The sequence below is a fragment of the Silene latifolia genome, chromosome 11, assembly GCF_048544455.1.
Source record: "Silene latifolia isolate original U9 population chromosome 11, ASM4854445v1, whole genome shotgun sequence".
Taxonomy (NCBI): Eukaryota; Viridiplantae; Streptophyta; class Magnoliopsida; order Caryophyllales; family Caryophyllaceae; genus Silene; species Silene latifolia.
Genome location: NC_133536.1, coordinates 199,900,362 through 199,971,770, shown reverse-complemented (window position 1 = coordinate 199,971,770; position 71,409 = coordinate 199,900,362). Strand labels below are relative to the sequence as shown.

Sequence of the window (71,409 nt, the reverse complement as noted above, 5' to 3'; positions counted from 1 at the left end):
GTTCTTAGACCTGGGGATGCACTGTATTTGGAAAGATTTTAATTTTGCGGTGTCGGCTTTTACCCTTTCCAGGTACCTCACCATCCCGTCGTCTCGAGCCTCATACTCTCCTCTGATTTGATTAGTCACTAACAGTGAATCTGTCTTTAACACAATGTGCTCCGCCCCGGCAGCTCTAGCTAACTCGACTCCAGTTATCACCGCCTCATATTCGGATTCGTTGTTTGAGGCCGAGAAGGTAAACTTCAAGGCGTACTCAAACTCGTCCCCATTAGGGCTGGTGATAAGGATGCCGGCTCCTGAGCTGTTTGTCGTGGAGGACCCGTTGGTATATACTTCCCACACACCGGGATGTGATTCTTCTTGATATGTGCACTCGGCTAGGAAGTCTGCAAGCACTTGCCCCTTTATCGAAGGCCTTGGCTTGTACTGAATGCCAAAGCCGGATAGCTCCACCGCCCATTTGATAAGTCTGCCGGATTTTTCGAATTTTTCCAACGCTTTCTCCAATGGCTGGTCGGTTAAGACCGTCACGGGATGTGCGTTGAAGTAGGGTTTTAACTTCCTTGCGGCAACGACGACAGCGAGGGCTGCTTTTTCGATCAGTGGGTAGTTTCTTTCGGCGGCTAGCAGTGTATGGCTGATAAAGTAGATTGGGTGTTGCTGCTTGTTTTCTTCTCTCGACGATTACGAGATCGACCGTGGCCGAGGTAACTGCTAAATATAGGTATAGCGTCTCCCCCAGCGTCGGCCTGGACAGGGTCGGGAGAGTTAGAAGTTGGGCTTTCAGCTGCTTGAAAGCCGCACTCTGTTCCTCCCCCCAACAAAAGTCTTTATTCCTCTTCAGCACTTTAAAGAATAGGGTGCTCTTGTCGGCCGACCGAGAGATGAAGCGGGCGAGAGCCGCCATCCTCCCGGTCAGCATCATAACCTCTTTTCGATTCCTCGGCTCCGGCAGGTCTAGTATTGCTTGGACTTTCTCTAGATTGGCATCAATTCCCCTGGCGCTGACAAGCACGCCGAGGAACTTGCCGGCCCGGACACCGAAGTTGCGTTTCATTAGGTTAAGCTTCATCTTATATTTCCTTAGTGAACAAAATGTCTCGCTCAAATCGGCCAAGTGCTCGCTGTCAGACTTGCTTTTTACAATAGCATCGTCGACGTAAGCCTCGATGTTTCGCCCTTTTTTTATCTTGAAACACTTTGTCCACCAGCCTAGTGTAAGTTGCGCCAGCGTTCTTCAAACCGAACGGCATCATTTTATACATGTATGTGCCGTTACCGGTGATGAATGCGCACTTAGGCATGTCTTCTTCGGCCATAAACGCCTGATGATATCCTGAGAAGGCGTCTAGCAGGCTTAGCATGGTGTAGCCTGCCGTTGCGTCAATTAAACTATCTATTCAAGGCAAGGGATAACAATCTTTAGGGCACGCTTTATTAAGATTGGTAAAATCTACACACATCCTCCACGCCCCTGATGACTTCCTCACCATTACAACATTTGCTAGCCACTCAGGGTAAGTACAAGGCATGATAAAGCCCGCCTCTAGTAATTTGTCTACTTCGGCTTTGATGGCCTCATCCTTCTCGGCCGAGGAGTTCCTCATCTTCTGCTTGACAGGGCGAGCGGTGGAGAGTACGTTCAGCTTGTGAACGATCACCTCCAGGCTCACGCCTGGCATCTCGGCGGCTGAGTATGCGAAGACATCTTTGTTCTTACTCAGCAGGTCTAGGAGATCGGCTCTGAATTTTGGCTCCAGGCCGACACCGACAGTTACGGTGCGCCCTGGATCAATTTCCACTTCCTCGGTCTCGGCTCCTTCGACCATGCCGACGTTGGTGTGCATCGGATCGCCCTCCTGCTGTAAGGATGGACTCTTCCCTTTCTCTGATTTTTTCGCCACTTTGAGGGATTGCATGTTGCACCCTCTGGCAGATACTTGGACATTGACAATTTCGTCTCTTTCGTCCTTTGAGACGAGCTTTTGCGCTTCCCCCCGGTCCGAGACATACATCAATGTCAGGGCCCGGATGGACATCACTGCATCGGCCTCGCTCAAAGTGACTCGGCCTATGAGAACATTGTAGGCAGACGAACCATCAATAACCACGAACTCAGATAAAACATTCTTGGCCGCATCGGCTTGGCCAAACATCACCGGCAGATCCCGATTGACCCGGGGGTACCAGGCCCCGGAGAAGTCGTATAGCGGGTTGGTGCAGGGGCTCAGGTCTCCAATCTTCAGACCGAGATTGAGATAGCACTCCCTGAACATGATGTTTGTGTAGGCGCCTGTGTCAATCAGGCACCTTTTGACCAAGTGGTTGGCTATGTCTTGGTGGACTACAAGCGGGTCGCTGTGCGGAGCGACGACTCCCTCGTAGTCCTTCTTCCCAATGGTTATATCGGGGTTTGTGGAAGCGGGGATCGCTGTTTTGGGCACAAAGTTGATGGCTTGGTATAGCTCATTCAGGTGCCGTTTGTGCCCATTAGCTGACCCACCGTTCTCGTTCCCCACGATGACAACCTGGATCACTCCCATTCGCTGGAATACTGATTTTCTATTCGCCCCGTCGGAGCTTGTTTCTGGGCCTCCAGCTACATACTTGCTGAGGGCCCCCTTTAGGATCAACTCCTCGATGGCGTTCCTCAGATGCCGACAGTTGTCGGTCTTATGGCCGGCTTGGCCGTGGTAATCGCAAAACTGGCTAAGGTTGCCGTCCCCCATCGCCTTGGGGGGCCTTGCCCATTTCTGCCCTTCATTCTTGCTTAGGGCAAAGACCTCGGCCGGTGATTTGACCAGGGGGTGAGACTGCTGTACCGCTTCTGGGTGTATGGTCCCGAACTCCCCCCGGCGCCCGCCGAGTTCTGTTTTCTATTAAATCTCTCAGGCCGTGACCTATTCACGTCACGGCGACCTTCATCAACGTTGTCCCGACGGCACCTCCTCTCTGGGTGCCCAGCTTCACTGTGGCCTACCCAGGTCTTGTGATAGTCCTCTACTTTTACGGCTCGGTCGGCCATCTTTCTGGCGGTGTCGAGGTTGAGGTACTCGCACTTGATCAGCTCGTTTTTGAACTCGCCTTTCGGGAGGCCTTTCATCAGCGCGAAGGCCGCCAGTTCGGTGTTCAGCTCTCGGATCTGCTGAACCTTAGCGTCGAACCTCTTCACATAGCTTCGAAGGGACTCGTCCTCCCCCTGTCGGATAGTTAGGAGATCCGAGGTCTCCACGACCCTTCTCTTGTTGCAAGCATACTGGGCTATGAAGATGTCTCTCAGGTCGGCATAGCAGTATACCGAACCATTAGGTAGCCCCTTGTACCAAATCTGGGCCATCCCATGAAGGGTTGTTGGGAAGACTCGGCACCATACCTCATTAGGCTGCTCCCATACCGACATGTACGACTCGAAAGCCTCGGCATGGTCGGTTGGGTCGCTATCCCCTTTGTATGATAGGGGCTGCAGCTTCAGTTTAGTTGGCACAGAGACTTCGAGGACATAGGCACTGAGGGGCTGTCTGACCACGTGTCGAATGACATGCGGCGATCGGCTCCTCGCAACCTTAGTCCGGCTTCTCTCCGTCTGGCGGGAAGGGCTTCTTGTTGTCCGACTTTGGAGAGTCGGACTTCTTTCATTTCTTCGGGGCGGGCCTCGTTGTTGCCGCGGCGACGCTGTCCTCCCGCGAGTGGGGGAAGGACTTTGGTCTGCCACTGGCACCACGGGCTCCGCCGGCGTCCTAGCATGCCCAGCTGTAGATACCTCATTTCTGCACCTCCCGCAAACCACCCGGGGATGATTGGGCCGCATGTTTTGTACGCGGAACAATTTGTGACAATTCGTAAGATTATCGTCAAGTGATTGCTCAAATATTAATGTCTACCTCTTAGTTGTCGTCTACGTGCCGATACGGTCGTTTTGACAGTAATTAGAGTACATTCGGAGTCCGGGCCTAAAACCGTCTCCATTTTCTGATAACCGTTAAATCCCGAGTCAAAATGTTCTGGAATGTTCCGGATATTTCTATTCCATATTTCATAAATTTTATCTTTTAGTAAACAATTTCCCGTAATATTCACATAAGATATTAAGGAAAACCGAATTATTTCCGTCCTACCATAACTCAAACACGGAAATCTTTCTTCTGCAGGAGGAAACCACTTGGGAACAGACGCAGCAGGTGCTGCGCCTCTTCCAAGAGACGCAGTGGCTGCTGCGCCTCTTCCCAGGCCCTTTTCTGCGTATTTCTCGTATCTTTTTCATATCTTTCCGAGATTCACTTCCAAAGAGTCTCCGAAACCCTAATTTCTCCACGTGATTAGTATAAATAGGAGCCTTCGCTCCTCATATTTCTCACGCGAGTGTCCGCCCTTCTCTTCTCCCTTTGCATTCTAGACTTTGTTCTTACTTTTTGGCGTCTACGTGCTTAAACATTAGACCACGTAAGCTCGGATCCTTCTGAGTACCAGCCTTCCCGTTTGCATGACCGACCAATTTGACCAACTACACCAATAATCAACTTAATCAATTAATCGTTTTCCTCTTACGAGGGCACTTTCTTTGCATTCGCGCCGAGCATCACTAATCGATATCTTAGTCCTTCTCGTTTCGTCAACATGTAAGTCTGAGGGTGTAATCTCTCTTTTATTTGTTGTATTTTATTTATTGTATCATCAATTGTAAGGTTTACGTCGAAAATACCATTTAAACCGATTTCTAAAACCATGCTTTAAAACCTCTTTTTACGGATTTCCAGTAGATAACCGTCGAGAAAGGACGCAACAACTGCTGCGCCCCTTCGAAGGAGCGCAGTTCCTGCTGCGCCTCTTCGTGAGGCTGCCGCAGTTCCTGCTTCCTTTCTTCTTCGCTCGTCCTCTGTTATTTGTCCCAAAATCCTTTCTTTTGTTTCGTTTGTTTGTTAATTCTTCACCATGATAGCATGTAATTCATATGTATATTATAATCATCATCATTAATATGTTTTAATCATCATAAATCCGACTTAAATCCCAAATAATCCAATACTTGCGGGTTTTCGTCATTAAATTCAATCCTGGGTTGTAGAGATTCAATTCATCAATATTGGGTTTCTGGAATTCGTCTTTGATATAGTTCTCATCCGTCTTTCGTTGTATTTATCGTATATTTTTCATTAATCCATCATATCTAACCTAGTTAATTGATTTAATTTGTTTGACTCATTAATATTTTTCACTTCTGTCATTATTCCACCTTTTATTAATTCGTTTAATTCTGTATTATTCATGTTTTGCTGTTTTCACGACCCATCATATGTTAAATAACATGCTAATCACTTCCATCCGAGTAAATATCATCAATCGATCATTAAATTCACCAATTAACATTAACAGCTTGCAATTACGGCTTCACAGCCAGAACTGAGCCAAGGAACAGACGCAGCGTCTGCTGCGCCTATTCCAAAGGACGCAGCTCTGCTGCGCCTGTTCCTGGCTGAGTTCTGTCCCTGAACTCCGTTTCTGCCTTGACCTTAGTTATTTAGTTTACGTATTAACTAACTATTATTCGTAATATCGCGCTAATTCCTGTTCGTTTATTTATTTCTTTCTTTTTTATTCTTTTTCTCAAATTATCCGTTTTAAAGGTATTTTCGAAATAAATCGCCTAATCCAATGTAATTATTGTAATTTTCATTATTGTAATTCATAATTATTGTATTTATTTTATTGCTTGAATGTTTTCACATGTAAATGAGCATTAAATCCTAATTCGACCTAATTGTTTGCTAATTAACTGTCAACCGACTTAGTATTAATTCTCACATGCTAGGATTAAAACTTGGATGTTGCACTGCATGCATATAGCCGACGATATATCGAGTACGAATAACTTCCCTAATCATTAGTAGAGGCCGCTATCGAGGCGGGCGGGATTAGGTGTTCGATCAAAAGAGCTTCCTAATACGTACCCTCACCCCTTACTCCAGATATCTGTGAACACCCGTGTTCATTGGCATCCACAAGAGTCATTCAAGACATAGAATGCTAAGGGTAACGATTGCTTAGTGTTCATGTCTCTACTTTGTGTCTTGACATGACGCGAGGTATTCGAACGGTTCCAATTTCCCATAAAAATTGGTGGCGACTCCATACAAAAATGCAAACGCTTGTTCACCAAGCGCCCCCGTGGCCCATTGTCCACAGTTTGGCGACTCCGCTGGGGATAATACACTTACGTGTAGCCAAAAGGGTGAAACTTGAACAAGGTTAGGGAATAGTTTGTACAAGACAATTGTCGGTTTTCATAACTCGGTCTTCCTAGACCGTTTTACTCGGCCTTCCAAGGCCCAACCCAACCCATTCGACCAATCGTCCCGTCTAAACGGTCCTAATTCTTATTTGGGCCTAAGGACGGATAGCGATTGACGTCATCCATACCATGATGCTTACTCTTGTTTGTATCAAGGGCCTTCACTACTTGAGGAAATGGACTAGGAATCGGCCTTACTCTTGTTTGGCACGAGTCTCTCCACAGACTTCGGGTTTGATGGTTCGGTATGGCAACCCACCCTTTAAACCAAAACCCTTTTAAATGCACTCAGCATCCCGTTATAATGCTTGTATAAATGTGTATACCTTACGTGATCACCACTTCTAAACAAAACCATGACGATTTTTCAAAAAAATCAAAACCTATTTTCAAACAAAAATTTCGAAATAGGCTCTTAATTAGCGCAAAATCCGGTCAAAACTCTGTCCATTTGTCGTGTCAAAATTCGGGCCACAAGCCCATTTCAAAACCTCACTTCGAGTCCACTCCTACAACTACACTATAGTTGACTAGGACACACATTTTCAAAAAACCTTGTCTTTCTTCAAAATTCACTCAACACAAGTGGCACACACCCACTTCACGAGTCAAAACATTTCTTCTTTTAGCCAGTGTGTTAGAATGGTCGATCGTGTTTTGATTCGCCGCCGATCTCTTATCCAGTTTCCAAGATGCCCGGATCAAGTGATGAAACAAATCTCCACCAACTTCAAGATGGTAATGATCGAATCCTAGCCGCGATAGCCCAAATGCAAGCTACTCAAGAACAAATCTATGACCGCCTCGAGCTCATCGAGGGCCGTATCTATGCCGTAGAGGGAAGGTTGCCTCCTCATGAAAGTGAAGTACTACGTGACTCTGACAACGAATCCAAGGATGAAAATCCTCTCATGGGGATGACTGTAGCTGAGAAAAGACTCCAATACTTAGAGGAGCAATTGATGTACCTTAAGGGGGATGACATTTATAGGGAGAACAATCGCAAATATGAGGCCGTCAATTCAAAATTGCCAACTAACTTTAGTATGACGGATATCCCTAAATTCAAGGGACACGAGAACCCTTTGAACCACATCCGTGCCTTCAAGGATTACATGTCTATCAAAGGCATCAAACCCGAGATGTTCTTAAGGATCTTTCCTTCATCTCTTGATACCATCCCGAGGCAATGGTTCTACTCTTTAGACCACAAAAAGGTCGCTACTTGGGAAGATGCCGCAATCGATTTCTCTAAACAATATGCGAATAATGCCGAGATCCAAGTCAACATGCGTACTCTAGAGGTTCTTACCCAAAACGACAAAGAAGGATTCACCGACTTCCTAAGTAGGTGGAGGAAGACTAGCACTCAACTAGTTGAGCGCCCGGATGAGGCTACTCTTGTGGAGAAGTTTGTGGATAATCTCAAACCCATCTATGCCAATCATTTGAGATACCAAAACATCAAAACTTTCAAGGACTTGACCGTACTAGGGACAAGGATTGAAGATGACATCCGTAAGGGACTCTTGTCCAAAACGGTAGGTCGAGGATATCAAAGGTCTACAAGTCGTTCATACGGCTCTACTAGCAAGACCGATGAAGTTAACCTTCTCGAGCCATCCAAGAAAACTACCCCACCAAGGAAATTCACAAACCTTGGAGACACTTACTCCAACGCTCTAAAAAGGTTAATGAAGCAAGGTAAACTCCAACCCATTGGACCTACTCCCGAACCCGAAAGGAAGTCCAAGTTCTGGGACGAGAATTCGTACTGTGAATACCATAGGGGCAAGGGACACGACACAGAAAAATGCTACAAGTTAAAAAACGTGCTTCAAGACATGATTGAAGATGGTCGACTACCAATACCACCGGGAGGTAAACCCAACAACACTCAGAATCCTCTTGGAGTTCTAGTGATCACAAGTGATGAATCTACCTTAGATTGCTCACACCTCATTTCTCCAATCGAAATTGAAATTCATGCAATCGAGAATGAAGGGTTCTACTCTACTATCTCCCCTACCATTTCCGACTTCATCACATGGGCAAGGAGTGTAGATAAGCAAGTTTGGGAATTATAAAACGTGGTAACAACTTTACGCAATCCCAACGCAACACCCGAAGAACATGTGCTACTAATCTTCTCTCAAAACGCTACTATGCAAGAAATAATCACCGTGGTTGATAAACTAGTCGATCAAATCATACGACTAGAAGATTATATCATGAGAACGAGGTAATTAGCTACAATCAATGGAGTTTGGGCCGACGATGATGAGGACGAGTATCTCATTGAAAACTCCCTAGTTAAAGAAATAGTCCAAAATGGTGAAGACCAAGATGTGGACCACCTAACTCGTTCGGGTCGTCCATATCAAAGCACTACTCAAAATGGTCCAACCAACGTCATCACACCAAATGACAACGAAGATGACTCCACTGATCATTTGCTCAAGCAATTACAGAAGACAAAGGCTGATCATTCAGTCTGGCAATTAGTAGCAAGCTCATTCCCACATCGCCAAGCTTTACTGCAAGCTTTGGCCAAGCTAAATGTAGCGCATAACTCCACTCCTGAAGATGTAGTCAACTTGGTCTTCCAAGAATCACCAAAGCTAAGTAATCCTATTACTTTCTCGGATGAAGATTTGCCACCTTTCGGCGCTAGTCACAACCTTGCTCTATACATCACTGTCATTTGTCTAAAGAAGAATGTGCCAATGACCTTGGTGGATGATGGCTCCGCGGTCAACGTCATACCCCTCAAAACGGCATACAAGCTAGGCATGAAAGAGTCGGATTGGACCCCTACCAATCAAGGTGTGCGTGCATATGACGGTACACGACGAAAGGTGGTAGGACTTGTCAACCTAACCATAGCCACGGGACCAATCGAACGAAAGGTTAACTTCCAAATAGTGGACATTGAAGCTTCATTCAACATACTTCTGGGAAGGCCTTGGATTCACGCTTCCAAAGCGGTAACATCCACCCTTCATCAAAAGATCAAGATCCCACTAAACGGCAAAGTGGTGATGATCACTTCATCACCCATCAAGGCAATAATCGAAAAGCAATCGAACAATCAAGTCCTTGCGGATCCCGTATACGAACTTGGGGGCTTCCAAAGTGTAAGTGTCATAGAAAGTGAGTTGGCACCCTTATACTATAATCCCTACTCTAACTTGGTGGTCAACCACATACTCAAATCCCAGGGATACTTCCCTGGAATGCCTTTGAACCCTATTCGGAAGAATACCTTCGCACCATACAAGGAAGGCAACTCAACGAGGATACCACTTGGACTAGGGTACAAACCTACAAAAGAGGAGGTCCTCGAAATGCTTGCCCAAGTCCAAAACCGCAAGCACGTAGGAGTCCAAATGCGACCCTATCTCCCTACTTTAAATGGGTACTTTGTTCAAGAGGGGAGTCTAGAGCTCTTTCACGGATTTCCCGAGCCTTGGCATTATCTCGAGAGGAAGCTAGCCGGAATCGAGATCTTTCACGATTGCTACTTTATCCCTCCAGAAACAGTTCCTACCGTCAAAACCCGTCAAGCACCTTGCTTGGACGAACAAGCCGTTAGCCTATTGTTTGGAGAAGATCGATTCGTTAGGGCCGCGCATGATGAAATCATTACCATGATACTACAAGACGATCGCTTCAACCCCACCGCGTTAATCACAGAAACCGACGCAAGACAGCAGAAAGGATGGAGAAAATCAATCAAATGGACCAACAATCAAGGAAGACTCTTCAAGCTCCCCACTGGAGAAGGAGAGATGTTCAAAGGAGAACCAGAAGACGATGAGTTCGAGTCGGAGTCGGAGTCAGAGTCGGAGTCTAGAGAAGTCATTAGAGAGTCTACTCCTGTCGTTATCCCCACTCCCTTTGTTTCTCCTAGCTTAGTCTCGAGTAGTCACAGTAGTTCGGGAAATGCCCCAATCACTGTCCCTTTGCCGCCACTGACCATGGATCAGTTGGCTTCTCTTTTTCAACTTTACTCAAATTTTAATATGAATAAATCAGGTTCTGCTTACTCTTTGTGTTATCTTGAGTGCAATTCTGTTTACGATGATACTGAGGATGACCAAGACCCAGACTCGATCGAAATACCTCCCTACGTAGCCAAAGAAATACTACAGGAAGGGGAAGGGGGACCCGTAATAGAGGATACCGAACCCATCAATGTAGGAACCGAACTAGAACCCCAAGAACTTAGGATAGGGACTACCTTGAGCTCTACCGAAAGGGCCGATTTCATAGACCTCCTAAATGAATTCAAAGACATTTTCGCTTGGTCCTACAAAGACATGCCAGGGATCGACAGGGATATCGCTGAACATAGGATTCCGATTAAGCCAGGTTTCAAACCTGTAAAATAGAAGCTTCGACGAATGAGAACAGAATGGGCTCTAAAGATTAAGGAAGAAGTTGACAAGCAATTCAAAGCCGGGTTCATCAAAGTTTCCGAGTATTCGATTTGGGTAGCTAACATAGTACCCGTACCCAAAAAGGATGGGAGAATCCGTGTTTGTGTTGACTTTAGGGACTTAAACAAAGCAAGCCCAAAAGATGACTTCCCTCTACCTCACATCGACATATTAGTGGACAATACTGCAGACCACGCGTTACTATCCTTCATGGATGGATATGCGGGTTATAACCAAATCAAGATGGCCATGGAAGATATGCATAAGACCGCATTTGTCACCCAATGGGGAACCTATTGCTATACGGTAATGCCGTTTGGATTGATCAACGCCGGAGCTACATATCAACGCACCGCAACTACTCTCCTACATGACATGATGCACAAAGAAGTTGAGGTATACGTAGATGACATGATTGTCAAGTCCAAGGAAAGAGAAGGACATATTGCGAACCTTCGCAAGTTCTTCGCAAGGCTATGAAAGTACAACACGAGGCTCAATCCTCAGAAATGCGCGTTCGGGGTAACATCTGGCAAACTCCTGGGATACGTCGTTAGCCAACGAGGTATAGAAATAGATCCTTCCAAGATCAAAGCTCTGATCGAAATGCCACAACCTCAAACAGAAAAAGAAGTCAGAGGATTCCTGGGAAAGGTGCAGTATATAAGTCGATTCATATCGAAACTTACGATGATTTGTGAGCCTATCTTCAAGAAACTCAAGAAAACAGACCACACCATGTGGGATGACGATTGTCAAAAGGCATTCGATCGAATCAAGGAGATATTGGCTAAACCACTAGTGCTCATGCCACCACAATGAGATCAACCTCTTAGTTTATATCTCACAGTAACCGAAACCGCCATGGGTGCCATGCTGGCTCAAACTGTAGGAAGTGAAGAAAGAGCTATCTACTATCTCAGTAAGAAGTTCTTGGAGTACGAGTGCAAATACTCACAACTCGAAAAGACATGCCTCGCTCTTGTGTGGGCAACGAAGAAGCTACGCCATTACATGCTTAGCTACTCCGTCAAAATATACTCCAAAATGGATCCAGTCAAATACCTCTTCGAGAAACCCGTCCTCAACGGACGTCTAGCAAGATGGACCCTGATGCTCTCAGAATTCGACCTCAAATACGTGCCACTAAAAGTTATAAAAGGTCGCGCCGTCGCCGAATTTTTCGCAGAAAATCCTATCAATGACGCACAAACAATAGATACTTGGTCATTTCCAAACGAGGATATACTCCAAACTGATGTAGACTCCTGGGACCTATACTTTGATGGAGCATCGAACTTAAGAGGATTCGGAATAGGAGTGTTGCTCATTTCTCCTGAAGGCGAGCATACACCAATTGCTGTCAAACTCGACTTCGAGGTGACTAACAATGCTGCAGAATACGAAGCTTGTCTCATTGGACTACAAGCGGCAGTGAGCTTAGGCATCAAAAACCTCCGAGTACATGGGGATTCATCACTGATCATCAACCAATTTACAGGATCTTGGAAAATCCGAAGCGAAAGCCTTGCACCTTACCAAGCTAGAATAGACCAAGTCGCTCAATTCTTTGATCACGTAACCTACCTACACCTACCTCGGGAAGAAAATCAATTTGCAGACACTCTTGCGAAACTCGCATCTTTGATCAATATGCCAGATCACATGATGGAAATGCCTTTGTGCATCGAACGACGGTCAGAGCCGGCTTATGTCCACCAAATCACCGATGAAGAGGAAATCGCACAGGAACCCTGGTTCCAAGCAATCCTGAATTTTAAGCTTAATGGTACATATCCACCGAATATGGACAAGAGGGGACAACGCGCTATATGCCTACTAGCTTCCCAATACGTTCTCATGCAAGGAGAATTATACAAAAGAACACCTCTTGGTGTAATCCTACGTTGCCTTGATCATTCACAGGCACGAAAGGTGATGGAAGAAGTCCACGACGGAGAATGCGGTCCTCACATGAGTGGGCCCATGATGGCAAAGAAAATCACGCGTTTGGGGTACTATTGGACCACAATGGAATCCGATTGCATCAAATACGTAAGACATTGCCACAATTGCCAAATCTTCGGGAATGTGCAACACGTCCCTCCTTCATTGCTCTATATAATGACATCCCCTTGGCCTTTTTCTGCATGGGGAATTGACATAATCGGGAAGATAACCCCAGCCGGAACAGGAGGTCATTGTTTCATTCTAGTAGCGATTGACTATTTCACCAAATAGGTAGAAGCGGCTTCTTACACTGGTCTTACAGCTAAAAATGTGGCAAAGTTCATACAAAACAACATCATCTGTCGGTATGGTTGCCCACATGAGATCATCAGCGATAACGGATCACATTTCCAAGCTGAGACCGAGCAATTGCTAGCCAAATACAAGATTAAGCATCCCCACTCTTCGCCCTATAGACCACAGACTAACGGCGCGGTAGAGGCGGCAAACAAGAATGTTGTCACGATTCTCAAGAAAATGATTGACAACTATAGAGATTGGCCAAGCAAGATACCCTTTGCTTTGTGGGGGTATCGTACATCTGTTAGGACGTCCACTGGGGCTACTCCTTTCTATTTGACCTACGGCATGGAAGCTGTACAACCAGTCGAGCTAGAAATACCATCCTTGCGTATTTTACTAGAAAGTCAAATCCCAGAAGCCGATTGGAAGAGGGATAGATATGAAGAACTCATCCTCCTGGATGAACGTAGGCTACGTGCCTTGCATAATGTCCAAACATATCAAGCACGTATCAAACGAGCTTTCAACAAAAGGGTTAGGCCAAGAAACATCAAAGAAGGAGACTTAGTACTTAAATCGGTTAGAGCTCTTTTACCTGTTGATCCACGGGGAAAATTCAAACCTAATTGGGCCGGACCATTTCTAGTCAAATCCATACTCCCAGGGGGTGCGGTTAGGATCACAGACCTAGATGGGAATGAGTTTTCGAACCCAACAAACCTTGACCAACTAAAGCGGTACTATGCCTAGAATAGGAGTGAAAACGCGCCTCGCGTAACCCTACGTGTCGCTCTTGTGGCACTAAATAAACGGCCCCTGACCAAGCTGAAATAAGCTAATGTCACTATGCTCTTGCATTTTGACAAGTTCGTCATCCTCATATCATCAAATAAACTAAATTCGCACCTTCAGAGTAAGCAAAAGCTCATGCTTCTTTTCTAAAGTTCATTACAAGCTCTTGCTTCGAACAATTATTCTTTTACATTTACTCGAACTACGCGCAAGGGTTTGATTTCGCTTTTTAAGTGAATACGTAGGCAATCCTTCACGTGATTCAACCCATTATATCTAAAATGTAAATAGATGGACATTTGCATTGCACTTGAAATTCGACAAGAATAATAAATAGAAAATCACGACGGTTTCATAACCATTTAACCTTTTTTACTTCATTCATTTTCTAATAATAATAGTACGCTACATAATAAAAATAGAATAGGCTAGGATTCTAAAAACCCCACCTTTTTATTACAACAATAATAATAATAATAATCAAATAATAAAGACTCGGGCTATTCCTCCATCTTCCCCTTGCCCTTGTCATTCTTGTCATATTTCTTGTCGCGACCTCGAGCCGGACGCTCTTGCGCCACTTCAGACCTAATCACCAATGGTCTTTCTCGAGGCCTAGCTTTTCCATTCTTGCCAATCACCATCTCTGCGACAGGAGTAGTCTTTGGTTTCTTCGAAAGATGAACAACTTGAAACCCGGCTTCTTCTTCTCCCTCTGTCAGATGTTTCTCTTTCTCTTTCTCTCCCTCGCGCACCTTGTAGTCGATGGGCTCGCGCTTCCTCAATTTCTCGCGCTCTTCCGGAGTAGTAGCCTTTCTCCATCTCAGATAAGAATCCGACACCCATAAAGCATTGGCGGAGAAATTCAAGAACCACATGTTTCTTTGGGCCCATTTAATAGCCCACTCTCTTCGGCTCTCTGTAGTAAGCGCCATAGCAGTCTGCGGGACGGTATCAAGCCTAGGGATCGTCTGTTTCAGCCCAACTTGTCTCATCAGCCTTTCCGGGAAGATGCATACCATAAACTCCAATCCAGGAATGCGCACGGACCTAGTGGGATCCAAAGAAGACACTCCAGTGACGGACTTGAGGTGCCACCACGGTACAACCCACCTGATCAACGGGCCATCATCACTCTTCAGCTTGTTCTTCCAGTAATCACAAACCCGCGTGAAGTCCACCATATACAACCTTGTCCTCATCGCAATCGAGCGGGCATGAAAGGAAAGTGCATGAACTGGGGGCTCGATCAATCGGAGCCGTTCCATAAGCCAAACCTACCAAACGCAGGTATTAGACACCAAGACACAAAAAAAAAATGAAAAACGAAAAAAAAAACGAAAAACGAAAAAAAAACGAAAAACGAAAAAAAAAACGAAAAACGAAAGAAAAAAAAAACGAAAAAAAAAGGTGTTTTTTACCTGCAAAATGACGGGACTCCCCAAGAACGGCAGATCACGGTTGGATTTCCTATTATCCAAGCCCAAAATAATCTCTCCCAAGCATAAGCAAGCTGGGCTCCTGCGCAGCTCCATCTGCTCAACGAGGCCAAGAAGACGGGGATCACCTCTCAAGTCTTCATCAACGTACCCTTGGAAGACATACACATGCAACAGGCAAAAGCCAAATGCCCTCCGCCTAGCAACATGAGAAACGGTGGGGTCGGCCCGATTGATGAATCGATCTATGAAGTCCAGCATTCTCACGCCTTTTGAGGTAACTAGACGGTCCACCTCAAGCCTAGTCAATCCAAGCAAGTCTCTAAATTTGCTCTTGTACCGTTGCGAAGTAGAAGGAATGGCGGACAAGTGTCCGGGGTCCCACCCACCAATAGCAGCAATTTCTTCAGGAAAGGGGCAAATATCACCTCCAGGGAACGCAAAGACATGGTAGTTCGGGTCCCAATAGTCAAGGCAAGCATCCAAGAACGGTTTAACAACCTTGATGAGTTTCAAACTCAACAACGATCCAAAGTTATAAGAGCCCATATCATGCTTCTCCATATTTGAAAATTCGTTGGTCCATTCCTTCAAGCGGATCTCCAAAGTATTTATGATGAGAAAATTTATTTTGAAGAATTTTGTGTAATTAGACGAAGAAGAGACGGAAGATTTGTGTGAATAAAAGCTCCATCGACGCTTCTATTTATACTAATTGTTGTTTCCAAAAATCCGTCAGAACAGACCACCTTGGGAACAGGCGCAGCACCTGCTGCGCCTCTTCAAAGGGACGCAGCTCATGCTGCGCCTCTTCCTCAGTTTCACTTCTGTGATTTTCCGCGTGGGATCTTTCCTAATTCCATAGCGAATAATTTCCTATTCCTACAGGTTATTATTTTGGTAAATACGGGAAGGTTACCATGTTTCAGGTTTCCTAATTTCGCGGGCACGCATTTCGAGACGACATCGACATTTCTGCCATTATATCACACTTGTATATTTTCATTTTTAGGAAATAATTTTCATTTTAATTTTCTTTTTTTTTAGGAAATAATTTCATTTTAAATCATTTATTTTACCGAAGCTCAACATGTATATATTAATTTCAATCTCTTAATTTCATTTCTACATTTCTAACTTATAGATTTCATTTTTTTCATTTTTTAGGGGGTAACCCTCCCAACCGTCCGTCCGGTCATTTCCGGCAAAATTTTTGCATTCTCTCGTTCTTTTGAGTCTCTCATTTTGCGCTAATTAAGGCCATATGTATATAAAAATGTATGCTTTGCGTGTTTTCTATGTAAATTTCGGCAGCATGACGGCGCAAACCGTCATCTACCAAACCTGTTCGAAACTAACCTGCAGATACAAGCAACGCAACCCAGCAGCAAAGGCACTCAGGCCGTCATATATATATATACCAAATGGAGGAAATGTACAAACTGGGGGCTCGAGCCCCAAACAAAGTCCAAAAAATGTTCAAAATGATAGTCCAAATGTACAAATGTGCAAAATACAGCCAACAAACAAAAACTACTGCTGGGCGCCCTCCAACTCTGCAACTCTCGCCACAAGAACAGCGATCTCGGCGTCCCGAACCTCGAGCTCCCTCAACAAGCGAGCTATCTCCTCCCGAGACTGGGTCAACTCTCGCTCCAGCCCGCGGTCACCCTGTAAACAATAAATTGGCTCATGTCAATCGTTTCAAGCAAAACTAGAAAAAATCAAAAAATCAAAAAGGAAAATAGGCGTAGGATTCATACCTGACGACCTCGACCGCCGACAAGTGCCTTGACGGCAGTAGCTCGCAGCCGGTTGGCCACCCTCCACAATGCCACAAACCGAGACGGCGCAACCTGCATTTTCAAAAAGAAATTCTCAACAATTGAACAAACTCAATCAAATGTGTTCTTACACAAAGGATGTACAAGTTAGAGGCTCACCCTCCGAATCGATCGCCGTCGTCCAGGCCAGCATCCGTCACAGCTACGTCAAAGTCACGCAGCTCGGAGATCGTCGTCCTCCCGGTCGCGTCAGTGTACTCAAGGGTCTCTGGGTACTCTGGGGGCTCGATGCCCGCCGCCTCGACCTCCTGCAAAGACAAATGGTTCTCACTAATCGATGATCTTTCATCATAAATCTCATAATCGAATCAAGAGGAAAAATAAAAGATGTTCACCACTACCGGCCAGTACGCCAACCTCCCGTAAAGGAACGCCGAGTAGTCCTCGCCAGGAAGAAGAAGGGCGTCGCCACTGGCACCAGCCAAGTCCGCCTCCCTCTCAGCCTCAGAAGGCTCTCTAAACATCGTCCTGGGAGGATCGACGGGAACCGTCAATACGTCCCGCGGGCACTGACGAGCCAAGCGCTCGCCCAAGTACCACACAGGACCCATCGACGTTCTCAACAGCAGTCGGCTCGAGCTCCTAGGCCGAAGGACCTCAGCCACGAAAGGAGGCGCTCCAGCGTACTCCACCCAAGGTCTGGGCACCCACTGTGACAAAATAAAGCAAAGATCATTCTTATGATCAATTAAAGGCAAATATAAAGAAGCAAGTGAATATAAGTGAGATGCTCACGCTGCTCAGCTGAAGAGCGTTCACGTCCCGCCGGTAGACGTTGTGAGAAGAACGCTTGCTCTTCGTTCGGCACATCACCCAGTCCCTCACCACGGGATAAGCCCTCTCCAGCGGCTCCGTCCTCTTGGGCGCGAGGCTCGGGAAGTAGAAGTACACCCACGCCTGAAAAGTAGAATAATCAAATGACGATCTTTCATGATTGGATAAAGAAAAGAATTTACTTTGGTCTAAAGGAAGGTTCATACCTCAAAGTAGTCCGGGCCGACGGCACGGGAGAAGTCCCCTTCTCCATCGGCTCCGGACGAACCATGGCCCTCATGAAGCGGATGAGGACCGCAAAACCAGCGATGACCGGTCCCAACGTCCCGGGGAACTCGGGTCGAAAGGAAGGGAAGAAGCTTCGTCGACGACCTCTCGCCCTTGTCTCCGAGGTAAATCGAAGACGAAACCACGAGCCACGGACGAGCCCTCGCTCGGCTTTTACACGGGGAGGAGGAGCCGTCTCCCTCCCGTCAATCGTCAAAGCACCGGGGTCTTCCCCGCAAAGTAGTCTCGAACGTAAGAACGGGTATCAAACCCCCAAGATCGTGACGACCTTCGGCGACAAGTTCCAGCCGATCAATCTCCTCGCCTCGGCCGAATCCGCCCTCATGGCAGTCTCCGGCCACTCCACCTCCTCGGTCCCACGCGGCAGACCAGAAATCATGCCGTAGTCCTCCAGAGAGACTCCCACCTCACCAAAAGGCATATGGAACGTGGAAGTCGTATCCCAGAATCGGTCCAAGAAAGCGCGGACCAGGCTAAGGTTAGCCTGCAACTTCCTCTTCGCGATATCTCTCCAGACCTGAACCAAAGGATCGAACGCTCCACGCTCGATCATGGCCCTCTCCTCCGCCGACAGCCGCTCGTAGTGCTCCATCGCTGTCGTGTAACCCGAGAACGACCTGATATTCCCGGCCTCCTATTGTGATTTGAAACAAAGCTATCTTTAGTTTTGAATGAAATTTGAAAGAAATTTGAACAAATGAATGAAAGAGGATGAGTAATGAGTAGTGAATTCCTATTTACCAAACTCTTCACCGTCCCGTAGGACGGGTGACCTCTCGACCCCACACCGGTGCTCGCTCTCCCAAGTCTCAGCCCACGCGGGAGCTCCTTTCAGCTGACGACCTCCCCGTCCGACGTTGGCCCGTCTCGGGGCCTCCTCCTCCTCCTCGACGGCCTCCTCCTCGTAAAACTCGTCCCCAGCAGCCATCACCGCGGCGGTGAAGGCCTGCTCTAAAGCCTCCTCGACAGTAGCAGCGTCGATCTCCATGGGAGCTCTCCCAGAAGTAGAAGCCTCATCACCTGCAACATTAAAGCAAATTTAGGCCGCGTCACGTGACGGCGAGCCTAGGTTAAGGGATTTTCGAGCCTTCAAAGCCCTGAAACCGCTCTTTTCTTGCCATCCTTGGCCATATTCCCACCAACCTGATCACTCATGTGGTAATTTGGGTCAAGTAAAGCCTAATTTGGAGCCTAGTTCCGGGTTCGGGTCGAAATTTCGGCAGCATTTCGTTATAATGGCGACTATGCCCTAGAAAAGTGTCCCGAAAAAGCTGTCACAAACCAAAATTCCGAAATGGTAAAAAGTTTACCCATCATTCAAGGATCCCAAATATCGAGTTTCATCGCAAATGGGCATTCCTAAGGCTATTTTCGAAGCGATTTACGGTTCAGCTGTAAAACCGTCTCAAATTTCACTCAAAGGCTCAAAACTTGATGAAAATTCGAAACAAATGTTGGGAAATGTGTCCTCAACAATAGTGCGATCACATGATTTAAATATCATTATTAAATCTCATTACAAGAATACGGAAGGGATGATACATTACATATATAGTCAACTGGTCCACACATATCGGTAATGATTGGGGCGGCTAGAGTTTGACATTATCGTCGTGCGACGGTGGTGATCGATTGATCCCTTGAGGTCACACCTAAAGGACGATTCCCTTAATTGAAAAGGTTAATTAGTTGTATACCGTCTGATTAATTAATTCCTTAAAATTGAACAATTCGATTTGTGAGAAAGAGAATATTGATATCTTATTGTAATGGGATTAAATAAGATTTATTTTAGTAATAAAATGCTTTGTTGCTAAAATTATTTATTGTTTGAGAAACAATAAAGATAAGAATGAATGGTTAATTATAATTACAAGAAGTTGTGAATTATATCTATATGACCCATTTTATTTATGTGATCAAGTATCACTAGTAAATTTGTTGTATGTAATTTAATTAATTCATGAAATGATATTTATGTGATAAATATGCATTAAAATTAATTAATAACATGTAGCATACTACATGTGACATATTGTGTGACAAATGACAAATTGACAAAAATAAAATGGTAGTCCATTTGAAGTATATGGACCGAAAATGGTGGGTGTGTTAGTGGGTTTTGGTTGTTTTATTTTATTTAATAAAACAAACATAATGATGCCTACCTACCACTAGTCTTACACATCTTACACGCCTACTATTTTTGATAAGAGAAAAAGAAAAGCAATAATGCTTTTTGGGTAGGTGTTAGGCGGCACACACACTACTCTTAATTGAGTAGTGTTGGTTCCTTTCTATATCATTACACTACCATTCAATTAACATGCAAGTGTTCATGAATATTCTCTCTTCTCTCTCTTTAATCTTCATCAAAAAGATGAGATTTTAATCCAAATTGTTGATGTAAGATTACTAATTTTATCAAAGTAATATATGAGTATTAGTAATCAAATTTAAGGTAAACCACAATATAAACATCTAGTACATGTTAGTTTGTGGGATTAAGGGATTGTCTTGGGTGCTACTAATTGGAGAATCTCTACTTTGGGATTTTTGTATGTTCATCCATTATTGGAAAGCTCAAGATCTAACAAATAGGTGAATTTGTTAGTGCCCATAAAACCGAATTTCACATGGTGAGAAATTGATTTTCTTATCTCCTTTTGTTAATGTTTGCATGCATAAAATCCGTTTTAATTTTATGACAAATTATTTTATAACATATATGAGTATGTTAGTATGCATATGAATCTACATTTTCTTTCAACAAATACATGGTTATGTTCCTAATATTACCTACTATCCATTTCTAAAGTCAATTTGACAAGGCAAATGCGTTTGGGGGAAAAGCCCCAAAATTTCGATCAAAAGGGTCATAAACCCTAGATTTTTCGGCTCAAAATCGGATGAATGTAGAAGATTAATGCAAGATTGAGACACATACCTCGATTAGTCATGTTTAATGCAAGCTTCTGGATCAAACCTTGGCGGAAATGGTGAAGATTTGAGAGAGAAATGAGTGAATTGTGTTTCGAGCAAATGAAGCAATCCCTCTGATTCTTCGCGTTTTTACGCAGAAAAACCAATTTGGGGAACAGACGCAGCAGGCGCTGCGCCTCTTCCAAGAGACGCAGCTCTTGCTGCGCCTCTTCCTTGTGTTCCCTCCATACGGATTTTCAAAAATTCGTTATGAGTTCGTTATTTGTGGGCCCATCTTTGGTTCGCCTCTTCCCCGATGCTATTTTCATTCTTTTGGTCCATTTAACGATTTTCTTTCGTCCCGGCCCGCATTTCCAAGCCAGCAGCAGACTGTCGCACGTTATTCATTTATTACTTCCAAGACCTTTTTGCTCATCGCAACGAGCATTTATTCCTTCACAGAATTCGACACACAATCATTACGTCTCCAACGAGAGTAAGCGGATATACTTTCCCTCTCAAGACAAGAAGAAAAAACTCCCAATCATGTCTCTAGCGAGAGTAAGCGGACGTATTGTCCCTCTCAAGACATGGGGATTGACATCTACCTAAGCAGATTTCCCCTCAGCAGTTCCCGCCTGTGTCCTGCTACTCGCAGTTATTTCCCGAAGACTACCCAAGCAGTTTTCTTTCAACAGTTCCCGCCTGTGTCCTGCTACTCGCAATATTTCGTGTTTCCCCGCGGAGTTCGACAAGGAGTCGTTCTCCAGAAGTTTCCAAACCAATAGAGTTCCTATACCCAGCTTTAGTTATTCTTTAAGTTGAACTTACTTTAGGCCTCCTTCCCGTCAATGCTTTCCTTTAGGGTCCCACACCCTAGCACAATCCTTATATATCTTTTAGGTCTTAACCTTAGCTCCTACGCTTACCCTTAGCTCCTACGCACCTCCGGAAGCATCTCGAGAAGAAGTCTCAGGTATGGTCTCTTCTTATGGCTGGCGAGCCTCCTTACGTAGTCTAATGGACTTTAAACGACCCTCCCCGATAGTCGACAGACTCTAAAATGTTTCCGACGACAGGTCCTTGGTTCAGACCCCTTGAACCGCCCCGCGTCGCCATAGTCGTCAGGTTGTAATCTTCGATTGACCTGATGGCTATACTTTGACTTTCGCCTTGTCCAAGCCTCAGTCAAAGTGGGGGCTTTGTAGATACCTCATTTCTGCACCTCCCGCAAACCACCCGGGGATGATTGGGCCGCATGTTTGGTACGCGGAACGATTTGTGACAATTCGTAAGATTATCGTCAAGTGATTGCTCAAATATTAATGTCTACCTCTTAGTTGTCATCTATGTGTCGATACGGTCGTTTTGACAGTAATTAGAGTACATTCGGAGTTCGGGCCTAAAACCGTCTCCATTTTCTGATAACCGTAAAATCCCGAGTCAGAATGTTCTGGAATGTTCCGGATATTTCTATTCCATATTTCATAAATTTTATCTTTTAGTAAACAATTTCTCGTAATATTCACATAAGATATTAAGGAAAACCGAATTATTTCCGTCCTACCATAACTCAAACACGGAAATCTTTCTTCTGCAGAAGGAAACCACTTGGGAACAGACGCAGCAGGTGCTGCGCCTCTTCCAAGAGACGCAGTGGCTGCTGCGCCTCTTCCCAGGCCCTTTTCTGCGTATTTCTCGTATCTTTTTCATATCTTTCCGAGATTCACTTCCAAAGAGTCTCCGAAACCCTAATTTCTCCACGTGATTAGTATAAATAGGAGCCTTCGCTCCTCATATTTCTCACGCGAGTGTCCGCCCTTCTCTTCTCCCTTTGCATTCTAAACTTTGTTCTTACTTTTTGGCGTCTACGTGCTTGAACATTCGACCACGTAAGCTCGGATCCTTCTGAGTACCAGCCTTCCCGTTTTCATGACCGACCAATTTGACCAACTACACCAATAATCAACTTAATCAATTAATCGTTTTCCTTTTACGAGGGCACTTTCTTTGCATTCGCGTCGAGCATCACTAATCGATATCTTAGTCCTTCTCGTTTCGTCAACATGTAAGTCTGAGGGTGTAATCTCTCTTTTATTTGTTGTATTTTATTTATTGTATCATCAATTGTAAGGTTTACGTCGAAAATACCATTAAAACCGATTTCTAAAACCATGCTTTAAAACCTCTTTTTACGGATTTCCAGTAGATAACCGTCGAGAAAGGACGCAGCAACTATTGCGCCCCTTCGAAGGAGCGCAGTTCCTGCTGCGCCTCTTCGTGAGGCTGCCGCAGTTCCTGCTTCCTTTCTTCTTCGCTCGTCCTCTGTTATTTGTCCCAAAATCCTTTCTTTTGTTTCGTTTGTTTGTTAATTCTTCACCATGATAGCATGTAATTCATATGTATATTATAATCATCATCATTAATATGTTTTAATCATCATAAATCCGACTTAAATCCCAAATAATCCAATACTTGCGGGTTTTCGTCATTAAATTCAATCCCGGGTTGTAGAGATTCAATTCATCAATATTGGGTTTCTGGAATTCGTCTTTGATATAGTTCTCATCTGTCTTTCGTTGTATTTATCGTATATTTGTCATTAATCCATCATATCTAACCTAGTTAATTGATTTAATTTGTTTGACTCATTAATATTTTTCACTTCTGCCATTATTCCACCTTTTATTAATTCGTTTAATTCTGTATTATTCATGTTTTGCTGTTTTCACGACCCATCATATGTTAAATAACATGCTAATCACTTCCATCCGAGTAAATATCATCAATCGATCATTAAATTCACCAATTAACATTAACGGTAGGGATGTCAATGGGGCGGGGTGGGTGCGGAGGAGGGGTAACCCGCACCCGCCCCGCGAGTCTATAATGCGTACCCACACCCGCCCCGCGACCCGCGGCGGGTTGAACTTTTCAAACCCGTCCCCGCCCCGCGGGGACCCGTTGACCCGCCAAATTACCTATCTCCTCATAAACAATTTTTAAAATATAAATCTAAAATCTAAAATATACTAGTCGTACTACTTATACAAATAAGTTTTCGCAAAATATACATTCAATTAACTAGTACACAAGTTTTTCAAACCATGAAAGAGTTTTACAAAAAATGAAACGCATGTCCAAAGTAAACAAAGCTACTTGATCAAATTAACAGAGCTTCACTCATTGTTCCCTCAAATCATCTAAAGCTCCATTAGCATTCTTACCAAGTATCATTGGTTTGGGCTTTTTATCCTCTTGTTATAATTTTCTTTTATTATTATAGTATAACTACTACTACTACTTATTATAGGTGGGTTGGTGATTTGGAGATGAGTGAGGCGGGTATAAGCGGAGCGGGGACATGCGAAGCGGGGCGGGCGGGGTGAGTGTGGGGCGGGGTGGGTATGGGGCGGGTTTCATGTGATACCCATCCCCGCCCCATGACCCGCGACGAATGATACTTTTGAAACCCATCCCCGCCCCATGACCCGTCAAATCATTACCCGCGCCCGCCCCAAGTGGGGCGGGTGCGGGGCGAGACCCGCCAAAACCCGTCCCACTGACATCCCTAATTAACGGCTTGCAATTACGGCTTCACAGCCAGAACTGAGCCAAGGAACAGACGCAACGTCTGCTGCGCCTATTCCAAAGGACGCAGCTCTGCTGCGCCTGTTCCTGGCTGAGTTCTGTCCCTGAACTCCGTTTCTGCCTTGACCTTAGTTATTTAGTTTACGTATTAACTAACTATTATTCGTAATATCGCGCTAATTCCTGTTCGTTTATTTATTTCTTTCTTTTTTATTATTTTTCTCAAATTATCCGTTTTAAAGGTATTTTCGACATAAATCGCCTAATCCAATGTAATTATTGTAATTTTCATTATTGTAATTCATAATTATTGTATTTATTTTATTGCTTGAATGTTTTCACATGTAAATGAGCATTAAATCCTAATTCGACCTAATTGTTTGCTAATAAACTGTCAACCGACTTAGTATTAATTCTCACATGCTAGGATTAAAACTTGGATGTTGCACTGCATGCATATAGCCGACGATATATCGAGTACGAATAACTTCCCTAATCATTAGTAGAGGCCGCTATCGAGGTGGGCGGGATTAGGTGTTCGATCAAAAGAGCTTCCTAATACGTACCCTCACCCCTTACTCCAGATATCTGTGAACACCCGTGTTCATTGGCATCCACGAGAGTCATTCTAGACATAGAATGCTAAGGGTAACGATTGCTTAGTGTTCATGTCTCTACTTTGTGTCTTGACATAACGCGAGGTATTCGAACGGTTCCAATTTCCCATAAAAATTGGTGGCGACTCCATACAAAAATGCAAACGCTTGTTCACCAAGCGCCCCCGTGGCCCATTGTCCACACCAGCTCCTTGTATTACTTTGGTCAAGTTGTTCGGAGTCACTTTATGGGCCTTGGTCACCTGTGGAGGCGTTGCCGCCCCTGTCGCTTGAACAGGGGTAACCGGCGTACCACCCATCAGGTCCAGGAATAGCTTCAATTTGGCCGCATCGACCACATGTCCCATGACAGTGACTTGGCCGGTCGGCAGCGGTGTTTCTGGCTCTCTTGGCATCCCGTACTTCACCGGCTCAATGACTCGACCGGTGGGGGACTGCGCGATCTCAGAATTAGGGAACGTGTCATCCTGGTAGAATGCAGTTTCGTCACTCACAATTATTTCTTGTTGTTTTGACATCTTCTTAGCCCTTTGAATGGTTTTTGGTTTGTTTTTTTTTTGTGTAAGGGAGGTGACTAGCTTTTAGTATCTTTTTCCCACAGACGGCGCCAATTGTTCCGTGTGTAATTGCGGAGCAGGATTTGTGACCACGTGAGCTTGTAGAATGACGTCTTTGCTTGTCTCTTCCTTTCGCTCTCTCATGTAAAGATGAACAAACTGAGGGCTCGACTTGGTACCGAGCGAACTCACTCCGACGCTCAAGTCAGTAAACTTAAAGAGATAAGTTGTGTGTTACTTGGCCAAGTGTTTTGTAGAGAGATAAGGGAGTTTATACCAGAATTTCGGTTAGTTTTTGGGATCCTTTTCTCAATGAGAGAAGTGGAGTATTTATAGGCTTTCACCTTTTGTCACGTAGTGGCCAAGTGGCCAAGTGGCTAGCAGGTGGAAAGACTGTTCTACCCTCGGCCGAGGGACCCATGGCAGGCCGGCTGGCCTGGTTGACTCCATGCCGAGGGGACTGGATGTGAGTACGCGGATATGCCTCTCGGCCGGCTAGTTGCCGAGACCGAGACCTAAGTGACAGGCCGACAGGCTGCGTCGGTTAGGCTGTCTAATACGTTGACTTGCTGTCTTTTGGCTTTGACCTTGCTCAATATGTTGACTCGGTCAGCGGGTGCAGAATATGCCCCATCAATATTTTTTTTTTTTTATAGGTAGTTCGCTAATGTTGGAGACTCTGATATCGCTCGAAAAAAGCTTCCTTTAATAATATAGATAGATAGATATATATTGATCATTATTATTATTATTATTATTATTTACTATTCAGGTGCTTGGCTTTTTACTATGGAAAGTATCTTATTAAAAATGAGGAGCATATATTGCAGCAAAAAAAAAAGAAATGAGGAGCATATAACTATCACAAATTCTTGTTTAGAACGGACACAGACTTCACACGTTTCACCTCTAGAATATTTCATTAACAAGCTCTTAACTACAATAAATATGTTATTTAGTTTCGTTTTAGTGAAATGTACAAAAAATGGATACAATTTAGTTAGCTAAGCTTTAAGAATTACTCCTAACATAGATACTCATCCCCGCAAGGGTGGAGTCTAGTAGTTAAAATTTGGACGAAATTCTCAGGAGATTCATGTTTCAAGCCAGTGCATATGCTCGGGTGGCTTACCTGAAATACATGGTTTGCAGGCTATCACATATACCCGAGGGTTTACCCAGTGCACACCAAAATAGCGGCTGCAGGTTCCTCGTCACCAGAAAAAAAAAAATAAATAAATAAATAAATACTCTGAGTCACATTTTAGCATTTTAGTAACACAAATTTTTCATTGAAGACGGGTACTATCCGTCACAAGCTGAAGACGGATAATACCCCTCTCACAATATGCAAGTGACACTATCCATGGGATGCTCCCCCCCCCCATTTGTCTTATTATAAGAGGGGCACTATCCATCTTCAGTTTGTGACGAATAGTATCTGTAAACATTATAAAGAACACTTGTTTTGTTCTTCATCCATTAGAGCATCCGCAAAGGTGGGGAGATGCCTCCCCATATGTACTCTCTCTCCTCAAATGGGGAGCCTTATTATTGCACACACTTTCTCTTAATTAGAGGCTCCACCATTTATAGGGGGGGTTCCCATATGAAAAAGTGGCCAAGTTCTATTAAAAAGTGGGTCAAATATATTCATGTGAGATCTTGTTTGATTCGTCTTTACGAGTACATTAAAAATATCTAACTTTTATAATTTTTGCAAATACGTAACTAACGATATTTACCGCGTAAAACACGCGTTGACAAACGTGAAAAAGTAAAGTGGTAAAGTGGAGTTGAAATGGGGAACCCCATTGTTGCAGAGATGTAGTTATGAAATGGGGAGGGTAAATGAAAAATTTAGTGAAAAATTAGGTAGACGAATAAGAAAAGGAAAGAGAAAATATGAGAAGCGCCATTGTTGCAGATGTAGGCACCCAAACCCTACCCATAGAATGCCTCAAAAAGCTAGGTTGCACGAAAACGGACACGGACACGACACGGACACGGGACACGGGACACGGCACTCCGATTTTTTTAGGACACGGGACACGGCAAAAAAAAATCAATATAGATATTAAAATAAAGGGAATTTAAAGCTCATTACCACCAACATCTAAACTTTGATCATTTAAACGTCACAAGTCGTAAAACAACCAATATCTAAACTGTGTGAGAAACCAAATGGACCAAGTCAATTAATCAGCACTCAGCAATCCGATTGAAATAATTTCCTCCACTAAAGTCAGACACCTACTCTCACTTCAATGAAATTAAACTCCATATCACTCCTCCAAATCTATGTCATCTTAAATCTTCTACATCAAACCTGGTACTAGTATACAATATTGAATTTTTAAAATCTTCCGCATTAAAACCCAGATCCCTGTTGACCTCTCACTTCAATTAAATTAATTCCCCAAATCTTCCGCATCAAAACCCTAACTCACAAAATTCCTCAAAATCAAACCCCCAAACTCCTCCCAAAATGGAACCATCCTCAAAATTCTACACAATTAGTCATTGTGACTTTTTAAAATCATTAACCTGACTGTGATGTCGACGGACGACGACAACAGATCGGCGGCGACGGCAAGGAGCTCTAGTGTCGGCGGCAAGGGGAAGCTGTTGGTGGCCGTACAATAGAGGGTGTTGTTTTGAAAGGAAATTGTTAATGTACTAATGTAGTGAAGGAAATTGGGTCTTGTTGTATTGAAAAGGGCAAAAGTGCCGTGTCCACCAAATACGGACCGTGTCCGCCTATCTTGGACCGTGTCCGACACGCCTTCATTTAAAATAAAACCGGCGACACGGTTTTTGAAGTGTCTGACACGTTTAGAGCCGTGTCCTAGGCGTGTCCGTGTCCGACACTGTGTCGGACACGCGGAGGCTAAAAAAGTGGCGTGTCCGTGCAACCTAGTCAAAAAGTAGGTTGTACATGCTCTCAAGTTTCTACTTTTTTGCTCTCCAATAATAGAAGCATTTGAAGAGGTATTTAGAGAGCCACTATTGTACATGCTATTAAGTTCCTACCTTCTACATTATCCTCTCAAAACATGTTCACAAAATCTCATTTGTGACGGTACGTATCCGTCACTTTGGAGTGACGGTTATCATTTTTCCTCACAAATGACCCATATAGAGAAGAGAGGGAAGCATATGGGAGTGCCCCCACCTTGTCCCCTCTATTCTTTTTGTGAGTGGCATTATCCGTCACTTGCTCCGACTCGTCTTCAACAAGACTTATTAAAACAGTTTATACTCTCTCTCTCTTCTCTAAAACTTTACATTTTTACTCATTTGTGATGTTTATTTTAATCGAATAAAAGAATTAGGGATGGCGATGAATAGGGCATAGATATGATCTTATAAGATTCATATCCAGACCGGTATTATATATGTTGGACCTAGATCTGACCCATATCTGCAAGGTCTAAAATTTTCAGACGCAGATCCAGACTCATTAGATCTGGGTAGGGCCTGAATCCGTAATAGATCCGATCTTTTTCAATTAATTTTATTAAATTTTTTAGTTTATTTTGCTATTAAAATTACATAGAACACATTCGAATGTGTTTAACAGGATTATAAATATTTCGTATAAAATTTGTATGACAGACGACAGAGTAACAAAGTACCGCATAAGTTATTATTTAGATGATGAAAAAACTAGTTATTATTTCTTGAATACTCGTATTTAATACTTCATGTTGTAAATTGGTTAATAACCTAATGTATGAAATAACTAAAATGACATATGAGAGTTAGAATAAAAGATAACAAACATGTCTTTTATGTAAAATTTAGTTATTCTTATAAGTATATTTAAAAATATACAGTAATAAAAAAAACGTCATTGCTCTTTCACGGACACGTTTTACTCTTTCACGAACTTTTTTTCATAATTTTTCCACCTCATACCCTTCTCTTAAAAAATAAGAAAAAAAGTTGTTTTTTCTTCCCTCTTCTCCTCTTTCACAAGAAATTTGATAAATCCTACCAAATTCACTCATTATGCACTTAATTCACACATTGAACAAATATCAATCTTAATTTCATTAATTAACATCGATTTTTTGTCTCAAAATTAATCAAATACAAATTCATTAGGTTAATTTTGCAATTAGGGTTTTTGGAGGAATGATGGTCGGGGTAGACGGCTGGTCGCCAGAAAGAGGAGAGGGCAAGGTGGGGGCCGCGTGTAGGAATACGCCTGTGGGTGTATGATTGTGTAGGGCGGTTGTTGGCGGCGGACGGTGGTCGTGCGTCAGGATGTTGGCTGTAAGGGAGGGGTTATGGTCGTGGGTCAGGGTTGGTGATGGGCGACATCGGTGGTGCATTCGCGGGGGTTGACGACGGTGGTAGCAGATGTGGGTGAGGATGGTAGGAATGGAGGAAGAAGGTGATGGTGGCAGGGAAGGGTTACTACGTTGGTTTTGTTTCTTTGTTTTTTTTGTTTTTTTTTTTTGTTAAATTAGAGGAGTATTATGGTAATTTACGTCCATAAAAAAGTAAAACTCGTCCATGAATGAACATAACCCAAAAAAATGGGGTTTATGAGTAGAGTCTGGGTCTTAACGACAAGACCAAGATCCACGAAAATTTGTCTAGACCCACAAAAATGAGATTTATATGCACCCCTCAAAAGAATATTATGAGATCTATCTACACAAAATCCTAGACCCATTGTTATCCATAATCTAAACTCTTGAGACAGAGGTAGAGGTACAATAGTTTACTCTATGATTGTTATTTGTCACTCCCTCTTGTTCACTAACATCTTCTACTTTTTCTAAAACCGAAAATCCACAAAGATCTTTCACTCCCCTTATTTGTCTATCATTTGTGATTAATATAACATGTAACCCGATATTCTCTCTCATACTTTCATTTTCCTCCACCTATTACTACTCCACTAAATTTTGGTTCAAAATCAATATAAAAGATTATATTAGAATAGGAGGAAGTATTTGCTATCATCCCTTATCATCGAAAAAAAGGATTACGCATCTGAAGTAGTATCTCAGACGTCAGACCTTGTAGTTTTTTAGCATATACACATTTTTTTCTGAGCATATTATCATTTATAAATATAGTTTTTGAGCAATATTATATTTTTTTTAGTGTAATGTTTTAATAAATGTACTCAAAAACTTTATACTAAAGTAGAACTCAAAAACTTTAAAATAAAACTTAGAAAATAAACAATAAAAGGTACACCTCAGATGTGTAGTCTATAAATTGCTTATCATCTTGTACCTAAATGAATAAGTTAGCAATGGAGTGGTTATAGTGTGAAATGCACCATGTAAACTACCATATATCTTCCTTATTATAACTACTAGTCCTATTGACCCAATTGTATATTTTATGACCATTCCATATTTCCGTAGTTTTTATTCCTCCCAACTTCCATACACCAAATGTCCAAATATAATAATGACATAGGACATTTTGTTTCTATTGCACATATCATTTGTGTTGTAAATTACAAGGTAGTTGCTTTCATATTACACTCACAAGAGGTAACAATGTAACATGGTTGAATGATGAAGTGCTTTTCCATTGAAAGTGACTAGTGAGAGTCTTCAAGTCTTTCAACATTTAAAAAATTTACCAAAATACTTTCACAAATTTTCATTTGTGATGGACAATATTGGTCACAAGCTTGTGACGAATCAAATAAAATTCACATGATAAATAAAGATAAGTCATTTGTGACTCCCTAAATTCTCTGATTTTTATCTTATCTACCCATGTGGTGCTATTTAACCCGTCACAACGGAGACTTACTGAAATACTCGACATTTACAAGGAAGTAGCTTGAATTCTAATAGTCTTTCTTCTTGAATTCAAGACACACTTATTAGACATTTACAAGGAAGCTTACTAATTAGAATATAATATACCATTTATCACCATATAAATTGACTAGTTTTGCCCTATAAATAATTGGCAAAACATAGTATTTTCACAAATCAAATATCATCTCATCCAAAACTAAAAAATGGAAAGCATAACATTTTTCAAGTATTTGGCACTTTGCCTTAGCACCTACTTTATGATCAACCATATAATCTTGCGTTTTTCCAAACTTAAAAAGTTACCTCCAAGTCCATGCCTACGCCTTCCTATCATAGGCCACCTCTACCTCCTCAAGAAACCCCTCCACCTATTCCTCGGCCGTCTTGCGGCCGAACAAGGCTCAGTCTTGTACCTATGGTTCGGATCCCGACCCGTTCTCCTACTCTCCTCTGCCTCAGCTGCAGAGGAGTGTTTGGTTAGGAGCGACGTGTTTGTGGACCGACCCCGCCTTGTGGCGGGCAAGTACAACGGGTTCGACTACACTAACATAGCGTGGGCACCCCACGGTCCCCACTGGCGCAATCTGCGCCGGGTTGCAGCCGTTGAGGTACTGTCCCCTCAACGACTGCAATCCCTTTTTGAAGTCCGGGCTGATGTAGCCCGGTCCTTCTTGGGGTGGATGATGAGGGAGATGAGTGAAAAGGGAGTGGTCGAAATGAAGTCGGCCATATTTCGGCTAACTTTAGACAATATGATGAGGATGTTAGTTGGGTATAGTTACTTTGAAGATGAAGGCAAGGACAAAGAGGAGACCTCAAGAAAACTTCAGAACATTGTTGAAGAGAGTTTTCGGTTGGGTGGCGTTTCGAATTTGGAGGATTTCATGCCAATGTTGAAGCATTTTAGGTTTATCTTAGGATCTGCTGAAGACAAGTTTCAGAAATTGATGGAAGAAAAGATTGAGTTTATGGAAGGATTGATGGAAGAACATGTCCAAATGGAAAGGCAAGGAAAATTGTCTGATACAAGAAAGAAGTCTATGCTTCATGTTTTGTTGTCCTTACAAAAAGATGATCCTAAATATTATTCCAATGAAATGATCAGAGGCCTCATTTGGGTAAGTGTTACTTAAGTCTTATAAATTTCGAAATTAACAGTAAAGTCACATAATCGTATTCAAACTGTAGTATTTACTACCAGACTCGAATTTAGACTAAACTGAATGATTGAGGACTCCATACAAATTCATTTTTAAGAAAATTCACCTTCTATATATTTCAAATTTAACGACAAATTCACATAATTATATTCGAACTGTAGTATTACCAGACTCGAATTTAACTAAACCGAATGATTTAGGTATATACTTTACGTCTTTACCACATATCTTATAAGTTTCGAAATTAACGGTAACGTAATATAGTTATATTCGAACTGTAGTATTTACTACCAGACTCGAATTTAGACTAAACCGAATGATTCAGTACTCAATACTCTACCTCTTCTTGGTAGAAGTTAATTCATCTTTAAGAAAATTAATTATATTCAGACTATATAGTAGTACCAGACTCGAATTTAAACTAAACCGAATGATTTAGGTATATACTTTACATCTTTAAGAAAATTTATCATTATAGAAAGTTTAACACATTTACACTTGCTTGATTATCTTCTAATGGTGTGTATTTTTGTACAAAAACAGACATTGTATCAAGGGGGGACTGATACTTCATCAGCAACCGCGGTGTGGGCAATGTCGCTACTCATCAACCACCCCGAAGTACTAAAGAAGGCCCAAGCGGAAATGGACGCACAAGTAGGGAATGACCGTTTAGTCCAAGAGTCGGACAAGAAGAGCCTCCCTTACCTTCAATGCATCGTAAATGAGACACTCCGAATGTACCCACCTGGCCCAATTGGACTACCGTATGTAGCCAACTCCGATACCAAGGTTGAGGGCTATCACATACCGAAAGGAACAATGCTCCTTTACAACATATGGGCAATTCACAATGATCCTAAAGTTTGGGATGAGCCGAGAGAGTTCAAACCCGAGAGATTTTCAGGTTATGAAGAGAACAGGCTAGGGAACAATTTCATGCCATTTGGAGTCGGGAAAAGGGTTTGCCCGGGTGAGCATTTGGCTCGGAGGATTGTTTGGTTGGCTGTAGCCATTTTGGTTCAATGCTTCGAGTTGGAGACAGTTGATGGAGAAATGGTGGACATGACGGAAAGTGGTGGCCAAACCTCGTTTAAGGCTGAACCTCTTCTGGCTAAGTGCCACCCTCGCCCCGGCATGATGAATCTTCTCTCCCAACTCTAGTGATAAACAAGCTTACATATTGTATGATTATTGAATTTGAATTTCTATTCTAAAATAAATTATATCATGTATTATAATTGCTGCAATGAGATGAAGTTGCTTTTCATATAACCGGACGCTTAATTCTGATTTAAAAATGTGAAGATTTTCATAAACAGTTATTTCAAGATTCGGGCACTTACAACCGAGTCTGAGTAATATAGATCCTATATAACATACGAAGATACATTGCACCAAAGATAGAGGTGAGATCTATCTTGTGTCGTCTATATGACACAATTATGGTTAGACAAGGCAACTTCACCTGACCCTCTCTTTTCTGAGCCTCTCCATTTCCTTCACCATTTGCCAGTGTTCGGCTGATAGAGACGTGTCGCCATAGCTCAATGACATAAGTCTACCCATTGACAGCAGTCTGCAAACATGTATGAATAACATTGTTCATAAGTTCATAATATATCAACAGAAAGATAAAATGAAATAGAGGTTCACAGAAGAGGATATTAAGTTTGCTTCTGTGACGAAATTTTAATGAACAATTGTTTCTTACAAACCTGCTCATATCAGAGGCCCCTAAGCTTCGATCTGCTTGTTTTGCTGCAACTAGATCATTTTCAACAACCTGAAACGGGATTTTAATAAGCAATGGAATAGATGTATGAATATATCCACAGCAAAATCACAGATCAGTGTCGAAAGCTCTGGATAGCGCCATTGAGCCTTGTATGAGACGGTCTCACATGTGAGACAAACCAAAATACTTATATATCCCTCAATTTAAAGCCTGACTTATATATCACATGTAAGACCATTCCTCGTACTATTTTGTGCAGAAAAATGACAGTTTAAGAAGCCAAATTTAAGAGTAGTACCAGCTGCATTTCTGGACTAATTGTGTGATCCAGCAATCTAAGATTGGCCAAGTACCATCTCCAAGCCTGCAGTACTGTTTCATCTACAGTTTCCGATGACATTGTTGATGCAGGCTGAAAAGGAAGTACTAAATCTGCTGGCAGTAAATTGGACTTTCCCTCTGATAGAATGAGCAACTGAACATCTGCTGGCATCTCCATTTTGTAATACTGAAAATCGTATTCAACCTGAAAAAAAAAGTGTGTTGGTGAAAAGGGCTAGATAGTCATTCAATCCACCATTACGACACTGCCTAAAGGGTTTCCCCAAGTTGCGGGTATAGGAGGCAGATGTACACAGCCTTACTGCTGTGTTCTAGATGACCCAAAAAAAAAAATTACGTCCAGAATTGCATTTCCGTAGTGTAGTTTTGAACACTACCTTCTGCAATTCCGTCAAGTTCTTCAATGATCTTGCATTTTCAACTCCTATAGAGTTGAGGGTTCCTGCCTGCAATTGTGTCTCGTCTATGATCACGTGCGAACCTTCAGCCAGCTGCAGAACTCCAGGAACCAATCTGTTGTCCAACAATAGAAGTGTAAAGAACGGAAGATAATGGAAGATTACTCAACGAATACAAGGATGAAAAAGTATTAAACTACATACCTGTTTGCCTGATAATCCTTTTTGGGGGCAAGGCAAGCAGTATTAAGATACTCAATTGTGAGAGGTATGTGCTGTGTGAAAGGGAGTAGTTTCTTCATTGTGAGAGTGAGAGGGCTCGCAAATATTGATGCAGCTTCCTTGCTAAAGCCAGTCAGGTTAAGTGAAAGCTTTCCCACAGCCACAGCATCAATTCTACCATGAACCTGGATATACGAACACATGAACACGCTAAAGTTACCAAATAAGAGCAATTTAGATTATAAAATTTTAAAAAAATTGTGACAGAGCTACAAATAAATCCAAGAATCCAAGGAGTGACTATTTGAACTCCTTGGTTTAACTTTGGACTTCTCTATACAAGTTCCAAGGCTTCAAGTTCCAAGGCTTACCCAACACACAAGTCCTAAAACAATTATCATAATTAGAAAGCCTTGCATAAAGAACAAATACTTGTATACTATTTCTCATTTAATTACACGGTTCATGAGTTCGTTTCATGTTTAAGACTGTCCCTTTTCAACAATTGCAGATCAGGCAACTCTTGAGACAATCATTATGGCTATGAGGGGAAAAACTAACCCGAGATAACAAGTGCAACAACAGAAACTGAGCTGCTACTCCATCATTTCCAAGAACTGTTGTGAGGTGAGTAAGCAAGCTGTCCCTTATGCTTTTGAACAGTGAAGGATTAGGCTACAAGTAACCATATCGAAGTTAACATGTAATCCAATGGAGAATGAGACTGAAAGAGAAAACACAAGCCAGAATAGAAAGGTTTATAATTACTTCACTCATGGGTGAGCCCTGAACAAAGTCGTGCACATCAAGCTTCCTGTGCGCAATACAGTGGATACGTGGTACCTGCAAGATGAACCAGTTATATTGACTTGGCTACCAACGAAGCATTTAGAAACATCCTTTGTGCAAATACAGAATTGTCAAAGGTTTTCAGCGAACTCAAAGTCATCAACGCATGAAGCAAAGGTTGAGTAATAAGCTTACGTCTATGGGGAAAAAAAACTTTTATTTTTCTGGTATTAGATCCTTTTAGGGTTACCAAAGGACCTAAAGGCTCCAAACTACTCAGCCAGATGTCATGGAAACTAGGCTAACTAGCTATATGAGACCTAAGAACTTTTAAATCGAAATTCAAGATGCGGCTTGCAAACCTTACCTTCACTGAGGGTAATTGTGCCAATTCATCTTCATAAAGGCTGCTTGACAGCTGATCAGCCTCTTCCTGGTTTACACTTGGCTCTGAATCAAAACTAAGGACTCCAATAAACTCAAAGATTTCATTCAGTTTTATATCAGACTCGGGTGAGTTATACACCTGCACAGGGAAAGGTGCATTTACATGCTCAATATTAAGCTATAGCAATATACAAGAGCATCTTCAAGTGATTTTTTTACATCAGCCACAAACTGTAAACTGCTTATTAATTGTGACGCTTACCTTAACCAGACAAGGAAAAGATGTTGCATCAAGATCAGATCGCGGAGAAAAGGCAGCAGCGGTATCTCCATTAACTGAGTTTAGCTGCGTTTCAGATGAGGAAGGACACCCCTCTTCTCTCTGTGGTTAAGAAATACTTAAATAGGTCAGAAATATGTCACACACATTTACTTGGAAAGATGGGGAGGGAAAGTAATAAGCTCTAACAGTCCCTAGGTTGCAATCCTCTAAAAATCAAGGTTGCATAAGGAGTAAAAAACTCAAGGTCCAATTTAAGACACAACAAAGCCAAATCCCAATTGAAAATATGGAAATCACAAACGACTTTTCTGAACATTTTGACCTATCACTCTACTCAACCAAGGGACCTCGACAAATTTACCAAACATAGTATATCAGAACACATAAAGTATAAAACATCTTGATTCGATTGTAATACTGATTACGTTGTAATAAATAAGATGGGGTTCACTCACCATCCTTTTACAAGGAGAAACTTGAAAGTCTTGATTTGGGCCCTGCCAAGAGACAACCACCTTAGCTTAGTCTAAAAAACAAAACAACAGAACAAGAAATAACATAGCAGCCATAAACACCCTCAAACCATCAAAACTAAGTAGTTTCCTTGTAGATTATCCAAGTCTGCAAGAGACGCTAACTATCTGGAGTACTAAAGGACCCTAGTACCCGTCCCAAGCTCATCAAGGCACACAAAACTGATATAGAACTCGAAACTTATTAGATCCCCTAGTATTCAGGCATCAAAACACATGCTATTTACTGCTCCAGCCATCACCCCACCATTAAACAATCATCAAAGATTCAAAGCCTAGCAAGCTCTAGAGTCTAGAGGAACACCAGCTTCATCGACATCCCTCAGACTCACAATACATAACAAAGCATCAAGAGTTTAACAGTCAAAATGCCATGCCTTAAATATATTTAAAACTTAAAACATTTAGTACCCTCTTGATCACATTGAGTAAACTGCAAAATGCGATTTCATTACTATTACTTGTGGCAAAACAACAAAACATAACAATTTTCATCATTTCATCTGGTATATGATAAGGTTTGTCATACGTATAGCAATACACATACTATAATAAAGAGCTTACCAATTCCATATGGTCAACAGCTTCATCACCGTCTCTCTGACGCTTTTCCCGCTGTGAAGTCCAATTCTTATGTTGATTAGACAGAAATTCCAAAGGTTCTGCCCATGAATTCATCCCCGGCACCTACACACACATAGAAAAAATCAGTCACATTTCCAGCTTTCTTCTTCAATTCTTCATACAAAATTCACTTAACACAATCAACAAATAATATTTTCGGCCTTTCTTTATTCTACAAACACAACCAACTCACTCTAGTCTCACAATGCAAACACTTGCCGCCACAAATGAGTATCATATAACCGAAATTAAGCTCAAAGAAAGTGAAACTCACAGGGACACAATAAAGCAAGCGACGCTCCCATAAGCGCATATCAGGCGACAAATCCATTTGAAGCTGACAAACATCTGAATATTTGTTTGTTTTCCAAGTTGATCCATCCTAAATTCACAAATAATACAACATAATCAATAAACAAAGCACAATACTTTCTGCATATATTTCATCTTTCTCAACTGATTCTTTACGTTTGATCAAAATACTCCTCATAAATGACTAAAAACGTACAGAATCAGTTGAGACCGAAGAAGTAAAACATTAAATCTACTAATGTCACACCTTGTAAGCACCAACATAGAATTCATTCCCCAACATATCCTGTACCATTGCTCGAACCCTAACCAATGTATTAGGCTGAATATACTTCACACTCGTCGCATTAAGAATCGGTACCTGCAATTATTATTAAAAATCCATTAACATTGGTGGAACCAAGGAGGCTTTCAGGGGGCGGTCACCCCCAAGCGCTAAATTAGAAATTTTTAGTTAAAATTTTCGACTTTTAATCTAGTTTAAGTTATAGCATCAATAGTTTAACCCATGAATTTTATCCTAAGTGGCGAAACCAGGATTTTAAGTCAGCGGGAACGAAATTTTTCAGCAGGGCAGAAGGGTAATATTATAAGGAGACCTCGAAAATTTTCAAACGCCTGCGGGGGCGAGCGCCCCTGCTAGCCCCCTCGCTCCACCACTTCCTAACTATGAATTTTGGTTACGCCACTGCTCTATTGCAATTCAAGCGCTACACTTTGCTTAATGATTAAAAAGCGTAAAAAAAAAAAGGTCAAAATTATTAAAGCTCTAACAATAAATTCAAAAAATTCATGTAGAAGCTTAAAATCTACGGCTCCGCCCAAATCATTTGTTTACTTTTTTTTTTTTATTCTTTGCGAGAAGTATTTTAATTAAAGTTAAACAATTGATTTGGACGGAGTGAGTATCAGAGTATGTCTAAAATGATTGGTCAAACATAAGTAAACACGAAAGTCAAATGAGGACAATAAAAAGACGGTACCTGAGTAAAACCGTCATTATCGAAAAGGAATTGGCGGAAAAGGTCAACGACGCCCCAATCTTGATCGTCGGCGGAGGAAGGATTGAGGCCGTCGGATAGGGCTTTGTCGAAAGTCAATCGGACGGCTCCGAGTGGGTTAGCGACGCAATCGTACTGTGGTCCCACCATTTTTAAAAGGGATTTTAATATTCTAAGGGCGGATTTGCGGTGGTGTTAAATGTTGAGTGAGAGTGAGGAGGGTGAGATTGAAGGGGTTGCGGCGTATTGAGAGGGATACAAGTTAGTAGTAGTAATAGTGGGGGTGTGGGGGTTTTCCCGCCAATTTGACGAGACTAGTGTGTTTCCCGCCATATTCATGTAGCGTCTAAACGCATCGTATATGCTCAATTGATTGGTCTTGTTATTTGACGAGGTAAACGGGTTGGCCAATGTGTTTACTTTATTCTCATCTTCTCATGGCTATGGCCTATGGGTTCGGATCTAACTCGTGAGTCGTGATCACTTGAATAAAGGGTAAATGAGTAATCAACACACCACACCTATTTTGTTATCATATACGGAGTATTTTTTATACGGAAAATTCACCTGTTAGCCTTTAACTTTGTTATTTTGTACGTGTTATCCAACTTTTTAAGCTTGTGAACATGCTACCTTTGAAATAACATTTTTAAGCAAAATGTGTTCTTTTTGTTGTTCCTAAAATCTTTAATTAAACGTAAATGTACACCAAAAATAAGAATTGGGTAAATTTTTTTCCCAAATTGTTCAACTCTTCGAGATCAAACATTAAATCATTTCAATATGTATGTATTAACGGTATATACTTGTCAATTAGTGGAGCCAATTAACACTGGGTATATTTAGAAAAGATTTGGCTAAAGTATATTTAGAGAATAAGAATTAGTCAGAATATAACAGAGCGCAATTTTGCAGTACTCTTTAACATACACGGGCGGGAGTTTTGAGCGTAATTTTTTAAGATGGGTTAATTTTTTAGCCAGTCGGTCTTGCTTGTGACAGACATTATCCGTCACAAGCTGAAGACGAATAGTGCCCCTCTCACAATAAGGCAAGTGGGAGGGCAAGTGGGGGAAAATGAAGCACCCCATAAATATTGCCACTTGCATATTGTGAGAGGGGCACTATCCGTCTTCAACTTGTGATGGATAGTGTCCGTCTTCAATGAGATTTTGTGTTTTTTTAGCATATAAGGGATGAGATTTTGTCAAATTCAATTTCAACAAATCCAATGCCAAAATAAAAGAGGGACTTACTCTCTCTCTTGTTCACTTGTTTACTTGTTTTATTTGAGCTTTCGAATTACTAATAGTGAGTGAAGTAATCTTACTTGAAAATCATGGTCATTGATTAGAAATAAAATAAAACTCAAGAAAATAGATACAAAACACTTTTTTTATAACCAAATTCTTGTATAAGACAAGCTTATATAAGGATATGAGTAATAAATCAAATTGGATTAGTGTTGCAGTTGTTCACTTTATCTTTGAATCAAAAGGCCATGTGTTTGATCCATGTTCATGAGAATGGATTAAAATTCTTAACTAGATTTGGCCAATGTGGAGGGCCAACTTAGCCCGACCCGCTTCATCATGCTTATTTTCAACACAAATTGTTTAGTAAGGCGGTCTTATACCATAAGACAAGCCCTTTAATCAAAAGCCCAACAAAATTTGTGCTAGTTTACAAACTTCTTATCTACCATTTATGTTTTTCGTTTTATTTTACTTTCCCATCTCAGCCATTTTCACTCTTTCTCAATTTGTGGCAGTTTACATCATCTTCTACAATGAACCAACAAAATTCATTCACCTCTCTCAAATCTCTTCTCTCTGTTTCCCTCCACATCTCCTAATTTATACACCTAAAACTCCATCTTTAAGTGAATAATCTAAGATCGACGACCTGAAACTCATCATCGCTCGCATTAAAACAAGCTAGGTATGTTTTCAACCAAGGTTTATTTCTTAATTATATGTCAAGTTTGGATGAACTTCTGTGTCAATTTGATAGTTCACAGTAATTTCATTGTAATCATTTTATACAAATGAATGATGTGTTTCGTTGTTATAAGTTTTTTTTTAATTTTTTTCTAGTGGTATATGGTAAGTTTTAGTGGATGGTGGAGGATGCAAAGCTTCTTTTACACAATATTTTAATACGATAGATTGCCATCAAATCTTTCGCACTAATATTTACGAAGTACTCGTATTATTTATTATTTATGAGTTGACAAGTTAAAGTATGCGATTTGAGATTTTAGGTTTTAGTTTGAAAACTCATTGTTTTAACTTCAAAACAACATAAATACGGAGTAGTTTACTTTGAAATCCCAATCTAAACTCTAGTATTCAATTATTAAACCTGGATTTTAACTTAAAATCTAGGTGTTTTAAGTTCAAAACTTGTTTTAGAAAAAAAGTACTCAAATAGAAAACAAACTTGTTATATTAAACATGGATTTTAATCTACCTGGAGGGAGTAACAAATTGAAAGGTCTATTTTTATATATTTTGTCAAAAGCTAATTAGCTCAAATGGAAGAGTATGTGCATTGCACATGGTATGGGTTCGAGTCCCATATTAGCTAATAAAATCTCTTATATTAACTTTTATAAAATGGAATGATTTGAAGGGTGAAATAAAAGAGAACAATGATCGGCGTTGATATCGTCAATAGGTAACTAAAATTGAAATACGGGGTCTTGAGAGAAATACTTCGTATGTTAAGCTTAGTTATAATGTTCTAGACTTTTAGAGTAGAAAAGCTTAGGTCTTAAATTATTGGCTAACATGATAATTTTAAGTAGATTTAAATTGAATTTTAGACTAAAAACTTTAGAATTTATGCTAAAAGTTTGGATCTTAACTGAAAAAACTTTTAAGATTTCAAGTTGAGGTGTCAACTATGTAATTTTGATAGTTTTGGATTTTAAGTTAAAAACTTAAGATTTTAAGCACAAAACTGCAAATTGTTGAGTTTAACATATTGATGCATTAAAGATTGACAGTAGGAAGTAGAAGACAGTGTCAAGCATTGAAGATGAGTTTGTAGTTGTTAGAATTGTATTTCTTTTTAAATTATCAAAGAGTACAGATGAGTCTAGTTTTATTAAATACATTCCTGGTTATTAACCAATGGATAACACTATGGACCGTGATGCAAAGTTTGCATATAGTACAAGAAAGCTGGCAGCTAGCTCCTTCTATCAGCTTCTTTTCTGAGTCTTCCTTTTGTTGCTTTGGTTGTTGTGCATGTAGTATTATTTTCTAAGTTCACTTCTTTATACTCCCCCTCAAGATGAGAGTGTAATCCTGATGAAACTCCCATCTTGGACAAGAGATAGTGATGTTGTGAAACAGGACAAGACTTGGTAAACACATCTGCTACCTGCTCTTTAGTGTTAACATAGGAAGTAGTAAGAAGGCCTTGTTGGATCTTTTCTCTGATAAAATGACAATCAACCTCTATATGCTTAGTACGTTCATGGTAAACGGGGTTTGCAGCTATGGCCAAGGCGACTTGATTGTCACACTTCGGGTGTCTTTGGACCCAAGTGTTGGAGCCCTAAGTCTTGGAATATTTGAAATAGCCAGGTGACCTCACAGGTGGTCATGGCCATAGCCCCGTATTCTCGCTTGTGAGATGATCTGGACACTCTGATCGCTTCTTTGATTTCCATGAGATAGGAGAGTCCCCAAGGAGAATGAGAACCCAAAGAGTGGATTTTCTCAAGGCACAAGAAGCCCAATCGAGTCACGATGGTCGTGAGTTGCCTTTCTTGAGCCGAGTTCTTGGCAAATAATATCCCCCGACCAGTGTTTGATTTGAGGTACCTCGAGACTCTTCTAGCTGCTTGCATATGATCGAGGTAGGAGCTTGGAGGAATTGGCTCGAAGTTGCACGAGAGAAGGCAATATCGGTCTTGAAATGGTCAAATAAATGAGTTTACCAACCAGTTTTCTGTAAGTGTCAGGATAAGGTAGAGGAGTTCCCTTGCCTGGTTCCAATTTGATAATAGGGTTGACAGGTAGTTGGATGGCCCTAGATTTATCTATACCAAAAGTTTTTAACAAATCTAGGGTGTATTTCTGCTGAGAGATGAATATACCAGCACTACTTCTGGTAATTTCCAAACCAAGAAAGTAGTTCAACTGACCTAGATCCTTCATGTTGAAGGAACTATGGAGATGATCCTTGAGTTTTTGTATTTCAGACGAGGAATCTCCTGCAATGACCATATCATCTACATAGATGAGGACCACTGTGGTGCTGCCATGTTGTTGCTTGATAAAAAGGGAATGATCAGCATGTGACTGTTTGAACCCACATGAAAGGAGGACCTGAGACAATTTAGAGAACCACTGTCTAGGAGCCTGCTTCAGGCCATAGAGGGATTTTAGCAGTTTGCACACCTTCCCTGTAGTAGCAGATGGGATACTCTCCCCCTGGCCAAAAGACTGTAAAGTTCCATCACAATATCCCTGAGGCAACTTCATGTAGACTTCTTCCAACAGTTCTCCATGGAGAAAGGCATTGGCCACATCCATCTGACAGGTGTCCCAATCTTTGATAGCAATGATGGCAAGAAGGGCTCTTACAGTGGACATTTTTGCCACAGGAGCAAATGTCTCATCATAGTCTATACCATACATTTGCCTGAACCCCTGCACTACCAACCTGGCCTTATATCTCTCAACTGAGCCATCTGGATTGTATTTAGTCTTATATATCCATTTACACCCAATGGCTTTTCTTCCCTTAGGAAGTTCAGTAAGGATCCAGGTGTTATTTTCGTGTAGGGCTTGTAGTTCAGCATTCATGGCTTGAATCCATTTAGGATGTTGAATGGCTTCTTGAAATGTGAGAGGATCAATTTCAGTGATGGAAGTGCTAATGTGACCAGCAAAGGACCTTTCTAGGTGAAGTTGCACCACATTGGCTATAGTGGATGGAGCCAAGACTGGATTATCAACAATGAAGTCCTTAGTCCACACAGGAGCTCTTCGTTCCCTGCTGGGTCTTGCTGATGCAGTGTCAATCCCTGGTGGAGAGTGAGCCTCCTGAGAAGGAGTATCAAGAGTGGGGGCTTCATTTGGCACATGTTGCTCTTCTGGGTGGCTTTCAGGGTCCACAAAGTCTACACTGGACTCCACCATTGGAGGAGTGTCTGGTTGGTATTTCCCTGAGTGTAGGGATGGAATGAAGCGCACAAAGTTTTTGATTTTGCAAGGGAACACGATTCATGGAATTTGACATCTCTAGATACAAACACCCTTTTTTGAATGATATCATAGACTTTGTAACCCTTCTGGGACAAAGGATATCCTACAAAAATGCAAGGAATACCCCTTGGGAGGAATTTGTCCTTGTCTCTCACAGGATTGTAGACCATTGCTAGACACCCAAATACTCTCAGCATATCATAATTAGGTGCTTTGTTAAATAGTACTTCATATGGTGTCTTGTTTTTCAGGAGTGGAGTAGGCAATCTGTTGATGAGGTAAGCAGCAGTTAAGACACAATCCCCCCAAAAAGACAAAGGTAAGCCAGAGCTAAATCTTATTGCTCTACTGATTTCAAGTAAGTGTCTGTGCTTTCTTTCCACTACCCCATTTTGTTGAGGTCTATCAACACAACTAGTTTGTTGCCAGATACCTTTTGACAACAAAAATTCTTTCTTTGTCTCCCTCGTGAGCTCAAGTGCATTGTCGATCTCAATATTTTGATGGTCTTATTGAACTGATTGTTTATGAAAGTATAGAAGATATTAAGCATTTGAGCAGCCTCAGATTTATGATGCATCAGATAAACCCAAGTAGCCCTGCTATAGTCATCAACCAATGTCAGAAAATATTTATGTTTGGTTCTTGTTTCTTTCCTATATGGTCCCCATACATCCACATGAACCAGATCAAAGATCCCAGTGGTACTGTGGAGTTTGATGGGAAATGGTAACTTGGTTTGTTTTGCCATGGAACATGTGATACAAATTCTTTTGGATTTTTGTGTATGATGTTTGTGAATAGTTGGAATAAACTTTAATTTGTCATCAGGAGCATGTCCCATTCTCAAGTGCCAAACATCAGAGTACTTGTCATTGATATTAGGCAGACCATTACACATAGGATCAGGTGCATTACAAGGCTTTGAAAATATGCCACCTGAATCCTTTCCTATTTCAACAGAAACATTAGCATTACATAGAGTTGGGTACTTCATCTTAGCAGATTGATTAACTAACTTAGGGTGTGACTGACTGTCATTATTTAATAAGTAATAAACACCCTTGGTTTCTCTTCCAATTCCCTTAGTCTTCCTGGTATGATAGTCCTGAATGACACAAAACTTGGCATAAAATATCACATAGCAACTTTCATCTTGTGTTAGTTTTTGAACTGACAACAAATTATGTTTGAAGGCAGGAACAAATAGAACATTCTTTAGGATCAGGCCATTGTCAAATGTGTATGTACCTAAGTGAGACACAGTGGTGGTCTCTCCATTAGGTAGATTTATCTTGTGTTTCTTGTCCAAGATTTTTATATTTTCCAAGACATTAAGATCAGAAACCATGTGATTAGAAGCTCCAGAGTCTATTATCCACTCTTGTGTGGTGTTAGCAGCATAACTACAGTTTAGGTAAGCCATACCTGCAAAGTTGGCCTCAAGCTCATCCTCAGTTTCAGGATAGCTGCCTTTGCCACTCTGATTGCTCATCAGCTGTTCAAATTGTTGAGTAGTCAAAGTGATAGACCCTGCAGAGTTGTGTTGGCCTTCACCTGTCATGGCATTAGCAGCAAACTTTCCATGCTTGAAACCAGCACCTTGTTTTCCCTTGTTCATTCCTGGTTTGTAGCTCTTGGAGCCTGAACCCTGATATCCACTCTGATGACCACCCTGGTAGGTACTCTGAAAACCACCCTGAGTTCCATGTCTGAGCTTGTATTCTTGTGATTTTTCAGGGAATCTTTTTGACACAGGGTGATCTACAGGATATCCAATTATCCTCCAACATTTCTCCTTTGGATGGCCCTTCTTGTTGCAAGCTTGACAAGAGGGAAGGTTGTGATGTTGGAATCGGGTTCCTTCCGGCCGATCCGGATCCGAGCCAACAAAGAAAGCGAGTTCTCAACAACCACCTTCTCATTAGACTTGTAGTTCCTCCTTTGAGCCTCCTCGTGTTGGAACATAGCAGCAGCCTCTTCCACTGTTGTTAACGGGGACATCATCAGTACATTGGTCCTCATGGTGGAATATGAGGAGTGGAGGCCATTGAGGAACTGGAACAGTTTCCTTTCTTCTTGTTCCTTGTGTTGTGCGTCCAACCAGGCATTCACTTCAGGAGTGACTTGTGTGACTGGTGGCCAGTCACTCATGATCTCAAGATTTTGCCATAAAATCCTGAGTTCTGTGAAGTATTCACAAATATCCTTGTCACCTTGTTCCAGGTCATCCAACTCCTTATTGAGCACGAATTTCTGGCCCCATTCTCGACGTAAAACTGTTTTTGCAAGTAGTCCCATATTTCTTTTGCTGTTCTGGTGTACAGCACTGATTTCTTGATGGATTTTTCCACATTTTGGTGGATCCAGTTGATCAGCAAGCTGTTGCACGTTTCCCAGGCAGCTTCTTTCAGAGGATCATTGGTAGGTCTTTTGACCACCCCAGTTAAGAAGCCTAATTTCCTCCTGGAACAGATGGCAATTTCCATCTGTCTTTTCCATTCGAGGTAGTTTTCAATGCCTGACAATTTGGTGTCCACCACCAAAGGATGAGCACATTCAGCAGGATGTAAGTACAATGGATCCGTGGGTTCCATGACTGAGGGTGTTGCTATTATGTGGATATTATCAGAATTTTCAGCAGTGAAGGGATTTTCCATTGCCATAGTTTGAGAAATAGGAAAGATGGAGAAGAGAGACAGAAGAAAAGGAAGGTAGGATTGATGAGATTAACAGGTTAAGAACCTGTTCTATATATAGGCAGTGAAGTACTTCAGCTGAATAAATGCCAATGAATGCCCAACCATATGGTGGTTATCAGTCTCCTCGTCCTGAGGCTCTGATACCATGTTGAGTTTAACATATTGATGCATTAAAGATTGACAGTAGGAAGTAGAAGACAGTGTCAAGCATTGAAGATGAGTTTGTAGTTGTTAGAATTGTATTTCTTTTTAAATTATCAAAGAGTACAGATGAGTCTAGTTTTATTAAATACATTCTTGGTTATTAACCAGTGGATAACACTATGGACCGTGATGCAAAGTTTGCATATAGTACAAGAAAGCTGGCAGCTAGCTCCTTCTATCAGCTTCTTTTCTGAGTCTTCCTTTTGTTGCTTTGGTTGTTGTGCATGTAGTATTATTTTCTAAGTTCACTTCTTTACACAAATTGATTATAATATGTATGGTCAAGATTTTAAGCTGGAAACACAATATTTTCAATTGAAAACTCTTCTTTTAAGTTGATAACACATAATTAAAGAAATGTTGTTTAACTCTAAAAGAATTGAAAAATTATAAAGTTATGAATTAGAACATAATTATAGTTATAAATTATAAACTTATGGTTTTAGTTGGAGAACAAAAATTGGTAGCTCAATATGCAATTGTCTAGAAGTCTTAGTGCTCACCTCCTATTTGACATTCAATTTTTAACCGCCATTTGCGTCTTTACCCCTCTCTCCTTATTCCTTGTTTTTTCTTCTTCGTACAAACCGCAAAGATAATGGGTGGGCTGTACAACGTATAAAACTGATTAAATTAACTGCTTATGTCATTGTGTGTTACTTTTTTTTTCTTTTCATTTTAGATTTTAGATATTGGGCTACTTCTTACTTATTGGGCCGTCCTTTAGTATAGGACGGTCTTATAGAAGAGTTGCTGTATTTTCAAATAGCTCTCCAGCCCGTTTGTTGGCGCAGACTAGCATGTCTCCCATAAAAATCAAAAAATAAAATAAATAAAGCCCCGTATGGGCGGGGTCAGAGCTAGGGATGACAATGGGTGGGATATGGATGGGGTGGAGCCATATCCATATTCATTTAGTTTATGGTCATCCATATCCCACCCTCATCCATTTAATATTTTTTCATCCATCACCATATCCACTGGGTGAAGCGGGTACCCGTTGGATATTTTCACAGCTTATAAAATTTAAAGATAATATATCGTAAAAAAATTGTTGTGATAAAATTAAAAGGCATACATAATTCAAAAGTAACAATATGTGTAGTAAATAGCAACCCAGTATATATCCAACAACAAAGTATCTTTGCAAAGCAAGTGACCATACAAATACGCCACGCCAACTACAAAGAAACCACTAACGCATTATATTATTGATTAAACTAAGAAAAGTAAGTTACTTTGATTAGTGAAAATAACAATATCCACATAAACACAAGTTTTACTTTTCCTAAATAATAGTATCATATTAAAATTAAGTAAAATTTCTGATAAAAAAATATACTTTTGAAGGGAAATCATTAATGACCTAAATAATTATTAACTTAATAAAAAAATTAATTATAAATATTAATTTCGGATATCCATAGGGTGGTTAAGCGGGTGAGAGACGATAATCCATATCCCACCCTAAATTCACCCATATCCATATCCTACCCTAAATTCGAAAAAAATTCGTCATCCGTATCCCACCCATTTAATTTCGGGTGGATGAATATCCACAGGGTAAGGGTGGGACTGCCATCGCTAGTCAGAGCAATAAAATATGGAGACCGATTCGGCTCACCCCACACTGATGAGTGGCCAACTCTATTCTAAACCGGTCATTTACCTCTTCGTTAAAACACTCGCAACGAGAAGCTTGTTCACTATTAACGACGATGAACACCCCGGATCACATTACGAAAAAAGAAATGGGCCATTAGTGGTTAAGGGTAAAGAGTCTAAAGACCCATTGCAAAATGGGGCAGTGTAAAATAGCCCATGAAAAAGAGGTAGCCTCTTCCTCAAGAAAAACAAAGATACTCTTTATTAATTCAGCACAATATTACTCTTCACTAAATACTTTGATAAATTAACAAACCCAGATTCCCAACTCTACAGCTTCAAAACTCAAAATTCATAACTTTCTGTAAGTTCAAATCACCATCTTTAGTTTCTGTCACGCTATTAATCTAGGGTTTCTTCATCTTCTTTATGATTTAGTATTACTGTTTGTTTGATTTCTCCTGCTTTTCGTTTAATCTGCTGATCTAGGTTATTGACTTGTTGATCATCAACTTTTGATTATTATCTTTCTGCTAGTTGATTGTTTGAATCCCCAATTTGTGTGTATTAGTTTCGATTGATTCTCAATGGGTAATTAGGGTTAGCCCGGATTTTGTTTTCGATGAATGATGAATTAATCAGCGTTTCTGATGAATTTATGTTATGGATTGTTAGTTTTTCAATTCCAGGCGAATTTCGAAGCTAAAGTTTGTAACTTTGTGGAAATAGGGAGCACTGTGTGTTGCTTTTGTGGATCGAAAATGTTATCAAGTCAATGTAGCAATAAAGTTTGTTATAGATGGAAGAATTTTGTTTATTTATTATGTACGAAGTAGTTCGAGAGCGAGTTAGTGTAGTCGTGTAGATGTAGATTTGTTCTACAGTCTACAAGTGTTTGATTATGCCGGAAATATTTACATTCGAACACGGGCTTCACATTGTGTAGCTGAATCCCTTTGTTAATTTGTTGAGTGATGTCCTTGCGCGAACATATGATCCCCGAAAGAAACTGTCCGACACAAAATGTTTTGCGAGTCCACTTCATTTACCTGTAAGTTACCCATTGAGTCATTTAATTCAACCTTATTGATGTTATGTAGATCATGATTGCTATGTATATGAGAGTCTCTTTACAAACTAAGAGGGAAGGAAAGGGGGAAGGAGGTTTGGATAACAGTTTAAGAGGGAAGGAAAGCGGAAGGAATTTGAGTAAAAGAGTTTTCTCTTCAAATATCCCCTATCTTGGAGAAGTTCCATTAGACTTGGACGTCCCGTTTCCCTCACCCTTAATTTTCCCTTGTCTGTATTTGCTAACCAAGTTGGAGAAATCTATCTTTCCCCCGACTGTATAACTGTACTTGCTAACCAAATCAGGTAAATCTATCTTCCCCTCTCCCTCTCTTCCATTTCCCCCCTAAATGCGTCCATGCAAGCAGGCCTTGATGGTTTTCTCTCTATTGTTGAGTGTAGGTTGAAATTTGCTTACTTTCTCTTGTGACCAAGGCTTGTGTTGCGTTATATTGACTTTCATTTACTCGTTTTTGTGAGTTCATGTACATATTGTATGGCACTTTAAAAAAATGGGTGGTATGGTTCAGTGGTTGTCTTATAGCTATATTCTTGACCCTGGGTGTGAGTGAAAGGCATAAATCTGGTAACTTTATTGCTGCAAAACTCCAGAGCAATCTGAGTTTAGTTATTGTGTACAGAGCAATTCGAGAGCATGTTAGTGTAGATGTAGATTTGTTCTCTAGTCTACAAATGTGTGATTACGCCCAAAATTTGTAGATCATCGGCTTGAAGTTGTGTAGTTGAATCCATTTATTTGGTAGAAGAATTTCGTGCATTCTTTCCCTTTGTTCATTTGCTGAGTGATGTCCTTGCACAGTTGTGCAAACATATGCATAGTTTAGGCAAGTTGTAATTTTGTACTGCACAAATCCTCGAGAAACTGTAACACAAGTTTTTGTGAGACCTTTTCGTTTATCTAGAAGTTACTCGTTTAATTCAATCTTATTACTGTTATGCCTCACCATAAAACTAAGGGTGTGTTTGGATAACATTTATGAGGCAAACAAAGAGGAAGGCCGGCAGGGAAGGAAAGGGGAAGGAGTCTCCCCTATGCAAGGGGAAGGAGTCTCCCCTATTTGCTAACCAAACTAGGGAAATTCTATCTTTTCGCCCCCCTCCTTTTTTCTCCTAACGAACAAACCCTTATGTTTTTTCAGTGTTGGATGTAGTTTCAATGTTGCTTATTAGTCTTCATTCTGTGGGCATGGCTTGTATTCTATTAAATTGACTTTCGTTTTCTCTTGTTTGTGTGTTTATGAACACATCATATGGAATTTTAAGAGTGGCTGAGGTTATAGCTATATTCTTGAGCCTGGTTGTGAGTGAAAGGCATAAAGTTGTTTATAGAATTTTTGGGGTAGCTTTAATCATGCAATTGATGTTGTTTTAATCACGAGGATTAACACATGATGTGTCATTTTTCACTAGGTAGTTAACTATGTCTCGGAGGTATGATAGCCGAACAACAATCTTCTCCCCTGAAGGCCGGCTTTACCAGGTCGAATATGCCATGGAAGCCATTGGTAATGCGGGTAGTGCTATAGGAATCCTATCAAAAGATGGGGTTGTGTTGGTTGGTGAAAAGAAGGTCACTTCTAAGCTCCTCCAAACCTCCACTTCAACTGAGAAGATGTACAAAATTGACGATCATGTAGCTTGTGCTGTGGCCGGTATAATGTCAGATGCCAACATTCTTATCAACACTGCTAGAGTTCAAGCCCAACGCTTCACATTCTCTTACCAAGAGCCAATGCCTGTTGAGCAGCTAGTCCAATCCCTTTGTGATACCAAGCAAGGTTACACCCAGTTTGGTGGTCTCCGTCCCTTTGGTGTGTCTTTTCTCTTTGCCGGATGGGATAAGAATTTCGGGTTCCAACTTTACATGAGTGACCCAAGTGGCAACTATGCTGGGTGGAAAGCCACTGCCATCGGAGCTAACAATCAAGCTGCACAATCCATGCTGAAGCAAGATTACAAGGACGAAATCACGAGGGAAGAAGCTGTTGATCTTGCATTGAAGGTGCTCAGCAAGACAATGGACAGCACAAGTCTAACCTCTGAGAAGCTTGAATTGGCTGAAGTTTTCCTCACACCTTCTGGAAAAGTCAAGTACCAGGTACACTCTCCCGAGTCCTTGAACAACTTATTGACCAAGTCTGGGCTTACTCCACCTGCTGAAGCCTCCTCTTGAGTGTTGTATTTTAAGGATCTACGATCCCTTTTCCGTAATCAGAGATATGTACTGCTATTGTTGGATATGAGTTAAATGTTGTTGACATGCTGCTTTACCTTGGGACTTTTAATTGTCAAACATTTTCTTCCATGTCGTTTTCTTGGCAGTTGATTGTATTCGTCTCAATGCATTTTGTCAGTCTCTTTGAAGGTTGCTCGTCTATTTTCATTTTCAATGGAGTTTGTGACTCAGTAATTTTATTTTAACTACAATGAAACTAGGCAAAATGTTTTGCTAAACTTGTCGATGATTCTGTATGATACTCATGTAGCGGTCAGTTGATAACAAGTTTTGACGTAATTTGGTCATTTGAAAACATTATCTGCAGTTTCAACTTTCAACAAATAAGTTGAGATTTTTCACATTCGATGCCCTAATTCCGCCACATAGGGCCATAGGCTATAGGATGTTGGGATAGTAACAATCTTTTGAAAGATTGCTCATTGCCTTTGACACTGAAGTGTGATCCCTGAATTGTTGGATTCCGTCACACCAGGTGTTCGACTCATCAAAGCAGTTTTTTTCGCTTCCATGTCATTTTTCTGGCAGTTATTTGTCGTCATCGCCAATGCATTTTACTACATTGGTCTGTTTTCTTGGCAAGAAAGAAATTTCACAAAAATCCTTTGCGTTCGCATTACATTCATAGGAAAGATAGCTAGCTAATTACAAGTAATGTATACACTGCTTGTGTATATAATTGTATACGGAGCAAATAATATCGATCAAATCAAATTTATGCCATTCTCTTCTCTATAAAGAGAAGAGCTTGGTGAAAAAGTTTCCAGATTTCTGCTTCTCAACACAAGCAACATGAGCGTATCTCCCTAACTTGTCGACCTGTCTTGCTTCGCCTGCTGTGTCTTTCTTGCATACTTTGCAGGTTTTGTCCACCCATCCTTCCTCCACATACTCCCCGTCCACTACATAGCACATGTGAGAAACCAATTAAGTTTAGTATAAACCAGAAGAAGAATTTCTACTCAAGAATGATGCTCATTATGTTACTCATCTAGAAGTACCCGAACACATGTTGCATACTGAATGATCAAATGCGGGTTGTAAATTCGTTGTGTATCGAGCATTTGTTTTTTGATTTTGCTTGTTTTACTTTTTTACTTGTTTTGGTTGGTCTAGGCATGTTGTTTGAGACTTTCTTTTGCTGGGTGCTGGCCGACAGCACCTCGGCATGTTTTAAGTATCACTCATTCATACCCATGTTTAACCGTGAGCGTCAGACAAGGATAAACAGGGTTATATGAGGAGCTTACTTATCTAGGAAGCGTAGGAGCTAATTAGATGCATTACCTTCGACATACGACTTGAAGAAATCTTTGTATGTTCCTCCAATTTTCCTCCTCAGAGCTCCATACTGAACCAGAAAAAATGTAAATACTCAAGACTTCGAATTAAAAGGACTTTACATTTTTAAGAGCGGTTTGGGCCAGATACGGCCTAGCTTGGATTTCTTGTCAGGGGGAGCTTTGTCTTCCTGTATGGTCTGAATGACTCGTAATTTAATAGGCGGTCTCATCCGTCCATGAAAATATCTACTTTGTGTAAAAGAATGAATAATTGGGATTAAGTAAACTCAAAGGATTAACCAGATAGCAAGTACCTGTTCTCGGCTCATCTGTCCGCCTGACTTGGTAGCTTCCCGAGCATCCTCAAGAAGCTCAGCATCCTGAGCTGACCTAACTTGAGCAAAGTCCAAAGCATCAGTAATACTAGTAAACAAAGATTGCTTACTTTTCTGCGACTCCTCTTTCTCATCCTCGTCCTCGTTTTTGGCCGAGACTACTCTCAATTGACGCTGCCCTGCACCGAAATATCTAATAGTCGAACGAGTTGACGGTAACGATTGTGGAAGGAGGCCATTTTGAGAAGATGATAAAGGCAACGTCCTAAATCCCATTTTTATTTTTATTTTTGGATATCAAGATATCGTTTGGTAAGAGTATATAATATGTTCTCAAGCCGTCGGAAATGGCCTGAATTGTGGTGGTATCAGGTATGTGACAAAAGCCAAGCTCTTTGAAACTCTATGAACCACTTAAAACACCTGGTTTATAAAGATAGAAGACGTGGCTTTGTATTCTGTTGGTGAATTGAAAGGCTTTGATTTACGTTTTTTGTGTGCCATTACTTTGTTAAAGGCCCAAAACTAGCTCAGTTTGTATGGACAGGTTGCTTTGACCCTCAGAAGTCATAAGTCCTAAGTCTTGTCTAGGACCGTAAATGAATAGAGCTGGCTATTCAAGCTCTAAGAATCGATTTGGTCAAAGCTCGGATTCAACTTGATCCAAACTCCAAACTCATCCAATTCTAAGCGGATCAGGAGCTTAACAAGGCTCAGGCTCGAATCAAAAACTCATTTAGGATCTTTTTTAGTACTATACTCATTTTAAATTGAACTCCGTGCAAATTTTGCTTTTGCCCTTCTCTCTCTAATTTTCCTCTTTCCCATTTTCCCCCAAAAAACCCTAAATTAAATCTCGTCTGCTCCGCCGCCTCCTCTGACCACACACCGCCCTCCCTGTGGGCCCTTTCTAATCGCCGGAGATGAGGCCCTTCCAAGGCCTATCTCCGGTGATTGTTCGCACCCCATCGCTGTCTCTTTCCCCTCTGTTTGGACCTCGAATTTCGTTCTCTTGACGGGTTTGGTTATGATTGGACCGTCCGATGGTCTCTTTGGCTGTCTACCTGGTTTGTTCTTCTGTCTTTTCCACTCCTACGATTCTCTGTCCTGTCATTGAAAGCCTCACATGCAACCCAGGGCTCCCCTCCCCTCGCCCCTTCCCCCATCCCCGGTGGAAATCGACCTGTTGGATTTAGTGTTTGGATTTAGTGTTGGTTTGTGTGTTTTATGGAGCTGTTTTTTGGGTCAAATTGGTGTTCCTTTTCTCCTGGTCCCTCCCTGCCGGATGGTCCGCCTTTTTCGGGTCGGGTTCGTGTCTGTTGCGGTGTCTTTATGGTTGATCTAGCTGCATGTAGGCCGATGGTCCTGGGGAGTTTTGTATGGTGTCGGGTTTTGAGTTTGGTGTGTTTAATCAGTGTGTTCGGTTTCGTCGGATTGGGGTTCGGTTAGTCCGTTGGTTCCGTCACTGTCCTTGGTCTATGGTCTTGGGTGGGGTTGTTTTGTGTTGTGATGAGCGTGGTATGGTGGTGTGAGGCTGTTGGGTTTTGGGCGGGGTTGTTGATTCGGAACGGATGCGGTGGGATCCGCTTTCATTTTATGTTGATGTCGTGTTTGTGGAGTTTTTTTCTTATGTTGTTCCGTTTAATAAACACTGGGTGCTTTGGGGTGTCCTGCCCCCTTCCCCACGGGTTAGCTTCTACAACTGGTATTTTGTATCGGGTCTGTGTTGAGCCTAGGTCTCTGCGGTCTCCACAGATGATTTTGGTTATGGTTAGAGGGATGTCCAAGTGGTTTGTTCCTGTTGTACCCACCTTTCTACTCGATTTTCTTGGTTACGAGGTTCTTGTCAGCGAGGGTTGTGTCCCAAAGTGTAGGAGATTACTCTCCTTTGGAGTCAGATTTCAGTGGTCTGCTTTCCGCCTTTTCTTTCTACGTCCTTGTGGCGTAAGTGCACTTTGTTCTCTCTCGTTGGGTCAAGGGGTTCGTGGGTTTCCAGATAAAGTGTATCACAATGACGGAGATGAATCTCCAAGACGCTTTATTGGGTCTTGTTGTAGGTATTTCTCTGAAACTGTATCGACTAAGGCGAGTAAGGGTAATTTTATGGGGGTTCATTGGTTTCCAGAGGAAGATTATCATAGCCAAGGAGATGAATCTCCGAGGAAGATTATCATAGCCAAGGGGATGAATCTCCGAGGTTCTTTTTTAGGCCTTGTTGCAGGTATTTCTCCGAAGCTACATCAATCAAGACTAGCGAAGATGGATGTTTTCCTATGCACAATGCTACTCGTCCATTGAAGATTGTTGTGTATTTTGAGTTTGAAGTTAGTGTTCAGACATCCGTCGTACGCCATCAACACATTATAGATAGCCGATGCAATTACCTTATTGGTCTAGGTTATGTTATTAGTCGTTCCTTGAGGTTTTATGTTGTAGTTATAGGTATGGCCTGAGAGCCGTACCACTAGAATGTAAAACTCTTTCTTTACAGCTGCCAAAAAAAAAAAAAAAAAAAAAAAATTGAACTACGTAAGTTATTTTGGTATTTAAAAAATGAGAATGAAAAGAACATAATGACGAATCGAGCTCAATTCGAGCTCGAACTTCAATTCTTAGGGCTCGACGAGCTTTAAGCAGAATCCGAGCTCGAGTTTAAATTTCGAGCCCACCCGATCTCAGATTGGCTTGTTTTACGACTTGGCCCTTGTCTCGGCTAAGGATTATTTTTACTGCGAGATTGCCGTCCTCTTTGAAGGTTATACATGACATGCGCGCGAGAGACCTTAGTTTAAAGACCTTTTAATACAATACTAATGGGGAAATATAGCAAATTATCCCGTAAATTTGATACTATATGCGATTAAATCCATTAACTTATAAATGTAGCAAATCGGCCCTATAAATTTCTCTTAATGTGCAATTAACCACATATGTTATTTTTAAGAATGAAATATACTAAATAAAATATTTTACTATTATGAAAATCAAAATATTGATCAAATATTAATCCTGAAATTCCTAATTATTAGAGAAGTCTCAAGAAGTATAAATCCCAAGCTTGTCATCCTATACATCGGTCGGAACTTCCTAAGTCCAAAAGCCTCCTTACAAAGTTTACCACAAATTCTTATTTCAGACCGTCATATCCGTCTGAAATTGTCAGACGGATACCATTTTCCCTCACAAAAAACCCATTTAGGGTGTGAGTGGAAAGCACATGAGGGTGTCCCACCACTCATGTGCTTCTCACTTGCGGACGGACTGTTTACATAAATTCTTGGTAAAGCAATTTATTTATAAAACTCATCTATAATAGTAAAGTTGAAAAATGAAACTTTATAAATTGTTGATGATTCTTTTTTACATTAACAAGAATTGCAAATTTATAATTTACTTTTCCCCGTTTTAGCGCTCACGAGGCCTTCGACGGATCCAGCAAAAGCAACAATACTCACAAGCAAACAAATGCCGCTGAAAGCTCGAAGTAAAATTCCTTTAGTTTTCCAAACATCTATGTCTCTTTGAACTAAGTACATTTCTACAGGGAAATATATGAGCAACGGCCAAAAATTGAAGGCCCCAAGCACCCCCAACACCTGATTGAAGTACGGAAAAAGCATTGCGATCCCTGTCGTTGAAACAACATACGTCGTTCTAAAGCACAATCTAAGCAGGTTCACTTTCAGAGCAGGCAATACAGGAAGCTTCACTAAGTGTATATCATTCACAAAGCTATTGTTTGAAAACTTCATGGCGAGCCATCCTTCTACAGATGCGAATACTGGTTGGCTAAAAACCTACAACAACAACAACATAAATACATTAGTAGATGAGAAAACAATACTACTTGACTTCCAGCTGGATTCTGTTTCTACTATTATCTCTCATAACTTACCACTCACAATTTAGGAAACTGTTCAATTTACTTAGGATTCTGTTTCTACTATTAAGTTGTACGGATGTAGTACCTGATATCCTCCGACAAGATGGACCACAATACATGCATTGGCTAGATTGACGAGCCAGGACAGTTCATAGATATCAAATCCCGTCAAGATATTGCCAGGCGCATCGTCACCAAAGGCGGCATACCCAAAACATGCACAACAAAAGAAGAAAAAAGTGGCAACCATAACAGAAGTCAACGTCGCCCTTTTCATTGTTTTATTTTCAGCAGGGAACTTCAAGGTGTCCTGCAGGCAAAGCATCTCACATTTGTTATAACTTGACGATAATAGGCGTGTGTTGAATCATAACGACAATTTTTCTAAAGCACTTTAGTTTCTTAAAATTGACCTGTATTTCAAGAACAATGGTAATGAACGGAAATGAAAATGCGACATCCCCAAGGGCCTGAAAGATTAAGCTCCATTTTTTAAAACTAGACAAAACTCGGACTCCTCCTATGCTACCCTTTATTTCTCCATTTTCTGTAGTTTCCATTACAGAAAATGAATAAGAGCCAAAGTCTCCATGTTCTTTACAAAAGAGCATAATCAACAAAAAAGACTAAGCTGCATGTGCTTTCACTTAAAATAGCGCGTGATCAACAGAAAATGACTGCATAATAGGGGAAAAAGAAATTCAGTAGGTCCCTCACTCCATCATGTGAGAGGTCTCTCAATAACGCTATTGAGAGACCGTATCTCCGGAGTTTTTGTGATATAATAACATGGTATATACCAGATTGTTTGTACATCTACTGTAATATAAAGTGTTATTAATGCTGTTGTTAATGCTATTTTGGACATAACTTCCATTTAGGTGATCATATAGAAATTTTTGGCACCAGGGTGAGACCGCATACATTTGATCTCCCTTACTCGCGCCATAGACAAAACGACAATGAGAATTTGAGACCCGGAGTAGTGTAAATGACGTTGTTGGAAGACGACGACTAAACATGATTAATGAAAAAGAGTAAATAAGCTAATAAAGGAGAAGCACCTATGAGTTTATTAAAACCAAGGCCGACACCAATTGTAGAGTAAACAAATGACATTAGGGTAGCTACTACAGATAGCCATTTCATGTTGTGAAAATCAGGTATTTGAGACGTTATGACTTGAACGCATCCGAACAATATTATGTACATGTCGTCGCCATAGGAGCAAGAAGCTTGGTGCCCTTCTTTGCGGAAACAATTTGATTTTTGTATGGTTCTGATTTTTTGCCAACACAAAAATCAATAAATTAGCAAGAATAATTAGAAAATTAAGGCAAACTTGGGTGTTTCATACTTTCATATCTTTAGTTTTAAATGTAATGGCCACCATATAGCTCATGTAAATTTGAAATATACAAACCTATGGTAATATTAAAGTAGATATATATTCGTAAAATGTTAGTTTTAATTGTAATGGCCACCATATAACTCAGTTCCGTATTTGAAGACTATAAACTTCATGAATTAATTACCTCGCACTAACCGCCGCTGTTATAGTATAAGCAACTCCAGTGCCAAACAAGGACTCTTTCACTAGCACTCCACATATGCTTTCACTCCTTGGCCCTGTTCAAAACAAACCTATAGTCATTGAATTTTAGGATTTTCTACAATGTATCCCTGTATTTTTCTAAATTCTAACATATACCCTCGACTTTTAAGAAACATCTGATATATTCTAAAAATCCAGATTAGTTCTTAAATTACCCTAAATATCCAAATTCGAGTTTTCTAATGGTTACATATTGTCACAAAAAAGCGTACATTGATGAGAAAATAAGGATTAAATTGATGGCGCTACGTATTATGGATGAGTAATCAACTAAAACAGCCAAAATATAATATCTAAAATGGTAAACTTTAGCATTTAGCGCATTTGTAGAACAATTGATTTTAGGGGTATCTTGTAGTCAACCATTAAACGGAAAAATGCTTTTATAACAATACATACATTTACATTTCGTGAGTTATTGGGGTTGCTAAGATTCGAATCCGTGACCTTTGGTCACACTGGCTCTGATACCATATATACGACGGTTCGTTTATATTTTGGGAACAGTTTCCAAACTCTCCATCGTTCGCCTGTTTTGTAGTAGTGGAGGGGCAAGAGAGAAGGGAGGAGGGGAAGGAAATTATCACGGCAATGTATATCGCGAAAATTTTAAAGCTGCGAAATATTTTTACACCATGTGTAATGATTTCAGAACTGGTAATTACACAGATTTTGCTAATTTGTTACATTTTTGTACCTAATAATTTATGATAGTGTTTCTTTACCTATCACGACAAGGCGTTATTAAAAATTGTGGCCATGTAACTCTTAAGTTTAACATTAAAATTGCATTTAACTTGATACGTACCTCTAAATTAAGTGACGGAAATGAGGTACCATGCGGTAACACATAGTCCATCCTAACAACTAGGGCTTTTGTTATCTAAACATAGCCTTTGATAAAATAGGGTTCTTAACACACATTATCTAATAATGTTTTGCTAAACAAAAATGTTCTATTATTATCAATTGTTACCTTAAAGTTTCTACCTAAGGCAATCGTTATGTAAACAAATATAAAATAAATCGGTTATGAGTTATATGCAAGCTTAATATTTTCAAGACGAAGGTGGTTCTTGGAGCTCCGCATGCGGAGGAACAACTAGTTTAGGAAAAGGGACGAATTGTGATTAATAAAAGAACATTAACCAGAAACATTTGAGATTTTGGACAACATTTCTAAAGATGGACAACAAGTACAACATGTTAATAAAAGTTAAGGGCAAAAAAGGAAGATACCTAGATAGTGTCTGACAGCTTTTAAGTAGGAAGAGTTGACAATGCGGCCAGTCTCAGGATGAGGAGTACGGTAGCAGTCGCATAAGAGGAAGGTGGCAAGGAGGGTTACTCCCGCAAAGAAAAATATAACAAGAGGACCAACCACCCAACCTAGTTGCGCTACGCTCCATGCTAGTGATAGCACCCCTGCTCCTATCAATCCCGTTATTATGTGTGCTATCGCTGTCCATATTGTCCCTGCCCGTACACATTGATATTGGTTACCAGCTTAAACTAAAAGAATAAGAAAAATGGAAATTTTCCCGCCTAAATGCTTTTGCCGGTCTAACCATACATCATTTGTTTACCTTTAATTAAAACTTTGAAACCAATATATCAAAATAACATACCTGAAAATGAGTCAGCCCGAAATAACTTTGAAACCCGAAATGAGCGGGTTAGAACCAACCCGACTCTTTTACCCGGTCTAACCATACATCATTTGTTTACGTTTAATTAAAACTTTTATAAAAATAATTGGGACTCATCATATGAACAAGTAATGCCAAATTTGGTCGATTAGATTACCCGTTTCCCTGTTAAACTCAAAATCAAGAATGAATGATTGAAAAAACAAAAAAAGATATTTAATGAAATAGAATACAAGCAGACCTGTTTTAATGTGGAGCTGCTGAGTTGAACTGAGTAATGGCGAATCAAGCTCTCCATATCCTACTTGTGTACCCATCTATTCTATTCGCCTTGGAATTAAAGTCAATAATAAGAATAATGTGGAATACCAAATTGTCGTCTTCAACTCTTCACCCATTTTATTGGCTTGGCCGTCCCAATTCATTAACAAATTTAGCTGTCATAACTCATGACTATATCATATCATATTTTTTAAACGCATCTTTCACGTATTATATTTTTTTTATCTAAATTTGGCTGTCATAGCCCTATCATATGATATATTTTTTTGGAGAAATTATCCTTGGGAAAATGAAAGGGCGCCTAATAAAGAGTAAATTAAAAAGGAAAATGAGATGGCGCCACCGGTGGCTCTCAATTTGAGCGCCACCGGGGATATAATTGTTAATTATTTAATGTTTTTCATCTCCCTCCATAAAACTTTAAATTTCAAACTAATTTTAAGTAAAGGGTAATTTAGGAACTAATTAATACAATTCACACAAAAGATACAATTTGTATTTCGTTAATGGCTTCCTAGATTTTCTCCAACAAACTTCAACATGCGAAATTCCATGGAGTTTGAAGTTCCATTGTGTGCTTGCTTGTTAGTGTAAATTCAACTTATATAGAATGAAAATGGGAGTTGCACTACTCTACTGAAATATTAATGAAAATCATCATTGTATAAAATTGAATGTTGATGTTAAAGCTAACGTCAGGTTGTTCAATTTGCAAAATTGTATTTGTCATGTATTGAATAAAATGATTGATAAACATTTTTGGACCGTCTTAATATTAATTTGATTTATATTTGTGCTTATAATATATACGCACATGTCAATTAATTAAGAGGTGTGAATTTCATGAGACGGTCTATTTAAGAAACATTTTTTTTTTACAGCAATAAATAGCATAGCTTACAACAGAGCTTCCTGAGCAAGATTATGAGCTATCCTATTCACTCCCCTAGGACAGAAACTAAGAGAGCAACAATGAAAATTAGACGCAATAGACTTATTATCCTTGATAATACACCTAGTAGACACGATCGCCTTTTCCGCTCCAGCAACCTGCATAACCAAGTTAAGACAGTCCGTAACAAGCCTAACATGAAGGTGCCCCTCGTCCAAGGCCCATTTAAGTTCCATGATAGCAGCATGTCCTTCAGCATGCAGGGGAGAAGCAGCGTACGAGCGAGCAAAATCGGTTTTCCTTAAAATCCCATTACCATCCAACAAGCACCACCCCATACCAGAACTCCTATCAGCCCTCCAAGCTGCATCACAATATAGTGTAAATTTTATTGATGTTTGTTACGGTTGTTCATCGATAGACAATTTTTTGCTAGTTTATGAAGCTCATGAAGAAGATGAAGTACTCAAGTACGTGTGCACTGTGAACTTGTGATATGCATATTAATAATGTTATTCATAATGTAATCTAGATTCACTTATTCTAATTACACTTTTATCCTTATGTATTTGGCGCAAAATTAAAATTAATTTTTTTATTTATAATATTTCTCTTTTTAATTAAGGTGGCGCCATATCGCCATCCAAATAAAAATTACTCCCTTATATGTTTGTTTTTTTTAAATTACTCCCTTAAGTTTACCTCAGGCCAAAAATTGCTACCATTTTCCAGTTTAGGTGAGTATTTCCGTCAGTTTTTGAATTTTTGCTCAATTCCTCTAAAATCATGACGAAAATGCCCTTATGATTCCTTCACCTTATATTATAAGCCTTCACTCTTATTCTATTTCTCAATCAAACAAGTACTCAATTTCTCTATCTTCATCAAACAAGTACTCAATTTCTCAATCTAATTGTTCAATAAGTCTTAGAGTTTCCATTTTTTTTCAAGGTTAGTATATCTTCATTTTCTTGTTTAAACATTCAAATTCTTTTCTATTAAAAATTGAAATTGTATTCAATTAAAATTGAAATTGAAATTGAAATTAGGGTTCTTATTGATTTGGGTATGTGAAGTCATCTTTCTGATTTGAAATAAAAAACTGAAATTGTATTCAAGTAGTTGTCTTTCTTATTTGTAATATTGTTGTCCTGCAAAAGAATGTCAAGCCATTCAAGGGAAAGCAGCTACCATAGTACAAGCCAACATCCAAAGAAATGCTTATGTGGAGTTCCTGTAGCAATATTAACTTCATGGACATCTGACAATCCTGGAAGACGGTTTGAGAGGTGTAAATTCTCAAACTTAAGGACGTGTTCAGTTGGTTGTGAATGGTTTCGCCGGCATGATCGCACTCAAATGGATTGGCAAAAAGTGTGACACCCTTAAAATCTTAGCGTTATCTAATTACTTAAATGCGTAAATTCTACGGAAAAACTGGTAGGATATGTTTGTAAATGGTTCAACTAGATCAAATCCTGCAATTTCAAAAATTTTCTTACTAAACCATTCACAACCAATCCAACATTCCCAATAGACGGGTGCCAAAACCTGCAATTGCTACAATCTAATTTACTTAACACCGCTAAAGGTAAGAAAATACATAACGATACAACCCAAAATGGAAAAGGGAGACATATGTCCCTTCAAATTATATACAAACCAAAAGTTAAAAGGTTATATACATAACCAAAAGATAAAAGGTTTCTACAAAAGACAACCAAATTAGGTCCAAGGTTCCTTGCTCACTAGCTCGTCTGTGACCCCAACTAAGCATCAACAACCTGTCAATCGCATTTTATACAAACACGAAAGCCACAATTCAGTGGGGAGTAACTTCGAGTCCTCCCAGCCACGAATCGTCAAAATTAATGTAACATGTAATGTAACATGTAAACAATTTGATAAACCATTCACTTATCATGTATTCTAACATATGACCCCTAAACTGACCAAACTAAACTATCATGTGAATCATATAACAAATAGTAATCCAAACTTTATCAATCAGAATGGCTTACATCTCACCTATTACGAGTTCATAAAATCACCATACAAGAAAGGGCAATATATCAAAGACAGGCATAAGTTCTTAGCACGGTCAATAGTCACTTTGTAACTCGAGTCTATACCACGAGGTAGGGAAGGTAATCGAACCGGTATCTTGGCTCAGCGGTTAATATTAATAAAACATGGCCAAGAGACAACACAACCCTAGCCTAAAATCTGCCTTGAGACCTAGACATGCGGATACACACCACCGCACCCAAGACCCACAATTTTTCTAAAAACAAAGTGAGTACCCTAAGGAGTCCACCAAAGGGTTGGCTAGTACTTAAGCTGACCCCATACTATCAAAATAAGTACCTGAGGTCATGCCCCAACTTGGATATAAATCCACTAGTCAGGAACACAAAGGCTATCAAGCAGTGAACATATACTCGTCAGAGACTATAAAGACCTATCTATGATGAAGGCCGAAATACTCACCTAGGACCTAGTCCCAGCTAGTCCCAGCTTGAATACTTTAGCCCACACCACACAAGACTCACCACACAAGTCAAGTAAGACACCCACTTAACCATAAGAGGGCAAAAAGTCCTACTTACCAACATAAATTCTAATATTCTATCATGTGAAAGGCTATATAAATGTCTATTCAGCAGATAAACCAACAGAATCCTCAATACAAATTTCCAATTCTAACAATATTAACCAAATTAAAGGCTTCAGGGAATCTAGGGCCGTTTCTACAATATAAGAAGCTACTTAAATTCAACTAACTACACATGTGAAATAAATATATAATGAATGGCCTAAAACAAGAAAAAGGCCGACTATCTAATTCATTCAAAATTTCATCCAACCGAATTTTTACCCGCAACCCCAGCCCTGCGACAGGTACGGGTCAAATTGCGGCTGACCAATCACTAATTAACTGACATCGCATCAGTCAAAGGGACTAAGGCTCAGTTTTCGGCACAATCAACAAAACATTACAATTATCATTATAAAATTCATTTTGAGCCTATTAATTACAATTTCATTTTGTAAACTATCCTGACATGTGATAATTATCAATATAACATAATTTTTCTACCATTAACATAACTTTTAGTTACTATTATGATTCACTTCACAAGTTTAACCATGTGTACTTATTCTAATTACATCCTTAATGAACCTAAAATGACGGACAAAACATGGAAAACCGCGAAACAAGCAACGGGCCGACCCGGGCCAGCCGTGGGCTAGCCGTGGGCCTGCCACGGGCCTGCCGGCCTGCTGCCCGTCCCCTAACACCCTCTTTTTTTACCGTTTTTCTTCATTTTAACTCGTTTTAAGCATTATCTAATCGTTCCCATATCATTTCCATACTATTATGATAACTTAATCTAACAATTGACATGCATGCAACCATTTTAAACATGTGAAAATTACTACACAAACAAAAATCATAAACATACAAAAACAACACAACATGTGACGATCTTTCGTCGAGTAACTCGAAATATGTTACCTTAAGCTAGAAAATGAGCAATTAGCACCTCAAACCCAAATCCTAACTAGCAACTATCCGCTATCTTCGATAATATACGAGTCCCCAAACTCGTCTTCCAATTCTTCACCTAAATAAACCATAAAAACACAAAGATAAGTATATAAATACCGAAAATACCGAATTTTACCCAAAATTCGTCTTAAACAACTTCAAGAAAACTGAAATTAAATTATACCCAGTTGTAGATCGTGACGAGAGGATTCCGGAAAGGTAAATTTCGTGAAAAACCGATAAGAAATGAAGGAGTTGTGTCGATTTTAGCTTGAAATTTGTGAAAATGGTGATTTGTGTCTTATTTGATGAAGATAGAAGAAGAAGATAGAGGAAAATCAGAAAAAAAAGAAAGGAAGGGGGCTGGTCCGCGGGAAAGGGAAGAGGAAAGGAGAAGAGCGGGATTTTTAGTCGGGATTTTTACGAGTCGGGTTTGACCCGTTTCAATAATAATTAAATCCGTAAGTCAAACGCAAATTCCGTCAAGACCAAAGTTCTTAAACACGAGATTACAATAAAATTGAGTACTCATACGACCCATTTCCAAATTCGTTTACCCAACGTTCAAAAGAATTGTCATTTTCCCCCCGATACGCCCTTATTTCGAAATAAAAGATTTTACACGGTTTAAACTATTTTTAAACATCTCGAAACTATCCAAATAAATACTTTTCTTCAAAATATAATAAAATTATATTTCTTTGAATTATTTTTACTTTAAATACTTAAATATCACTTTTATTTGATTAATAAATTATTTCCGAAATATATTAACGGTCCGAAATTACGGGGCGTTACATTCACCCCTCCTTTTAAAAAGTTTCGCCCTCGAAACTTAGAAGGAGAAATTATAATTATTAGAAAATATAGGTATCTTTTCAATGAAACGGTGATACTCTTGTTGATCAGACAAGAACATCCATATTCATATCAAGATATAAAAATATTTCTACACCAATAAATGAGAAAACCCATTATTGGGACGTCACCAACAACGAGATTCAACATTCACTAATGTTAAAACCATTGAAAATCATACAAGCATTTTCAAACTTTTAGTTTAAAATTCTATAGTAAGAATAATATCTTACTAAATTATAATTAAATAAGGCTTAGTAATTCGGAAAGAAAAGTAAGAAAAGGAATACCTTACGAGAATAATTCAGGATATTTAGCTAACATAGAAGCTTCAGTCTCCCAAGTCTCTTCTTCGACATTTCCACAACGCCAAAGAACTCGGACTAGAGGTACAACTTTGCTCCTAAGTTGCTTACTGGCTTTTTCAAGAATCCGAATTGGCATTTCTTCAACCACCAAGTTAGGCTCCAATTCAAGAATCTCTTCTTGGATGATATGGCTAGGGTCACTAATGTACTTCCTCAACTGAGAAACATGGAAGACATTATGAACCTTGCTCAGATTTGGGGGCAATTCTAAACGGTAAGCAACTGGACCAATCTTTTCAATCACCTGAAAAGGTCCAATATATTTAGGGCTCAGCTTCCCTTTAACGCCAAACCGTTTCACCCCTTTCATAGGTGACACTTTAAGGAATACTTGATCATCAACCTCAAAGGAAAGTGGTCGACGACGGACATCAGCATATGACTTTTGACGGTCCTGAGCGGCTTTCATCCGCTCCCGAATGATCTTAACTTGTTCAATGGACTCGGTCACCAAATCAGGTCCTAACATCGGAACATTTTGGGTTTGATCCCAACAGACAGGAGTACGACATTTTTTACCATACAGAGCTTCATATGGTGCCATTTTAATGGAAGCTTGATAGCTGTTGTTGTAAGAGAATTCAACCAAAGGTAAACATTTCTCCCAAGAAGTTTGGAAATCTAAGGCACATGCACGAAGAAGATCCTCTAAAGTTTGAATTGTTCTCTCAGTTTGACCATCAGTGGCGGCATGAAAAGCAGTGCTCATTAATAGTTTACTACCCAAGGCCTCCTGTAATGCAGTCCAGAAACGAGAACAAAATCGAGGATCCCGATCTGAAACTATATCTTTAGGAACCCCATGATAGCGCACTATCTCATCCACATAGGTACGAGCTAGAACTTCTAATCTCCAAGTCTCCTTGATGGGAATAAACCGAGCACACTTAGTCAGTCGGTCCACAACCACCCAAATGGCATTCTTCCCAGTGGAAGTCCTGGGTAAGGCCATCACAAAGTCCATGGAAATAGACTCCCATTTCCAAAGAGGAACATCCAAGGGTTGAAGCAAACCCCCGGGCTTTTGATGCTCTATCTTTACTCTCGCGGGTGAGGCATTTCTTGACATACTCCATAACTTCAATCTTCATCCTAGGCCACCAGAATTGCAATCTCAAATCTTTGTACATTTTGGTACCTCCCGGATGAATGGAGTAAGGAGAAAGGTGTGCTTCATCAAGAACTCTTTTTCTCAAATCAGCTGCGCTCGGAACATAGATTCTACCATGATAACGGAGATACCCATCATCATCAATCTTACAATCCTTAGCTTGCCCAAGTTGAATTTTAGCTCGAATGGATATGAAAGTAGGATCATTAGGAAGGCAAGTACGGATCTCACGGTGGAAGTCAGGTTCAGCTGACATGGCATCAAGATGACGAGAGCCCCTTTTTACAAGGCTTATTCCTAATTTTTGAAGTTCTAAAGCAAGTTCAGGAGGTAATTCCTGAAAAGAGTTCAAAGAATGACATGATTTTCTGCTAAGAGCATCAGCCACCACATTAGCTTTTCCTTCATGATAAATTAGATCGGCGTCATAGTCATTCACCAATTCTAACCATCTTCTTTGTCTCATGTTCAGCTCTTTTTGGGTAAATAGATATTTCAGGCTTTTGTGGTCGGTGTAGATGTTACAATGGACTCCAATGAGGTAGTGTCTCCAAATCTTCAAAGCATGTACTACCGCAGCTAATTCAAGATCATGAGTCGGGTAGTTAACTTCATGAACTCTAAGCTGTCGAGAGGCATAAGCAATGACTTTCCTCTTTTGCATCAAGACACAACCTATACCATGCTTAGAAGCATCACAGTATACATCAAAGTCCACTCCTTCTTCAGGTAAGGTCAACACCGGAGCGGTAGTCAACCTCTTTTTCAATTCCTGGAAGGCATTTTCACATTCTTCAGACCACACAAATTTAGACTCTTTCTTCAACAGCTGAGTCATCGGCCTAGCAACCTTTGAAAAATCCTTCACAAATCGTCGATAGTAACCCGCCAAGCCAAGGAAACTACGGATTTCAGAAACATTGGTTGGACTTTTCCAATCAACAACGGCTTCAATTTTGGCTGGATCTACCATAACACCCTCTTTTGAAATGACATGCCCAAGGAAGGTCACTTTAGGTAACCAGAACTCACATTTAGAGAATTTAGCATACCATTTTTCACGGCGCAAAATCTCTAAAATAACACGAAGGTGTTGGACATGTTCTTCTTCAGATTTAGAATAGATCAAGATGTCATCAATGAACACCACAACGCATTTGTCAAGGTGTTCTCTGAAAGTACGGTTCATCTGATCCATGAATACAGCTGGAGCATTGGTCAAACCGAATGGCATCACCGTAAACTCGAAATGACCATATCTCGCATGAAGGCGTTTTAGGAATATCACTTCTCGGACTGGAATTTGATGATAGCCCGAACGAAGATCAATTTTAGAAAAAGTAGAAGCACCACGGAGCTGATCGAAAAGATCATCAATTCTAGGAAGAGGATATTTATTCTTGATAGTAACTCGGTTAAGTTCACGATAATCTATGCATAATCGCATAGACCCATCCTTCTTTCTTACAAAGAGAACAGGAGCACCCCAAGGTGAAAAGCTAGGTTGGATAAAACTTTTGGCAATCAAATCATCCAGCTGAGTCTTCAGCTCTTTCATTTCAGACGGTGCCAGCCTATAAGGAGCATTAGCAATAGGGCCGGTACCAGGAATAAGATCGATAGCAAATTCAACTTCCCTTTCAGGAGGAATTCCCGGTAGCTCATCAGGAAAAACATCGGGAAATTCACATACTACTGGAATGTTCTCTTTAGGAGGCAGAGAGGAAGAATCAGAAGTAGTCACCATACACAAAAAGGCTTGATGACCCTTTTTCATTGCATTGACAAACTTCATAGCAGAAATTAGTTTAGTACCGGTTTGTCTTTTAACCATTTGATAAGACACACGGTGACCTGAAGGGCTTGTAAGAATTATTTTCTGATCTCGACATTCAAATCGAGCATGATAAGTATGTAACCAATCCATGCCCAAAATGACATCAAATTCTTCAAGTGGAAATTGGAAAAGATTTGCTGGAAATATAGATCCCATAATAGAAATAGGGACTTCCGAATAGATTTTTGAACAGGAAAAGACATCACCAGAGGGTAAGGATATAGATGTGCTTTCTTCTTGTGATGATTCAAGTGATAATTTATTGGAAAGTTTTATTGAAATAAAAGATAAAGAGGCACCCGTATCAAATAGTACCAAACAAGGAGCATCAAAAATAGAAAATGTACCGGTAATGATATCAGGATGTGCCTCAGCTTCAGCTCGGCTCATAACAAAGATCCGACCCTTCGGCCTCACAGACCTCACTGGCCTCACTGGGGCGATAGGAGCAGTAGGAGCTGTCACCTTCCTCTCCGGGCAAACATTGGCTTTGTGGCCCGGTTTGTTACATGAAAAGCATATAATAAGATCAATGAAGCATTTACCAGGGTGTGCTGGTTTCTTGCAGTTATAGCACACTCGGTCTTTAGTACTTTTATTATCATTAACAGCTGAAGATTGACCACCCCGGTTAACTTGCACATTAGAAACAAATCTCCTCTTGTTTGGGTCAGAGGGAGATGAAATGAACCTAGGTGAAGGAGTAAAGGGCCTAGAAGAGGGATATAAAGGCCTCTTGCCAAGACTAGAACTAGTTGCACGAGCTTCATTTTCAATTTCTTTCAATGAATTCTCGGCCCATAAAGCATAATTATAAATGGAAACAAAGCTAGTGGAATCCCGACGGACCATACTTTTGATCTTAGGGGAGAGCTTTTCAAGATAAAAGAAGGCTTTTTCGTTGTCATCCTTCACCAATCTAGTGGCATAATGAGCCAACTCATTGAATTTGTCGGTGAAGGTCTGAACTGGAAGGCTTCCTTGCTTCAACTCCATGAATCCCTTCAACTTTTGCTGTTTCAGCTCTTGAGGATAGAAACGGGCCTCCACTAACTCCTTGAAACGTATCCAGTCAAATCCTGGTTCAGCTGAAACGGTAGGCCCAGTCATGGACCACCACCGGTCTGCTTCTCGTTGTAACAGACCAAGGTAACCTGCTAACGTGATATTGTCCGCTCTGGGAGACACAACCCCCTCACGGCTTTAAAACGCGTCACATTAGGAAGAGGTAGCCACATGATTATAAACCATGCTTCGTTCCCCTCTTCTACCGATGTGGGA

At 40.6% G+C, this 71,409-nt stretch overlaps 5 protein-coding genes across 6 annotated transcripts; 2 read left to right on the top strand and 3 right to left on the bottom strand.

The window, feature by feature from the left end:
* The first annotated feature begins 31,724 nt into the window (after positions 1-31,724).
* Positions 31,725-34,042, top strand: LOC141612307 (cytochrome P450 81Q32-like). The gene is made up of 2 exons (XM_074431049.1): positions 31,725-32,730; positions 33,316-34,042. Exons 1-2 carry the CDS (start codon positions 31,816-31,818, stop codon positions 33,934-33,936), a joined length of 1,536 nt encoding a protein of 511 aa, XP_074287150.1. The 5' UTR covers positions 31,725-31,815; the 3' UTR covers positions 33,937-34,042.
* LOC141612306 (mini-chromosome maintenance complex-binding protein) lies at positions 34,037-39,659 on the bottom strand. The gene is made up of 14 exons (XM_074431048.1): positions 39,384-39,659; positions 38,648-38,761; positions 38,363-38,470; positions 38,029-38,151; positions 37,387-37,428; positions 36,911-37,030; positions 36,629-36,787; positions 36,241-36,315; positions 36,034-36,147; positions 35,455-35,657; positions 35,230-35,365; positions 34,809-35,036; positions 34,491-34,558; positions 34,037-34,351 (listed from the first exon to the last, which is right to left on the bottom strand). Exons 1-14 carry the CDS (start codon positions 39,549-39,551, stop codon positions 34,237-34,239), a joined length of 1,773 nt encoding a protein of 590 aa, XP_074287149.1. The 5' UTR covers positions 39,552-39,659; the 3' UTR covers positions 34,037-34,236.
* A 9,717-nt stretch (positions 39,660-49,376) lies between these two features.
* LOC141612304 (proteasome subunit alpha type-4-like) lies at positions 49,377-52,531 on the top strand. Of its 2 annotated transcripts, none has more exons than XM_074431045.1 (2): positions 49,377-49,501; positions 51,637-52,531. In XM_074431045.1, exon 2 carries the CDS (start codon positions 51,647-51,649, stop codon positions 52,397-52,399), a length of 753 nt encoding a protein of 250 aa, XP_074287146.1. In that variant the 5' UTR covers positions 49,377-49,501; positions 51,637-51,646; the 3' UTR covers positions 52,400-52,531. The 2 variants fall into 2 exon arrangements, with proteins under 2 accessions (XP_074287146.1, XP_074287147.1); XM_074431046.1 differs by having other exon boundaries at positions 49,395-49,501; positions 51,641-52,531.
* Positions 52,532-53,052: 521 nt separating this feature from the next.
* Positions 53,053-54,485, bottom strand: LOC141612305 (uncharacterized). The gene is made up of 3 exons (XM_074431047.1): positions 54,060-54,485; positions 53,750-53,813; positions 53,053-53,364 (listed from the first exon to the last, which is right to left on the bottom strand). The coding sequence occupies exons 1-3, from the start codon at positions 54,354-54,356 to the stop codon at positions 53,195-53,197; spliced, it is 531 nt and encodes a 176-aa protein (XP_074287148.1). The 5' UTR covers positions 54,357-54,485; the 3' UTR covers positions 53,053-53,194.
* A 2,907-nt stretch (positions 54,486-57,392) lies between these two features.
* Positions 57,393-61,678, bottom strand: LOC141612295 (putative amino acid permease 7). Its single transcript, XM_074431034.1, has 7 exons — positions 61,469-61,678; positions 60,818-61,054; positions 59,499-59,592; positions 59,028-59,242; positions 58,377-58,510; positions 58,049-58,273; positions 57,393-57,877 (listed from the first exon to the last, which is right to left on the bottom strand). The coding sequence occupies exons 1-7, from the start codon at positions 61,542-61,544 to the stop codon at positions 57,464-57,466; spliced, it is 1,395 nt and encodes a 464-aa protein (XP_074287135.1). The 5' UTR covers positions 61,545-61,678; the 3' UTR covers positions 57,393-57,463.
* Between the last annotated feature and the right edge of the window lie 9,731 nt (positions 61,679-71,409).

What these genes read in the sequence shown, in the direction of transcription:
- LOC141612307 (XM_074431049.1), top strand. Translation starts at nt 31,816, where the DNA reads ATGGAAAGCATAACATTTTTCAAGTATTTGGCACTTTGCCTTAGCACC. An exon ending in TGATCAGAGGCCTCATTTGG is followed by an intron (nt 32,731 to 33,315) that starts GTAAGTGTTACT and finishes GTACAAAAACAG; the next exon opens with ACATTGTATCAAGGGGGGAC.
- LOC141612306 (XM_074431048.1), bottom strand. Translation starts at nt 39,551, where the DNA reads ATGGTGGGACCACAGTACGATTGCGTCGCTAACCCACTCGGAGCCGTC. An exon ending in CTGTTGACCATATGGAATTG is followed by an intron (nt 37,429 to 38,028) that starts GTAAGCTCTTTA and finishes GTCTCTTGGCAG; the next exon opens with GGCCCAAATCAAGACTTTCA. An exon ending in AAGGATTATCAGGCAAACAG is followed by an intron (nt 35,366 to 35,454) that starts GTATGTAGTTTA and finishes GTTGGACAACAG; the next exon opens with ATTGGTTCCTGGAGTTCTGC.
- LOC141612304 (XM_074431045.1), top strand. Translation starts at nt 51,647, where the DNA reads ATGTCTCGGAGGTATGATAGCCGAACAACAATCTTCTCCCCTGAAGGC.
- LOC141612305 (XM_074431047.1), bottom strand. Translation starts at nt 54,356, where the DNA reads ATGGGATTTAGGACGTTGCCTTTATCATCTTCTCAAAATGGCCTCCTT. An exon ending in GACAGATGAGCCGAGAACAG is followed by an intron (nt 53,814 to 54,059) that starts GTACTTGCTATC and finishes TTTCTGGTTCAG; the next exon opens with TATGGAGCTCTGAGGAGGAA. An exon ending in CTTCAAGTCGTATGTCGAAG is followed by an intron (nt 53,365 to 53,749) that starts GTAATGCATCTA and finishes TGTGCTATGTAG; the next exon opens with TGGACGGGGAGTATGTGGAG.
- LOC141612295 (XM_074431034.1), bottom strand. Translation starts at nt 61,544, where the DNA reads ATGGGTACACAAGTAGGATATGGAGAGCTTGATTCGCCATTACTCAGT. An exon ending in AGCTGTCAGACACTATCTAG is followed by an intron (nt 59,593 to 60,817) that starts GTATCTTCCTTT and finishes TGTTTTGAACAG; the next exon opens with GGCCAAGGAGTGAAAGCATA. An exon ending in CCATTGTTCTTGAAATACAG is followed by an intron (nt 58,274 to 58,376) that starts GTCAATTTTAAG and finishes CTTTGCCTGCAG; the next exon opens with GACACCTTGAAGTTCCCTGC.